This window comes from Budorcas taxicolor, chromosome 23 (assembly GCF_023091745.1).
Source record: "Budorcas taxicolor isolate Tak-1 chromosome 23, Takin1.1, whole genome shotgun sequence".
NCBI classification, from domain to species: domain Eukaryota; kingdom Metazoa; phylum Chordata; class Mammalia; order Artiodactyla; family Bovidae; genus Budorcas; species Budorcas taxicolor.
Window position 1 is genome coordinate 12,528,418 of NC_068932.1, and position 71,617 is coordinate 12,600,034.

The window sequence follows — 71,617 nt, forward strand, 5'->3', positions numbered from 1 at the left end:
AAGGGCAAGGTCTCAAGGCACAACTTTTTCCCTCCGAGGTCAAGGTCCTGGCTAAGAGGAGGTAGAGCTCAGCTGGCAGCTCCCTCAGAGCCAGCTCCCTCAGAGCCAGCTCCCTGCCTAGCTGTCACTGCTGAGGGAGCCAGATGCCCAGGACCCAACTGGCCCTCAGGTTCCTCAGGTTATCTAAATAGGAGGGAAGAGAAGGTCGCACAGACTGCAATCCAGGCAGATGGTCAGTAACTGCTATCAGGTCGCTGAGATGTGCTTGGGGGAGAGGTTCACTGCTGCCTCACAGCCTGGGCAAGGCCACTGGGTGGCCATGATAAGGGTTCTGGAGTCCTACAGGACAGAACCCCCAGTCTGTTCACTGGGCTCCCCAGCTTACTCACTGGCCCGGGACCAGGTGAGCCGGAGGAGCCTGGGGAGAAGGCAGGGAATGCACCTCTTAACCTGATTTTCCACCTGAAAACCACCACTCTGCCTGACTGGAGTTGGCTGAGTGAGCCCACTAAGGGGCACTCCTTGATAGCTGGTTGCTGTGGGTGGGGCCCACTGCCGTGCTGACCAATGGCTAAGCGGGACCCCTAATGGTCCTGTGGTAAACTTTCCCTGGTAACGGTGCAGGGATAATGCCACACAGCAATGGCGGTGTGCCAAGGGCTGCACTCGGCTGCACTCTATTACAGTAGTGTGATAGAGTATGACTGAGTGCAGCCCTTAGCACTCGGGCCGTTGCTGTATGCCATTAACCCCCTACCCTGTTACCAGGGAAAGGTTTCCAGAGGGCCATTAGGGGTCCCGCTCAGCCATTGGTCAGCACTGCAGTGGGCCCCGCCCACAAGCAGCCATCAGAGTGACCCTTAGTGAGCCCCTTCAGCCAACTCCAGTCAGGCAGAGTGGTGGCTGTCAGGCAGAGAGAAAGGTAAGAGGTGGATCCCAGCTTTTTTCCCAGGGCGCTCAAACTCACTTCCTGGCCCGAGGCCTGGTGAACTGGAGGGGCCCAGGAAACAGGCATGGGGCAGTGTCCTGGAGGGCTCCAGAGCCTGTCCCAAGGCCACCCACTGGCCAGACCCAGGCCTTAAGTGGCAGTGAACCGCTCCCCCACCCCAGCTCTGTGACCCAATAGCAGCCTTCTGCATAAGATCCAGTCTGGGGGACCTGGCCCCTGCCGTTTGGGTGGCCTGAGGAGCGAGGGTCGGGTGAGTCCTGGGCACCTGGCTCTCTCAACGATGACAGCTAGACAGCATCTGGGAACCTGGCTCTGAAGACGCTTCCAGCTGAGCTCTGCTTCCTCTTAGCCAGGACCTGAACCTCAGAGGGTGAAAGTTGTGGGTTGGGACCTTGCCCTTTCTTGTCAGGACGGAGAATAACATTCATTTTGTGGAAGTTTACAGGAACATCATTACCTCACCATGATCTGACCTCAAGAACAAAGGATCTGACCCCAAGAAGTTTGCAACAGCTAACTACGCGCCTCCCTCACCTTTCCTAGAAAAGGGCTTTGCTGAAAACTTTTGGGTTGCTGGTGGTTTTTAAGCATGAGCCACCCATCTCAGATGGCCCTTGATAAAGACTTCTCTGTTCTAAACTCCAACATTTTGGTATTGTTTAGCCTCACTGTGTATCAGGCTCAGGGACTTGAGTTTCTGTAACAACTGGCGAAGATCCTGTAAAATTAACACCAGATATTCTGATGAAAAGCAAAGGGTTTGCTTTAGATGACTTCATTCTCTTTGCAGAAGTAAATTTTTATTCTTACTTGGGATATATCAGGAGAAGGCAATGGTACCCCACTCCAGTACTCTTGCCTGGAAAATCCCATGGACGGAGGAGCCTGGTAGGCTGCAGTCCATGGGGTCGCTAAGAGTCCGACACGACTAAGCGACTTCACTTTCACTTTTCTCTTTCATGCATTGGAGAAGAAAATGGCAACCCACTCCAGTATTCTTACCTGGAGATTCCTAGGGATGGGGGAGCCTGGTGGGCTGCCGTCTATGGGGTCGCACAGAGTCGGACACGACTAAAGCGACTTAGCAGCAGCAGCAGCAGGATATATCAAGTGTTGGGAAAGCAAAAGATTTCTTCTTCACCAAACTTAGCCGAAAGGAGAATTGCTTGCTGCTACATGCAATTCTAGGGACAGGATTGAAGGCAAAAGGAGAAGAGGGCACCAAAGGACGAGATGGTTAGATAGCATCAGTCACTCAATGAACATGAATTTGAGTCTGCCTGCAGTGCAGGAAACTTGGGTTCCATCCTTGAGTCAGGAAGATCCCCTGGAGGAGGAAATGGCAACCCACTCCAGTATTCTTGCCTGGAGAATTCCATGGACAGAGGAGCCTGGTGGGCTACAGTCCATGGAGTCGCAAAGAGTCAGACAGGATTGAGCAATTTATACTTTCACTTTCAAGAGATAGTGAAGTGTGCTGCGGTCCATGGTGTGGCAAAGAATCAGACATGACTTAGGGACTGAACAACGATAACATGGGGCAGATACCTCTTAAAATTCCCTTCTGAGACCAAGGGGAAAAGTCATGAGAGGAATACAAGTCAAGATGTGGCCTCAGGCTAGAGATTGTCTGTGTACTCTCTGTGGTAAATTAGCACAGAAATTGGAACTGTTTAGAAACTTTCACACCCATTAGGCCTTATCTGGATACCCAAGTCCCTAGTTATTGGACTCTTCTTATTCAGTCGAGCACAGAGCAATTCCTTTGTTAGACCAAACTTTTGAGGCCAGATTTGTCTATTGGTCATGCAGGAGGAAACAGGAATAGGTCCTAAAACAATTGGGTGGGTGGGTGGGGAGGGCAGTAACCAGACCCTTCATCACAGATCCTTTCGAAAAAGCACTGATGTTAACTATTGTTGTTGTTGTTGAGTTGTTAAGCCATGTCCAACTCTTTGTGACCCCATGGACTACAGCACACCAGGCTTCTCTGTCCTCCAGTGTCTTCCAGCGTTTGCTCAAATTCATGCCCATTGAGTCGGTGATGCCATCCAACTACATAACGTCATCTGATGTCAACTACAGTTTCACAGTTTTATGTTCTCGGATCATTGATCAATATTTAAGAAGAGTTCACTTACACGAAGTTCAAAAATGTGGAAATATCAATTGTGTGGAATCTGATTGTACATTTCTTATTTCAGTTACACCCTCTCTTGTCTAACCAGTTTTTGGCTAAACCAGCGATGGAGCTAACCTCTCATCCTAGAGAGAACCCTGCCATCTGGTGGCTGAGGATATTGAGTATTAGGAAGTAGCGCGCTGTGAACCCCCAGTTCAGACAGAGGAAAAAGACCTTTCCCCCTGGCAATCCGCTTTTAGGTCAGTTTCCCCATTTTCCGTTAAGTCCATTTTAAACAACGGAATGGCCTTTAACGGGGGAAAAAAGAACAAGTTCCCTACTACTTTTAAAGCATTTCCAGCCCTTAGCAAAAGGATTTGGTTCAAGTAGGCGCTCCATTAATGGTGTATATGCCCATTTTAAAAGAATCCTTTTCTACATTATTTCCAAGGATGAAGGGTGGGAGGTGTGAACCCCCACCCCCCAACCCCAGGAGAAACCAGACATTCTCATTTGAAGAAGACGAAGGGCTGAAGCGAGGCTGCTAATCTCCACATGCTAACTTCTGCCGGTACTGGCAGGCGAGAACGCAGCCGGAGAAGCGCACCCTGCGGGAGGGCGGGGCTGACCGAGCGGGTGAACTGCAGTTCCCGGCATGCCCGAGGAGGCGGGCCGAGGCCGCGCCGGCGCCGGGGCTCGCGTGGCTTCAGCATGGCGGCGTTTGCCGACTTGGACCTGCGGGCGGGTTCCGACCTGAAGGCGCTGCGCGGGCTCGTGGAGAACGCTGCCCACCGTGAGTCTCCCGGGCTTCGCGGGCCGCCGTGCCTGCGCTGTCTCGCTGTCCCTAGGCTGTCGAGCCATGCGTTGGAGGGACCCGGCGGGCCTAGTTCTGGTGTCCTGGGGCCTCCGGCGTGTCCTTAGAAACTGATGCCCCTGCGGTGTTGCTCCGACCCGAGGCGCGGGAAACTGGAACGCACTGGGGAGATGGTACCCAGTCCAGCTCCTTCTGCCTTGAGAATTGAGGAAACTGAGGCCCTGACATGGCGGGGGATCTGCATGGGCCCCACAGCTGATGGATGGAAGAAAACGGGGCTCCCAAGTGTACGCCTACACCAGTGCTTTTCATATCGCCCCTTCCTGCGTCTCTTGACATTGTCCTGATGCCGTCAAATGCGGGAAACTGATGCAGAGAGGGGGAGTCCTGTGGGGGCCCTGAGAATGGGGACATGTGGTTCCGAGTGTCGGAATGTTATTTACACGGAGAGTAAGTGGGGGCGGAGGACTTACTAGGAGGGTGGGAGGAGAGCAGAATGGCTAGAATGTTACTCCTGTTTGAATCCAGGGGAAACAAAAGCCGAGAGAGGTTAAGACCTTATCTTAATTATTGAAGTGAATCACAACTGCTGTCTAAGTGGGCGTAGAAGGGTTTCAAAATAGAAGAGGTTTCTTCAGGGTCTGTTAAGTAATGGATGCTCAGTAAATATTTGAGAGAGGAAGAAAAGGACCTTGGACAAACTCATGAGGGGGGAGACCACTATTTTGACCGTAATATGCGTTATCTTTTAACATTAATATCCTGTCGTCACCGTTGCTGTTTAAATAGCTTAAAGATTGGAGTCATGATTTAAACATATTTTTGAAGTCCACATGTCCAGAGCAGTGCTGTGTTGAGGCTGATAAAGCCAGGCCTTGGCTTCAGAGAGTTCTCAGTCTCTTGGTGGGTAGCTCAAAGGAGAACGTGGACATTGGTGTGAATTAGTGGTCATCCTGTTTCACCTTAGCAAAAGGGTCTCTGAAGAAGTAGAAAGGGTAAAAAGCAAAAGAAAAAAACAACAGAAAAGTAAGAATGAAGTTGATAGTGAAAAAAGTATAAATTTGATGAGATGAAAATGAACATAGGGACACGAAAAAGAATAATGGTTGAAAGAAGATAGGCAAAGATAAAGGTCTTTGTTATCATGCCGATAATACATCACCAAAGTCAAACAAAGCCCTGTGTCTATGCTAGGCACTGTTCTAAAACATCCAGCATGTGTTATCTCATTTAATTCTCATGACAGTTGTATGAGATGAATCCTGATGTTATCACCATTTGGCAGACGAAGAACCTGAAACTTAAGCTTAAGTAACTTTTAAGTGGTAATGTTTAGGTTTGAGAACAGGCAAATCTGACTCCAGAATCCATACTCATAACCATTCTTCTGCCTTGTAGTCTTGACATGAATTGGTATGAGCTTATGTGTAAAAGAGGTTGTTGTATTTGACAAGAATGTTCAATTTTTCTTTTCAGTGGGCTATTCAGTTGTTGCCATCAATCATGTTGTTGAATTTAAGGAAAAGAAACAGGTAAAATAGGATTTCTGACAATAATAACCAGCATTTATAATTATTTTGTGTGTATCGGTAATGTGGAAGCTACAGATGAGCACTCTTTGTGCATTATTTTATATGTTAATAGTTGAGCTGATACATATCTGTACAAATGATAACTTTTTTGTGAAGTGCTGGGGTATGGTGTAAAGATTCTTAAAGTCGATCTGATGTTAAGTAACTTTTTAAAAAGTGCATTGTTGTTGTTTAAACTTTAATCACAATAGTTCATCTTTTTTATTTTACCGTCATGGACTCATTACTGATTGATTTCCCTTCCGAACATACTAGTAAATATGTGTATCTCTCCTTAGGCCAACAGTTGTTCCTTACAGATTGTTTCATTCTAAAAAACTGTTGTTCATCCTTCCTTTCCATTGATGTTCTCAGCTCCTACTTGGCTTCAACTTTCTTTATTAAAAAACACACACATAGACATACATACAGCTTATTTAATGTTTCTACATGCTAGAAATTAGCTTTCTGAAAATTATTCTTTATTTGTTGTAGGAAATTGAAAAACCGGTAGCTGTTTCTGAACTCTTTACAACTTTGCCAATTGTACAGGTAAGTGCTTTGTTTAAGAAACATAATACGTACTCATCCAGTTCAGGCATTCCCAGTCATATGTATGGTTCTCTAACCTGCACTGCCCGTTCCTTTGTCTATCAGTCCTACCTTTCCATGAAGACTTAGTTTTTCCATGAAACATTATGTACGTCTCTTTTTCTCTAGCTATTCAGGTATACCTCAAAGATACTGTGGGTCTGGTTCCAAACTACCACATTAAAGCAAGTCACGAATGTTTTGGTTTCCTGATTCATGTTAAGTTTATGCTTACCTTGTTGATTAAGTGTGCAGCAGCCTGGAGAATCCCAGGGATGGGGGAGCCTGGTGGGCTGCCGTCTGTGGGATCGCACAGAGTCGGACACAACTGAAGCGACTTAGTAGCAGCAGCAGCGGCATTATATCTAAAAAAAACACAGTGTTTATCTGAATTTTTAAATATTTTACTGCTTAAAAATGCTCACCATTATCTGAGTCTTCAGTAAGTTATAATCTTTTTGCCAGTGGAGGGTCTTACACTGATGCTGAAGGCTGGTGACTGCAGGGTGGTGGTTGCTAAAGGCTGGGGTGGCTGTGGCAATTTCTTAAAATAAGGCAACGATGAATTTGCTGCATGAATTTGCTTCCTTTCAGTACAATTTCTCTGTAGCATGCAATGCTGTTTGATAGTATTTTACCCACAGTAAATCTTCTTTCAAAATTGGAGTGAGTCCTCTCATACCCTGCAACTGCTTTATTAACTAAAAGTTTGTAATATTCTCAATCTGCTGTTGTTATTTCAAGAGCTGATTAAGTTCAATGTCTTACATGTGTGTGGTTTTTTTTACACTAAATTACAATAGTATCATCAGAGATCAGGGAATTCCCTGGCAGGCTAATGATTAGGACTTAGGCAAAATCAGTAATCACAGATCCCCATAACAAATATGATAATAATGAAAACATGTGAAATGTTGGGAGAATAACGAAAATGTGACACAGAGATGTGAGTGAGCAAATGCTGTTGGAAAATGACGCATTATAATAGACTCGCTCAATACAAGGTTGCCACCAATCTTTGTAAAAAAAAAAAAGCAATATCAGTGAAGCACAACAAAGCAAAACAATAAAACAAAGTATACCTCTATTATAAATTCCTTGAGAGTTAAGGCTAGGGCTTTACTGATCTTCACTATTCCTTATTGTTAGTACCTTTTAATGAGGACTTTCCACTGGTAAGGAGGAAAATCAGTCATCTGTATTTTGTGCTTTTTTTATTACAGGGAAAATCAAAACCAATTAAAATTTTAACTAGACTAACCATTATCGTTTCGGATCCGTCTCACTGTAATGTTTTGGTAAGTTACTTTTCTTCTCTCTTGGTCTTGTAAGTTGTATTGATTAATGTTGAACACTTGCTTTTCAACTCACCTCATTCTTAGATCTTCCCCAACCCCCAGTGTATGACACTTGACTGCTCTCCTTAGCTCAGAATTCACATGGTATAATAGAGTCTTCTATTCATGACACATGTATAAGGATTAAAGATTTAAAGAGTCTTCCAGCAACTGGTATTCATTGAGCTTACACGACCCAGACATAGAGTACTGGTGATGTTGCTATGAATAATACAGATACAGTCCTTTGGAAAATGAGAGCACATTTAAAAAGTGGGAGATAGTAAATAAGGAATGTTCTGGGAGTGTGTAACAGGAGGCCAAGCTGAGGAAGCTGATGTTCAAACTGTGGCCATACGAATCAGTGAATGTTATTGGTGCCAGATAGGGAGAGGATATTCCCACAGACAGGATAAATTATGCAAGGTCCTGAATCCCAAAAAAACATGGTGCATGGTGGGAAATGAAATGCCAGTTGAGTTGAGCCTGATGAGCTGTCTAACCTAGGATGATGATGTTAGAAAGGTAGGTCTGGGTGAGCAATTAGAAGAAGCCTATGAAGGTTTTAACTAAGGGAGTACAGTTTTGAGATTTGCATTATAGAGAATGGATCAAAGGGGATAAGGGTAGGGGAGGGGAGGATTGACAGGATTTGATGTTGATTGGATCGAAGGTGGTGACTCCCTGCTTTGGCCTGAGCAGCCAGATAGGTAGATGGTACCATTTCCTGAGATGAAACATACAAAGAGAAATAGGTGTCAGATCATCATGTTTGAGACACAGTAGGTTATTGTAAGAGTTCCAGTGAAGACAGCCACAATCATGTCCAGCTCTTTGTGACCCCATGGACTGTAGCCCACCAGGCTCCTCTGTCCATGGAATTCTCCACACAAGAATACTGGAGTGGGTTTCTATTTCCTTCTCCAGGGGATCTTTCCAACCCAGGGATCAAACCCAGGTCTCCTGCACTGCAGGCAGACAGTTTTCCAACTGAGCCACCAGGGAAGCCGCAGGAGTTCAAGTGGAGCTTGTCAAATGAGTAGTTGGGAAAAAGGACGTGGCCCTCAGAAGAGGGACCCCAGTTCAAGATACTCATTTGGAAGTGGTCACCTTGTAGAGAGTATTGTACTCAGGAGAATGGATGAGACTCCCCGGTCAAAGTATAATGTGGGAGGAGAAGGTCTGGGACAGCATCCTAAGGAACAGCTGTATTCAGTGGTGGAGGAGAGGGTGAGCCAGCATGGGAGACTGAGACGGGCCATCTCAGGAGTAGGTGGACAATGAGGAGCATGAGAAGGGTGAGCAGCATCAGTGTGCCTGAGTACTCAGTCAAGCAGGAGAAGGGCTAAAACATGTCTTGGCCAGGCAGGTTCCCTAATGACATGGTGGTCACTGGTTGCCTTACGAAAAGCCATTTCCATGGAAGTGATTGGGCTATGAGAAAATATAGCCAGTGTCTGCTGCTAACTTTGCTTAAGAAACTTGACTCCATGGAGGAACAGAAGGCTTGGGAGGCTGGTGAGAACCTGCTGTCTAGATTCTGTTTGTTAAGTGGAGACTTGCAAGTAGCCGGTGCTGATGTGAAGAGTCAGTGAGGGAGAGAGAAAGTGAGATCTCTGAGAACCTGAGCTGTTTCATCATTAGCTGGAATGGCCTCCTCTCTCATAGAAAAGGAGTGATCAAAGAGGGGCTGGCCTCCTTTCTAACAATTAGCATTGCTAAAGAAATTATGAAAAGCAAATTTGGGGGTTTTTTTATAGCTGCAGGCTGCATTCTGGTTCTCTAAGCCTGGGGAGACATAGAGTTGACTTTTTATGGTCACAGACTTTGATTTTTCTCTTGTTACCATGGACATCCTGGTGGCCCCTTTCAGTCCCTGTCCCAAGTGGGAGTGTCAGGCAGAGGAAAAGAGTACTGGATCCTGACTTTTTCTGAGACCTGGAACCTGCCCTGTCTTGGCATGCATCTGCCCAGTGGGTTCACTTAGCTGCTCAAGCACAGTACCTGCTGCATCTCTTCAGCCGTTCTATTTCCTCCTTTAATTTTTATCATGCTTTTTCTTTTTACAGAATAAGAGGTAAAAAATTTTAAAGGTGCCAAAGGGAAAGAAGAAATAGCACATATTATCTCATCATTCAATGACTGTATACTTGAATATGTATTTTTTCAGCCTTTTCACATGCATACACATACAGTATCAGTTTGAGACTTTCTTTTATAAACAATCTTTAACTGATAAATCTCTCTCCTTCTGTCAGAGGACTCTTGGTTATTTTCTTACACATCTAGCAGTTTAATTTGTATTTAACAGTATTCTCATTGTGAACCTAATCACATCATAGTTAGTCGTGTGTGTTTCTCATCTCACCAAAAAATGATAAGCTCCACTGAAAGCAGATTTTGTATCCCTCGTGCCCTACACATAGCAGGTGCTCAGTAAGTTTCTGGCAAGCTCCTCCGCTAGCTTATAAGAGCAGGAGCTGTCTAATTTGATTTTTGTGTCTCAAACAAAATGTTTGATATACAGGTAAAGCATGACAATGTGGGAAGGAAGGAGAGATGATTGGGGAGATGGATGTTGATAACTAGAGTCTTATATGCTGAGAAGGTCTTTTCTGTCAACATACAAAGCAAAACAAAAATGTCAGTGGCATAAGTATTACAAGTTGAAATAGAAGTGCAGCCAGGACGCTAGTCAGAATCCCATATGCATTTGTTGTTGTGTTGTTACTGTACGGTAACATTCTTTTCATTTTACTAGAGAGCAACTTCTTCAAGAGTCCGGCTGTATGACATCGTTGCAGTTTTTCCAAAGACAGAAAAACTTTTTCATGTAAGTAACAGTAAAAGAAAATAGTACTCATTATTTTACATAAGAAGTCTGATGTTGTACCTTTGTAGATGACCTGTTTCATCTCATCTGGAAACACAGGATTTTTCATTTATTCGTGGAGTCCTGGAACTGCCCAAGAGTGTATTTGGGTGGCATATTTTGTTTTGTTCATTCTGCTAGATATTTGATGGGCTGATATTAAGAGAATCCATCAAGTTTTCCTCTTTTTGTTCGTTTTTATACTTACGGCTGTGCTGGGTCTTCTTTGCTGTGCAGACTTTTCTCTCATTGTGAGCGGGGGGCTGCTTTTCATTGTATTGCATGGGCTGCTCTTTCAGGTGGCTTCTCTTGCTGTGGAGCTCTAGGGCAAGAAAGCTTCAGTAGTTGTGGCTCTCAGGTTTCGTTGCCCCGTGGCACGTGGGGTCTTCCCATGTCAGGGATCAAACCTGTGTCTCCTGCATTAGCAAGTGGATTCCTTACCTCTTCAGTGTCTGTTCTTGCTAATTGCTGCTGCCTGTTACAGAAGAAAGGCACAAGATTCTGCTGTGGCATAAAAGATCCTTCTCTGCTTAGCTTCTCCTTTGTGTGCTCTGAGGTGTGGTCCATATGCTAGCATGATCATGGCCTTCTAGATATCCTTCAGAATCAACTATCTGCTGGTACTATTCCTTTTTGTTTAAGAGAACCTTTATGAATGTCTTTTGTCCTTTTCAAATGGCCATTTCTGTGACTTTTTAGGAGGCAAAGTTGTTTAATGTATATGCTCATTTTGTCAGCTTGAGACGGAACACACTGGGAGTTGTTAGTGATCACAGGAAAAAAGAAATCAACTGTAATAATAGTTTTTCAGGAATATGTTTTACTGTGTAAAGTGAGATATAGCTGCTTTTAGAAATTTCGGAATGTTGACTTTGTCTCCGTTCAAGAAAATAGCCATCTACCAAAAGTGTATCCACCAAAGGGATATTATGAAGCTGGTCTTTGATGTTTTAATTTTACAGTATAATCTATTTTTAAGTAGTCTGTTCTAAAATTATAAGATTTCCCCTAAGTTTATTCCGGTAGATGGAGCTGTTGACTAAGGAGACTCGTGTGTGATAAATTTAGTTTTTGAGGTACACTCACAGTTTTCATTGTTTATATTAATGCAGGGAAACAGCACAAGTTAGCAATGAATTCCCCTTTTTTGGCGACTCCTTTCCTAAAATGCTCAGTTATAGTAATTCTCTAGAATTTCATTTCAGAAAAAAAGGAAGTAGGATCGAATGGATCTTAGATATCAGAGACCCCTGTGAAACCTTTTAAAATCAGGCAGGCTCAGATCTCCACCATGGGAGATTCTGATTAGGTAGGTTTGGGGTTGAGCTTGGTATCTGTTTTTTTTAAGTTCCACATGGGATTCTGATTCAGTGTGGAAACCCTTAAGAGAAACATGAATATGTCCAGATTTGTTAAACAGCAACCCAATTTTTTATTAAATATTAACAATTTGGTTAAAATGTAGACTAAAAGTTGGTAGTATACCTAATTTTTTATTGTACTCTTGTGTTTTGAATTGATTTTGAAGAGCATACATTTCCATAGCCATTTACGTGATTAGAGAAAACAAGAGCCCAGGGGGTAATTGGGATGGATGCTTATTATTATCCCCATTTTGTAGAAGAGAAAATTGAAACTCAGGCTAAATGATTTGCTCTAAACCTCAGGTAGCATGTTATAGAACTAGGACTATGGTGTTAGAATGCATTATAATTTGATACAGTGAATTTATCTTACTGTTTTCCTCAGATTATGCTCAAATTTTAGGTCAGAAGTACGAACACATGATAGTGGGTGGAAGAGTCAGAAATATTCTGGAAGATGGATAAAAGCTATAAATAATTGGCAGAGTATTTGTTTGGAATTGACTGTAGAAAAAAGTTTTTAAAATCAGAACATTTTTCCATATCTTACTCATTCGTTAAGATTCAGTTGAAGTTGGCACTCCTTGTTTTCTATAGAAAATCTATTTTAAAAGATTTTTCTTTTAATAGTAAAGCTTGAAATTGGGTCAAATGCAAGCAATTTGTTGCTTAACAGGTTATGTTTTATTAAGTGATTTTGTTTAGTAAGTTGATTATTTAGAATGTAGGCAAGTGTCTCTGTAGATAGGATATTCTAAAACTAAGGTCTCAAAAATGAATCATAAAAGTATTCCTAAACACATGTTAACAATTAGTAGTATGAAATCTAACCACCTTAAACAGCATTGTTTCCATGGGAATTAATATACTAGTTCCACTCAGAGTATCTGAAACATACCTCATCGATAAACCCTTTTTCTCCATAGTTACCCCAGGGGATAAGGCAAAGATGAAAGGTTGTAAGCTGAGTCCATTGGCCAGGGCTTCTTGGGAAGGGTGGCTATGGAATATGGCAGAGAGAGTTACATAGAAGTTTCAGGAGCTTCTGAGTTAGTTATTCCCATTTAGGATTTTTAAAAAAATTTTATTGAAGTATAGTTGATTGTTGTGTTATGCTGTGAAGCATAATGATTCAATTACACATATTTATTTTTCTTCATATTCTTTCCCATTGTTATTCCCATTTAGGACTGGACAGAATGAGGAGAATTCAGCCTGTTTAGTCAGTGGCCTCCAACCTACTTTGAGGGTGTACTATATCAATTTGAAAAAATACTGGTCCTACATCCCCAATATGTGGGTGTTTATTTTCTTTTAAATTATTTGCATGCTCCATTATATCAGTGTGCTTTATGAAATAATATACACACACTGAACAAAATATTTTAAGAGAAGGAATTAAAAATAAGTGAAAATTGAAGTTCTCTTTTCTTCCTGCTTCCAAAATCCATCCCTTACCCTTTGCAGAGCATTATTGTACTAACACTTCAGGCTACTGAAAGGGCAGATCTTTCCAGGCTCCTTTGAAGGTGTGGTCTGGCTGCACTGGTGTCAGATTTGCCATGAAAATTTGTTAAAATGCAGGTGATTAGACCCTGCTTACTGAATTGATTGCTGGGTGTAGGGCCTGGTAATCTCCATTTTAAGCAAATTCTTCAGGGGAGGGTTGTTTTTTTTAAACATGGGTTAGGTTGGGAGGATCCATTTATGGGCATCTCTTTTCACTGGCAAGCCTGGCTCTTCCTTGCATAAAACACCAGTCTGACATCCATGACGGATTTGGGGGAGACTGAACCTTCTCCCTCTTATTCTCCTTGTTCCATAAAATCTAAGATAAGTGTATGTGTGTATGTACCATTTGGGGAATACCTTCCTTAAATCCTCATAGGAGTCTTTGGCCAGAGGAAGGTTAAGAACAGTTGATATGAATTCATATACAACCTGCCAAAACCACTATAATCAAATTCTTAATCACAAGTATTTGGACATAATGTAATCATTTTTAATGATTTAGAAAGTATTTCATTATACTGTGAACATTAGCTCTTAGTTTATAGTTACCTAAGTGTATCAGTTGAACATTTGGATTAATAGCTAAATAACAAAAGAATTTGGTTTGAGACATTTTAAGTCTAAGGTGCCAAGTAGAGCTGTCCTTTTAACTGAAAATTTATTATAATGCAGGTATTTAAACCAACACAAGGGATTTTTTTTAAATTAACCCTGGGGAAAAAAGAGCAATACATAATCAAGTAACCTAATTTAGCTTTACGCTGGGGAAGAATGTTTTACAGGCTTTTAAGAAATGAATCAGCTTTTTTGAAAAGAAAAATAATTTGTGCTTGTAATAATAAATTCAAAGAGTGCAAAGAGGTATACACTGAAAAGTACACCATCCTCCTACTTAAAACGCCTTGTCCCTTTTCTTTAGAGGCAACCACAGCCAGAAGTTCTTGGGTGTCTTTTCAGAAGTATTTTTACCCAGTTCTTCTTCATTCCCCTCTCCCTCTTTCCTACGTTCCTTCCTGACACCTTGCTTTGTTCACCAGACAGTGTGTCTTGGCAGTGGTTCCATAATATCCATTTGAGCGGCGCCTCACTGCATAGAAGGAGTCAGCGTGTTCTGTTGTGTAAAGCGACCCTGTTTGTTTAAGTAAAATTGAGGAATGTTTACTTGTGTCTAACCTTTTGTGATTGGCACTGCAGCAGATGTTCTTTCACTAATAATCCTGAAGCATTTGTAGGGTATAAAGCTATAGAACACACTTCTGGTCTCTGGGATACCTTCCTATAGGTGAAATGTGCTGATGTGTGCATGTAAAATCTTGTTACCTATTGCTGAAATGCTTTTCAAGACTGGTTTTGAAAACCCTGTGAGTCCCTGTTTGTTCTTGAGTGACCTGTATATTACTAAACTTTATGATCTTTGCCAATCTGATAGTGTAAAAATGGCAAGCTGAATTTGTTTTAGTTTTACCTGCTATTCAGAGCTTTTCTCATCCATTCTTAGCAAATTTTCAATGACTTTTATGAGTTAGACATCTGTAGCAGTTGGGATGGGACAGGTCCTTTATGAGCTGAGTGTCTGCCAGAGCAGCATTATTTCCCAGGCTTACTAAGTTACTGTGACTGTCTTAAAGCCAGGCAGCCTCCGATCACTCCCTGCTTCCCGGAACCCTGAAGTGGGGGTAGCAATGAGTGGAGCAGGGATTCTGAAGAAAAAGTATAAGATGTGACAGGCCTGTGATTGCTGAAGGTCGAGCCTACCCTACAGGGCATTGTCACCCCCTCTCGACCCATTTCTCTTGGTCGTTGCCACCGTGGCAGCTTGAATTTGTTCATCAAGCCTGACTATACCGGCATTGATAGTGAGGCTTATTTTTTGTCATAGTAGGGAAGAGCCAATTCTTTTTGTCTCTGTAAATCAAATAATGGCAAAATGAGAGCCGAATGTGCAGCTTCTGGCCTGCACTTTTAAGCTAGTAACCACTCCTCAGCTTTATTTTCCTTCCCTGTTCTTCCTTTTATCCTCATTTACTTATCCATTTATTTTGTCTTGCATTTTTTTTTTATAAGCAGTTTCAGATCTCTTTTGGAAGTAAATGCAGAGTGTCAACAGTAATAGCAAAAATGAGAAGAAAGGAAAGAGAAATTAACAGTTGAAAAAAAATGCATTCAGAATCATTTGATTTACAACAGTTCTCCTTTGACCATTTGTGGAGATGCTTTGTTTCTATAGCATTTGAACAAAATGCTGTTGGTAGTGCCATGTAAGTGTTTCTTTGGCCACTCCGTAGCTTGATCGGACGCATAGACGTGGGACAGTTGCTGGCACAAAAATAAATAATTTCTGGAGAAAGTGGACCATGCACACATTCCTTTTAGCTTTTTTTTTTTTTTAAATCAGAACAGTTTCCTTTTTCTGGAACAGTTTGAAGTAACCTTCCAGAAGTTGAGCCTCTCTTAGCAACCTCTCCTTATATAGCTGACCACGGATCAGAGAGTCTCTGGACCATGTCTGTTGAGATGTTCTGTAGACATACCACCCTGCTTCAGCTGGATTACAGCTAAACCATTCAAACCAAATGTGAATGGCTAACCATTGGTTTTGCAAAAGGATGGATGCATTTGAACACAGAACCCTACAGTGTCCATTGAGTGAGCCGTATCTATTTACATTTCTTTATATCATGTTTGACCCTGCTGCTGCTGCTAAGTCGCTTCAGTCATGTCCGACTCTGTGTGACCCCATAGACGGCAGCCCGCTGGGCTCCTCCATCCTGGGATTCTCCAGGCAAGAACTCTGGAGAAAGGAAACTCCATTTCCTTCTCCAATGCATGAAAGTGAAAAGTGAAAGGGAAGTCGCTCAGTCATGTCCAACCCTTCGCGACCCCATGGACTGCAGCCTACCAGGCTCCTCCGTCCACGGGATTTTCCAGGCAAGAGTACTGGAGTGGGGTGCCATTGCCTTCTCCAGTGTTTGATCCTGCCACATTCTTGACGTGCCAGTTTGCTTTTGGTCTTACGTATGTTTTCTTCTTGACAGGTCGCTTGTACACATTTAGATGTGGATTTAGTCTGCATAACTGTAACAGAGAAGCTACCATTTTACTTCAAAAGACCCCCTATTAATGTGGTAAGTGTCGCACTCTGTTCTCTCTGTGAACCTCTAGATGTGCGTTAACATGCTGGGAAGGGGGCAGAGGAAACTGCTGTTTTTAGAGGGGGATAATCAAAGGCTAGTAATAAATAGACAACTTAAAGGATTTTATTGTGCAAGCTGACTAAAGGCTGAAAGAAAGCTTAATATAAAAAATAACTAGTAAATTACCAAGGTGTGTTTGAAAGGCCTTAGAAACTCAACTGTGTGAAGGAAATTTCCTAAGCAGATAGCTAATAATAATGGACACTTAACAGTCTTCATGTTGCATATTAAGGAGACAGAGAAGCCAAGAAAGGAGGAGGGAAAAAATAGGGTTCTCATGGCAGCAGCAAACTGGAGAGGGGAGTGGGAGTAGCGGGGACAGGAGAGGGCAGGGAGTGGAAGGCACAGCAGGCACGGTCTGTGCCCAGTTAAAATCTGCACTGAGCTGCACTGGCTCACACAAGAACCCAGCGTTACTTTTGTAATAACCAAAGAAGGTGACCCCGTGTTGTCCTCCTTCCTCTGCTGTAGAATCCTTCTCGTTACCTTTCTACATAATTTCTCATTTTCTTCTACTCGTTATCTTCCATCTGTCACACCTTTCTATAAGTCTTATTCTGTCATGACAGTGAGATTGCTATAAGGTTGGCACAGCTGTCGACTATTTGCATTGGCAACCGGATCCTGGGAGGAGTCAGGATGCTATTTTAGAACAGAGTCTTCTGAAGCTGTTTCCCATTCTCAAAAAGTGCTATTGAAGGAGAAAAAAAGGTTTAACAGTCTAGATTACATACCCAACCCTGTCAGAATTGGGAAATTAAAAATTTATGGATTTTTTTTCAAGATAGGTAACTCCCCTATTCATTTGTCTCTGGAGAATCTTTTGTTTCCCTCTCTGCTGCTAAGGAGTTGGCTTGATGCTGAGAATAGGCAGACACGGTAAAGGGGAGAAAATTGATCTGTATGGTATGGAAAAATTGAATCTGGTGTAGAAAAAGTTTAAGATGGCTTATGTTCTACCCCTGAATGTATGCTACTATAAAGCATTCAGGAGTAATATTTTGAAAAGTATTCGAAATTTTAAAGTTATGTATTTAAAGGGAAAACTATTAAACAGCTCTTTGCTGATTAATAATGAGAATACTACTGAACATATATAACACAACACACTCAAATCATTGTTTCCCCACGTTCTTGCCAGTACTTATAAATAAATGAGTAAACACTTTTAAAAACAAGGCCCTAAATCCTCACATTTTAGAATTGGAGATCTATGTTAACAGCTCACTTGTCAAACATGGTCAAAGGAGAAGCTGTACGGCTCTTCAGACCCAGGGTTGGGACAGACCAGATTGATTTCCATTAGATGAGACCTCTGATGTGCCCCAGCTACCATGTTGAAAGCTCAAACTAACAGAGTACCTGAGGTACTCTGGCCTCACATGTTGTTCCTCCCCTGCGGGAGCAGGCTTTGTCTCCAGAAGTTTGCCAAGGCTTTTTACCAGCTTCAGTTTGCCCTTCCAGTTTACATGTAAATGGGACCCCCCATAAGTTGCTCTTAAACTTTCAACTTCTTTACTTTTCTCTTCACCCTGATGAACAAGGAAGGCCATTTTTTAGATGACTTTGCCTGAGTAAACCCGCATACAATACTGTGTTCTTGGTTGGGAGGAGACAGTGACATGTGATGCTAAGGCCAAGTCCATGGAATGGACAGCAGTTCACAGCACTTAATTCTTCTCATCCCACAACAATGCTAAGCTACCCAGTGGCAGTTTTGGGGATGTCTTTCTGTTGGTTTCTTATGAACGTGCCCTACTGTTCAACCCAGGTTATAAGCTTCTAGGAAGCACCAACCGTGTCATGGTCTTTTCTTAATTACCCTAATACCTTCTCTTTAATGGGTCCTCCCTAAAATTTTCAGCTGAACGAGTATACATCTAATTTCATATTGTCAGGGTGCAACTTGGGGAACACAAGCAAATCCCGCAAGCCATTAACCCTTAGCTGGTTGTCAGGGCTCAGCAGGCAGCCTCCACAGTGAGAGGAGTGGGGCACTGGGGCATGAGGAGGAGACGCACCAGGACAGCCCACCTTCCAGTTCCATCTGTGAGTTCGGGAAGGTACTATTTTTTGACGGATATTTTTGGCCACATTCCCACATTTTTTAATGTAAGAATTCGGAAAAGTAAAAATTTGACAAGTGAGAGGGATATGCAGTATTTAACACAGTGTCTGCTTTTTTTAAAATCTGGTGTGAACATTTTACATATGTTGTTTAATAAAAACTAGATGATGGAGTGGAGGGAAGGCTGTGCAGCGTTATTTTTAGTCTTTGTCTAGTGTATAAGTAGGCTGCGGTGTGAATTGGTCAGGAAGCAGAAGAGTCCCTGTTAATTTCATTCACCTCTTTCATTTAAGAGAAACTGGAATTAAAAGTTAAATTAACTAAAATTAAAAGCTGGAAGCATATTGATACAATAAAAGTTAGCGAGTTTGCTGTACAGGGTAAATAAAGAGCAGTTGTATAGATGTGTGTATATTATTTATACCTGATAGTTAGACCTGTTATGGATTTGGAACTGTATCCTTAAAGTATGGAAATATATTCCCCATGAAAATACAGAAGATGCAGTGAACGTGGGGAACAGTTTAATCTTAAGTCCTGGTCCTTGCATGCTCTTTTGGCCCTTAGAATGAATTTGTCTTTGACCATGATTAGTGGTTGGCTTGGTTTATAAGGATCACAGTATTGGGTACAGATCTTAGTTTGAATGGAGTGGTGAGAAAAAAAAAAAAGGAGCAGTAAGATACTTAATTTATTAGTCTTGACCTCTTGGCCATAAGGCATGTGAGAATTATCAGCTCAGAAAGTGTGGATTTTAGGTCAAAGGGTACAGATTTTCACTTAGAAAAAGAACTAATTCCGAGGCTGTAATAACACAGAATGGGCGACCGTAGGTAATAGTCCAGTATTGTAACTTAAAAGTAGTCGAGAGAAGATCCTAAGCAGTCTCACCACAGGAAAAAAAAAAAAGTTAACTACATCAGGTGATGGTTGTGTTAATTATCTTGATCTTGGTAATCATTCTACACTGTAGAGCAATGGTCCCCAGCCTTTTTGGCACCAAGAACTGTTTTCTTGGAAGACAATTTTTCTGCGGACTCGGGGCTTGGGGGAAGGGATAGATGGTTTTCACTTTCGCCCGCCGCTCATGTCCTGCTGTGTGACCGGGTTCCTAACAGGCCATGTACTGCTGCTGGTCCATGGCCTGGGGACCCCTGATGTAGAGTATATGTATATCAAAGGATCACACTCTATACTTTAAATATATACATTATGTTTTTCAATCATCCCTCAATACAGCTTTAAAAAAGAAGTAAAAGAAGGTTGCAGTTATGAAGCAGGGCCCAGGAGCTAAGACATACCAAAGCATTCCTTATATGTAATTTTTAGCAGCTTTCATCCCTCTTGGTATCTTCACCACATGCTTAGGGCACCATAATTTCAGTTATGTTAATTCCCTCTAGAATCTCCTACAAACCTCCTCTGAAGTCTAAGTAACTTATGATAGAATCATTTTATCTTGTTATAGTTGGGTTTCAAGGAAGTTGAATTCAGCTCCTTTTCTTGGATAACCAAATGACCTCTAATAGCATTTTAAGGTTTAAACTCTGTCACACTTGCTCTCAGCCCACAGCTTTAAGGTGGGGTAGATGTGAATTCTCTCCATTATGCAGGTGATGTAATTGAGACTCAGGTAGCTTGCATCTCACAACAGGTACATATCTCTCTCAAAGGTTAACTTGGGATTTGTACTCAAGCTTTGATTCTAAATCTGCTGTCCTTTTCCTCTTGGGAAATGTGATTTAAAATTACAGCAGAGCTCTTTGTTAAGCACAGAGTAATTTCATATTTTAAAACATCTTTATGAATTCAGGTTTTGAGAAGAATTTTCTTTAAGCAAAACACCTATCTTCACCTTCATTTTGATTTTTTTTTTAAATAGTGTTTTGCCATTCAACAGCAACCAAAAGTTTTTTGAGCTGTTTTCAATGATTGTATGTTTTATGCTCTCTTTGTGAAGTTTTCCCTTCAGCATTTTCTCTAACCCTAATCCATTTGTCTTCTTGGTCCAATTAGTCCCCACTGAAAGAAATCCAGTAAGTAGTACCTGAAGCAGTGAGGTTGTTCCAGGAATCTTTCCATATATCCTTGAGTTGGGTGTGACTGCTCTATAAACTTTATTTTTCGTCACACATACTGTGAACCTAAATGTGTTAAGTACTTTATGGATCCAGTGCTTGGAGCAATGCCAGCAAACTTGGCAGTATCAAAAAATGTCTGTGTGGCAAAAAGCAACACCACCCATCAGAGACAGAGTAGGAAGACTAATGACAGACTGTGGAGATGGTTTCACTTACGACATAGACAAATGCTAGTCTCTTTAATATATAAAGAGCTCCCAGAAGTTGATAGGGCTTCCCCAGTGGCTCAGACGGTAAAGAATCCGCCTGCAATGCAGGAGACCTGGGTTGGATCCCTGGGTTGGAAAGATCCCCTGGAGAAGGGCATGGCAACCCACTCTGGTATTCTTGCCTGGAAAATCCCCATGAACAGAGGAGCCTGGCGGGCAACAGTCCATGGGGTTGCAAAGAGTCAGACATGACTGAACGACTAAGCATGCACACAGAAGTTGATAAGCTTAAAAAAGAGAGATGCTCAATCCAAAAAAATGGATTAAGAACATGAAAAGGACATTTCACAGGAAAGGAAATACAAATAGGCTGTTAACATATGAAAAGATGTTTAAATCCATCATGCTAAGAGAAATTCACATCAAAAATCACCTGTCTGTTTGGCACAAACCCAGAAGTTTGACGATACATGGTTGTAAGGCTGTGGGAAAGCAAGGGTTCTCATCCTTTGATTTTAACTGTGTAAGTGGAGCAATCCATATGAGGGAGGGGATAATTTGGCAACAGCTATCAAAATTATACATGCTTTACCCTCTGACCTAGTGTATTAGTTGCTTGGGGTTACCATAACAAAGTACCACAAATGGATTGGCTTAAACTAACAGAAATGCATCAACTCACAGTTCTGGAGACTGGAAGTCTGAAATCAGGACATTATGGGGTTATGCTCCCTCTGAGACCAGGAGGGGGATCCTGCTTTGTCTCTTCTAGCTTTTTGTGATTTGCTGGCAGTCTTTGGTGGTTGCTGGCCTGCAGCTGCACACTCTGATTTCTGCCTCTGTCTTTACAGCATGTCTCTATGTCTTCACGTGGTCGTCATCTTGAAGGACACCAGTCATACTGGACTAGGCGTCTGCCCTAGTCCAGTAAGACTGCATTTTAATTTACATCTGTAGTGACCCTGTTTCCAAATAAGGTTGCGTCCTGAATACTGAGTATTAGGACCTCAACATAACCTTCATAAGAGACACAATTCAACCTGTAATACCCAGCAATCCCGCCTTAGCATTTATTCTACAGATATATTGGAACAATGCAAAACTATCAGAGGCTTGGTTAAGCATGCCATACCTCTGCAGTGAAGTACTGCAGCTCTAAAGCAGCGCTGAAGTTAGGAACTGACATGGAAAACCCTTCAAGTCGGAACCACAGTGTAGTAGGCTATCTTTGGGGTAAAAAAGAGGAAAACAGATGTTGTTCATATTTGCTTATATTTGTATGAAGAAACTCTGGGAAAAGACATAAGAAATTAATAAGTGTGATTATGGGAGATGGGGGTGGGGCAAACAGGAGCAGAGATACAATTAAGACTTTTTGGTGCTTTCTTGTGTTACTTGATATGTGAATCATCTGAACAAGTTACCTATTTCAAAGAATGATACACCAAGAGTGTCCTCCTTTGCAATTCAGTAAAGAACTAATTTTTACGAAATAAACAGGGAATCTGTATATTGTCCCAGTAATCAACCCCCTATTTTCTTTCTCTCTTCTTTCTCTTAAGCTTTGCTTTAGTTCTTGGAATTTTACCACCACTATCTCTTTTCACACGTCACACACCTGCTCTTGGTTTGTAGCATCGTTATGACTTATTTCTCATTAGTAAAGAAATATCTGCTTATTCCAGAACCTTTGGTCAGAGATGCAAACAAAAGCTAATCAAGCAGGCACTGGCATTCTTTATGAAAAGGCTGTTATGAACAATCGGTTGATGAGCTTAAGGCAATTTACATTAAAATGGTCTTGGAAGCGAACACAGGTAATGAGTCTGTATTTCATCTATCTAAAATTTGTAAATAAAGTGTTATGAAAGAAGTGTTCACAGCCTTCAGTAGCACATTATCTTCAGTTTCTGAGTTTTCTTTCCATTTTAAAAGTGAATTTGATTAATGTACTAAGATCAGAATCAGAACTTTTTTCTTAAAAAAATAATTAAGTGGATAATTGTGTCCATTTACCCTCTCCACGCCCAAAAAAGTTTTTATTTTGCTCTGGTCCCAAGGGGGTGGGAGGCAGGGGAAGTAGCAAATACTCTGGGGCCTGGTCACCTAGTTCTGTGTGTCACCTGCATCTTTTATTTCTCCCCTTTTGCATCTTACTGACTTGTGTGTTAGTTCAGCAGCTAGAGGGATGAGGAAAAGAAGTACATGTAAGTAAGCCTCTTTGGCTAATTAGTAGTTTTGGTTAGAGAAATAGCCAGGAGGATAGTTGAGAATATGGTTGAAAGACATGATTTGGTTTATCTGTGAATTTCAGTTTGCCAAGTTAACCCTGGTTTCTTTTATGATGGATAATCCATAGTGAACAGCATTATCATATGACCTTTTTTCTGTAAGCTACTATTTATTCCCTCAGAATATTAATATATTAAATGCTTTTTATATAAAAGAACAGCTCTGTGTTACTGAGAAGTATCATGATACCAGCTTCCAAATGTCCAAGCTAGATAGGGTGAATGGGGTATATCTTTGTGCCACAAAGAATAGCATAACAGACACCATTCCCAGATATAATCAACACAAGACAAAGAATTGGGGGCAGGAAGAAGCTGTCTGAAAAAGAGAGAGGGGGAGGTTGCAGTGTGGAAAACAGTGTGTAAATGTAATTAAACTAGGATCAGATATATAGGGAAGCTAAAATAAAATCTGGGCACCTCAAGGCAGCAAGAAAAGGAAAGGGAAGATTAGGGGATGGAAGAAAAGAAGTCTGTATTCAGAAGACAGATTTTTTGCATTACTTTTTGCACTCAGGAGTAGACCTCCAGCCGTCCTCACTGGACAGGTCCCAACCCATCTGCCTGCTGGTCTTTGCCTGCTTTACTTACTTCGTTCCTTCAAAAGCCCACTGCGGCCATTGCGGCTCCAATCATCACCTCCATGAGAAAGTCCTTAGATGTTCTATCTGGCTACTAAGATTAATTCTGTCTCTGTTCTAAAGACCTGCATTGCTGGCCCTTCCCATCCTCTTCTAGCCTCCGCTTCCACCACAGGGCTCTCCTCATTCTCTCCTCCCCAGCCTTTGACCTCCACACGCCCCACCACTCCCTCCCACCCTAGAGCCTCTTCATATACCCCGCCCCCCTCCACCCTGCCTTGTGCAAGTGCTTCACTCTTCTGCTGTTTACCTGATTAAGTCCTTCCTCGCCTACACCTAGACTTCTCCTTGACATTACTTAGCGCAGTGGAAGTTTTTAATTTTTGTGTAATTATTTGATGGTCTCCCCCATTAAACTGGAAGTTTCTAGAAGAGAAGAACCATGTAAGCTTTTGCTCACCATTCCCTTGCACAGCTGGCTTGAAACCCCTCTCTTGTAAATGGATGAAGATGCAAATCACCCTTCAGGGAAGCAGAACAGTGTAGTAGTGGATTTAGTTGCCACCTCTTCCAGGCTGAACTCTCAGTTGATGAGCTTAAGGCAGTTCGCATTAAAATCGGCTTGGAAGCAGGAGCTCAGGTAATGAGTCTGTATTTCATCTATCTAAAATTTTAAATAAGGTATTACCTGTGGATTCCACCCTATTAAGAACACCTTAAACAGGGAAGTTTCTTTTTCTCATGTAGAATGCCAAGCTTGCAAGCTGGGCAATATTGTCAGGGATGCAGGCTGCTTTCATTGTTTTTGCTGGGCATTCATGAGCCCCGCTTAAGCTACTGACTCCGTTAATAAAGAAAATGGGGAGATCAGAGCGGGACAGTAGCTATCTCTGCCATAGTGCTTTCTAGGCATTGGGGGTGCTGAATAAATGCATACGACTCTCTCAGTACGGTGCCTGGCACATAGCACTTCGTGGGTGTCTGTGTCTCTTCCTTCAGAATATGCGTACTGAATCGCTTCCCCTAGATGCCTTCTACTCCTGCTCTTAGGATGTTTTTGAGTTCTTCATTTTTTGTTTCTTCATTCTTGGATCAAATTAGATGGTTTACTACATTTGCAAACAGTCTGCCCTTCATGTAGGGAACACGTCTCCGATTTCCTTTTGATAGTTCATGGAGTAGTAGCCCTTCTGCCACACCACTGGGACACTGCTCTCCTCGGCCTCTTGATGGCTCCTGTTTATAGAAAGTCAGCTTCCCCACAGCTCAGATAAACTCTGTTGATCAAGTAGAGCCAAAGATCTTTTTTTCTCTCTTGGATGTTGCCATCCGGGCACAAATATGCCTTTTTTCAAAGCTGTACCTGGACATGCAGGAGTTAGGCAAGGAGGGACGGGGTGAGGAAGGAGGTGAGAGGGAAGTTCAGTGAAAATAAAGTAAGGCAGTGTGTGTTAACCTTGACAGTTTTCTTTTCTTTGTTTCCTATGAAGGCAATTGACCGAGGAGTGGGCTTTGAACTTCTCTATAGCCCTGCTATCAAAGACTCCACGATGAGAAGGTACACGATTTCCAACGCCCTCAATTTGATGCAGGTCTGCAAAGGAAAGGTATGGTTCCATAATTTTAGGATGTTTTTCAAATCTGATTGTTTATTATTAATATACTGGGATTATCCAGCTGATCCTTAGAGCAAAAAGTTCTCAAGGCCCAAGAACAAATTCTCCCATTTCAACAGGCTCTGCAGGTTTTAAGAGAAAGAAAAATACCCTAGGGAAAAATAACACGAATTGGGGAAGATGTGTTGAAAGTCTTTATCTTTCAGTAAAGAATTGGCCATTTACCTACTGTGAAAGAGTAGTCTGGAGAGCAGTTATTTGTCATTATTGAGTTGAATTAAGGTTACATGCCCTTTTCAACTAGTTTTTTAAACTGATTCATCTTTCCTAAGATCTGTTGGGAAGGCCTGTTCTGTTTCTTATTTTAGGCTCCTTTTAGTTTGACATGAGGTCTTTCATCCATCACCTTAATTATGTACCTTATCTTAAGAAGAAGTTGGTGTTTATGTTAAAATTTGATTGCTGGTTATTTGTATTGTAAGACTCTTCAGTTTTTTCCCACATTTATCTAAGATTAATGTTGATTACTTTCTGTTTTGTAGAATGTAATTATATCTAGTGCTGCAGAAAGGGTAAGTCTGGCATTAAGTACTTTGTTTTCACTTTTAAAGTTTTAAAACTAAAAGATTTCTAGGGTAGAAATTAAAATAGTAACGTAATAAAAGGTTGTGTTTTCATTTTTAACTTCATTTGTTCATTGTAATTGGTGAAGAGCAATTTTATCCCTATTTATCCCCATTCTTTTGGGGCTTCAAATTTTGTTTATATAAATAGTCTTTCCTTTATATTGCTATAAAATGCTTTTCAAGGATCTTTTATATTTTCAAAAATGTAAGAAATCCATCAAAATTATAACGACTTAAATTTATGCAGTTGACTTCCTTATTTTTAGACACTTAAGCATCCTATTTACTGCAGATGAAGTCATTGAAATGTTATGAATAACTTCTCTCATATCTATTTTTTGTTCATTTTATTTTAGCCTTTAGAAATAAGAGGCCCATACGATGTGGCAAACTTGTATCCTTTTCTGAATAAGAAGTCATTGGAATTTTCTTTTAGGGAATTTGGTCTATTAAACTTTAACAAGAGTTTTGAAACTGTAAGTTTATCAACGAAGAGCTTCAAAAACAAATTACATCAGGCTTAAAGTGCTTTATCCTTTTGTTTTCTGGATGAAGGGTAAAGTAGAAACGAAGGGGAAGAGTAAAAGTTTAGAGTTAAATGAGTCTTTTCTCAAATGCTTTTTCCATTTGGGCTAAGAACTGTAGAATTAGTGTCTCTCTCGGGGCCAGGGCAGCTGGCATTGTTGGTTATGTTTCTGTTGGTCTGGTGTCCTCCGCTGACTCTGGGCTGAAAGCTTTAACGACTCCTAGAGGGTTGCTGTTTGGGCTGTCTGAAAGCGATGCCAAGGCCGCAGTGTCCACCAACTGCCGAGCGGTGCTTCTGCATGGAGGTGAGCACGTTTTTCCAACAGAATCACTGTGGTCATGTTAAGAGCCAGTCACTTCTGTCAAACAGTTGAGCCATATCAACTTTTATTATCCTACACCTCAGAGTTCCTTTAAAGTCATCTTTTCTGAACCCACTAGCCATGTGCATCAATGCTTTTCTTGCCCTTCACTTCAAGCTTTATGTTCTGTAGTTCGTGGAATGAATATACTTTGCCTTGAGTGTTGAATGCGTTCTTCAAGCTCTTCATATGTATCCCTGCCTACATTTTGATAGGCCTCTAGTTGCCCTTTCTTCTAGAGGGACATGCTTTCCCTGCTGAAAATCACTGATTGAGAGAAGTGAAAAGTGAAAAATACATGTAAGCCATTGATGAGGAACACAAAAGCACCAAATACATTTTTAAAGATCCAGCTAGCAAACTCAGATCACAACTTTGCACATTTATTACACCTTGTGGTTCTTTTCTCATTTTTGTTTCCATGTTCAAGTATGCGTAGACTCCACGTTTTTTTACTCACATTTCATTTATATATATATATCTACCTCCTTAACCTTAATTCCACTACTTGAAGGCACTGAATTTTTTATTCATCAGATGATAAAAATTGAACTAGAAGTGTTTGATATGCCAAGACTTTGGAGAATGAAAAAGAGGCTTTTTAAAAGAAAAAAACATTTGTACTTTTGATCTGCTGCTTTTATCTTCATTCTCTTTGTAATTTTTAGTACTAGTGGTAATGGCCAGGAAGACGTTTACTTGATACCATCCACATGAGTGTTAAGCTTCAGAATTGGTTGCTACATAAAGACTAGGTTATTTAACAAAAGAGTAGTTAAGTTATTGAGGGCTTGTATATTATGTCTGGATTTTAATGATCTGATTTCTGCTTGGGAGAACTGGTTGCTGTATTGACTTACTGTGAATTAGATGATTTTGCTTTTGTTTTCAACAGTTTTAGTTTGAGATTCTTTTATTACATACATAACCTAATCCCACCATATAAGCTCTGGGAATGACCAAATTAGAACTTTTATCAAGATTTTCTGAAATTAGGAAATAGTTCAAACTGGTGGTTCTGCCATTATTTTTGTCTAAAGTGATGTAAGGTACCATCAAGATTTTGGGTAACAATTAGTGGTCTAAAACAGACTAAGACAAGGAAGGGAAACTAATTTTAAAAATTTAATAGGGAAAAATATGAAGATCTACTCCTGACTTCAAGAACCTCAGCTATTCAACATAAGTTATATCTAAAGCTAGGCTTTCATGGAAGCTAAACTAAAAGAAGTCTCATGGACTTTACCAGCTTTCCCATTCATTCTAGTTGCGCCCCAGACAGTCCTAGTTTATGCTCATTTTCCCTGTTGAATTAATAGCACATCTACAGGATAAATTGTAATTACCATGGTTTTAGTTGACATTGTGGTCAATGAGACAGTAGCGTGGTGGGATGCTAGGATTATTAATTCAGCCTAAGGTTCAGTTCAGTTCAGTCACTCAGTTGTGTCCAACTCTTTGTGACCCCATGGACAGCAGCACACCAGGCTTCCCTGTCCATCACCAACTCCCAGAGTGTACTCAAACTCATGTCATTGAGTCAGTGATGCCATCCAACCATCTCATCCTCTGTCATTCCCTTCTCCTCCTGCCTTCAATCTTTCCCAGCAGCAGGGTCTTTTCCAGAGTCAGTTCTTTGCACCAGGTGGTCGGAGTATTAGAGCTTCAGCTTCAGCATCAGTCCTTCCAATGAGTATTGAGGACTAACTTCCTTGAGGATTGACTGGTTGGATCTCCTTGCTGTCCAAAGGACTCTCAAGAGTCCTCGCCAACACCACAGTTGAAAAGCATCAATTCCCCAGTACTCAGCACTCTTTATGGTCCAACTCTCACATCCGTACATGACTACTGGAAAACCATAGCTTTTACTAGACAGATCTTTGTCGGCAAAGTAATGTCTCTGCTTTTTAATATGCTGTCTAGGTTTGTCATAGCTTTTCTTCCAAGCATCTTTTTAATTTAATGACTACAGTCCCCATCTGCAGTGATTTTGGAGCCCAAGGAAATAAAGTCTCTGATTGTTTCCATTGTTTCCTGATGAAAGTGAAAGAAGAGAGTGAAAAAGCTGGCTTAAACTCAACATTCAAAAAACTAAGATCATGGAATCTGGTCCCATCACTTCATGGCAAATAGATGGGGAAACAGTGGGAACAGTGAGAGCCCAAGTTTACATGAAAAGAATTACTCGATTCTGAGGCAAGAGGATTCAAAGCCTCACTGTTATCCTCTGTGCTCGTAAGACCCAGCTGGCACCTGCATCATCCTGAGTCCCCATTTAAGGACACCACGGCACAGAAGCACTACCAAAAGATGGTTAATTCTTGGAGGGTGTGAAAACCCTATCATGGGAGCAATTGTTGAAAACAGTGCAGGAGCAGACACCTAGGAAACAGGAGAGCTGAGACACACAGTAGTAGCTGGCCGTCCACACTGGAAGGTGTGCTATAAGGAGTCAAAGTTAGAGGAGTCCTGTGGGGTTCTAGCAACCAGTGAATGGCAGTGTCAAGGTCAAGACAGAGAAAAGAGGTTCAGGGTCTACTTTAGTAACTATATAAAAATCTTGTTTTTCAGTGGTTTATAATCTTGTTGGCTTAGATTAAGAAGTAAATGTTCATGTGATTAAAAAACGAATATTTCTGACATGGAACTAAAATAATTATGAAACTAATCCTTTTTGTTTTGTTACAAACATTTTTGTTAATTGCTTTTCACAATTTAATTTTTATATTTTTTATTCTGCTGATTTTTAGACTTTTACTCGTAATCATAGTGATAAAATAGACATCTGTAAGTGTAACATTTTTCTTGGTGAAATGCAGATTTTGGTCAATTTTTGTTTGTTTTGAGGTTCTCTGATTATGTTGGCATGGTAATGACCTTGAGAGAAGTTTTATCCCTGTTTTTATAAATTAAAATGCTTTTAAATAACTAACAGAAATTTAGTAGACTTGGTAAATTAATCTTGATAAATTAGAAGGTAATATTTAACTTTTTAGAAATGACTTGACTTCTATTACATGAAATAAGTCTTAATTAAATTTGTATTTATCAAGTCCCTTTGATTTTATCTCTCTTGTCACCAAAGGGTCTCGCTTCCTCCCTCATCTTCCCCGTTTCCTAAGGACTAAGTTTGAATCTCTCCATGGCACTGTGACCTTTCACAAACTGCCCCTCCAGCCTTGTTCCCCACTGGCTTTTTCACACTCCTCCTTTACTCCAGTCATCTTGTCTCCTAAGTATTATTTTCTTATCTCTCTCTCCATATCATATCTTTGCAAAGGAAAACTTTCCTTTTTCTTTTCCTTCTTTTGTGATAGTGTTACTTCTTTTATGATACCTTCCTGATGCATCCAGACAGGGTTACTTCTTGTGGGATCTCCATTCCTATTATACTATTATATTTGCCTCTGATGTGCTTTCAGTATGGGTAGAAAGAACACTGTTTAGGCATCTCAGAATCCTCTGTAGATGACACAGTGCCTGGCCCTGTAGTACAGAAGTTTTAGCAGAAGTTAGCTAGACTGAAGTTGAACTCTGCTGCCAGCCTGACCTAAACATCTAATAATTTCCATTCTTCTTTGTCCATTGTCACCAACATAAAAGAGGTCAATAACCATGTGTAGTATTCTTTATTCACTCAACAAGTGTTTCTTAAACATTTGTTAAATAGCCAGGCATTGCTGTATGTTGGCCATACAATATGGTTGATTCTTCAGACAGACACTCATGATCTAGTAAGGGACACAGATAGTGAATGGTCTGGCCAGAAAATGAAGTGAGCACACACACTGCCGTGGATCAGTACGGCTGGCTGTTGTACCTGCTGTCCTCACTCATCCATCTCTACCCCGCTTTATGAGTGTGCTGCCCCAGCCTCTGAAACTTGGTTTCTGGCTACATGAGATGCCGTTAGAGATAACTTGCCCTGTAATTTTACCCTTGAGGGTAGTCCCTTTGGAATGAACTAGATGTTAATATACTGATATTTGTATAAGCTAGGGGCAGGTAAAGGTGATAGCAATAAATGGCATCAGCACTCAGCAGTTCATATAGGTTTATCATTCACTCATGCTGTAAGTCACAGTAACATGGGGATGCTTGTTACACCACCTCTTTAAATCATATCTTAACTTTAAGCACCTTGGTTTCCTTGTTTGATTTATAGAAACTAGAAAAACTGCTTTTGGAATTATTTCCACGGTGAAGAAACCTCGGACATCAGAAGCAGATGATGATTCTCTTCCAGCCTGCAAAAAAGCCAAGTGTGAGAGCTGAAAAGAACCCTCCGTCTCAGTCGACACTCTGCCCTTTCAGAGTGCATCAGCCACTCTGAACAGAAACGGAGCCCCCATGTGATTCACTGTTTTCACTTGGAGCCAGACGTCACTAGTCTATAAAAACAATCTTACATTCAAGCCACTAAAATAACAAAACCTAGTAAAACTAAAAAAAAAAAAAACCTGTCCCCGTAATAATTTAGATATATTTTAGGAGAAAAACAAAGACTAGTTTATTTATCCTTTGCATTAAGTGATAATTGGCAGGTATGCTTGAGTAAGATCTTTCAATATAAGAGACTCTTTAAAAATGTTTTTTGTTCATTTTGAAGTTCATGCTTTTCAGCTTCACTTGGTATATATGGCTTATTATTTTTTAGATTTACTGCTCAAAAAGTGATTATTTTGAGGACTATTAAAACTTTTGCTAAGGGACTGACTTTTTAGTTGATCTTTTGTTTTAAGCCTCTCTTTCATTATGTTCATGAAGTCCAAGTCCTTTCTAAGACCAATTGCTGTAAAATTTGTGGAGGAAAGGGAAGGTGCTCATAAAAGCACACGTGGCCTCTTCCTTTGCTGCTTCTTACCTCCATGATGTCCTTAAAATAGGATTCCTCTGAGTTGGAAGCTCCTGAAAACCTAATACTGATTTTTATAAAACTATAGGGAAAATCTCAAAGTACTAGACTCAACCAAATTTGTAAATAATTTTTTTAAATAGCAGGATCATTATGTTAAATAGAAGTAGCCCTTTTTTACAAGTATCTGCATCTATGCTATATACTAAGAAAACTGGAGAAAGCTTTACACCAAACTCACCTGTGAATTTATTTTTTTTTGTTTTTTGTTGTTGTTGTTTTCCTTTTAAAAATCTTTTATTTATTTGTAAACATTTTTAAATTTTTATACAGTTTTTAAAGGTTACTTTCCATTTACAGTTGTTAAAAAAATACTGGCCGTATTGCTGTGTTTGGCAATGCGTCCTTGAGTCTTACACCACCTACCAGTTTGTGCCTCCTACTCTCCCCCTCCGGTGTTGCCCCCTCCCCCTCACCCCCTCCACTGGTAACACTCAGTGTGTTTTCCTTATCTGTGAGTCTGCTTCTTCTATGTTATATTCTCTAGTTTGTTAAGAACACATATTCTTTAACTCCGGGGTACAGGGCAATCATACTTTTAATTTGTGTCATTCATGCTGAAATACCTATTCTTTTTTTTTTAATTTTTATTATAAATTTATTTATTTTAATTGGACTCTAATTACTTGACAATATTGTAGTGGTTTGCCATACATCAACATGAATCCACCACAGGTGTACACGTGTTCCCCATCCTGAACCCCCGTCCCTCCTCCCTCCCCGTACCATCCCTCTGGGTCATCCCAGTGCACCAGCCTCGAGCATCCTGTATCCTGCATCGAATCTGGACTGGCGATTCGTTTCACATATGATATATGTACATGTTTCAATCCCATTGTCCCAAACCATCCCACCCTCGCCCTCTCCCACAGAGTCCAAAAGACTGTTCTATACATCTGTGTTTCTTTCGCTGTCTTGCATACAGGGTTATCATTACCATCTTTCTAAATTCCATATATATGCATTAGTATACTGTATTGGGGTTTTTCTTTCTGGCTTACTTCACTCTGTATAATCAGCTTAAGTTTCATCCCCCTCATTAGAACTGATTCAAATGTATTCTTTTTAATGGCTGAGTAATACTCCATTGTGTATATGTACCATAGCTTTCTTATCCATTCATCTGCTGATGGACATCTAGGTTGCTTCCATGTCCTAGCGATTATAAACAGTGCTGCGATGAACATTGGGGTACACGGGTCTCTTTCAATTCTGGTTTCCTCGGTGTGTATGCCCAGCAGTGGGATTGCTGGGTCGTATGGCAGTTCTATTTCCAGTTTTTTAAGGAATCTCCACACTGTTCTCCATAGTGGCTATACTAGTTTGCGTTCCCACCAACAGCATAAGAGGTTTCCCTTTTCTCCACACCCTCTCCAGCATTTATTGCTTGTAGACTTTTGGATCGCAGCCATTCTGATTGGAGTGAAATGGTACCTCATTGTGGTTTTGATTTGCATTTCTCTGATAATGAGTAATATTGAACGTCTTTTCATGTGTTTGTTAGCCATCTGTATGTCTTCTTTGGAGAAACGTCTTTTAGTTCTTTGGCCCATTTTTTGATTGGGTCGTTTATTTTTCTGGAATTGAGCTGCAGGAGTTGCTCGTATATTTTTGAGAGTAATTCTTTGTCAGTTGCTTCATTTGCTATTATTTTCTCCCATTCTGAAGGCTGTCTTTTCACCTTGCTTATAGTTTCCCTTGTTGTGCAGAAGCTTTTAATTTTAATTAGGTTCCATTTGTTTATTTTTGCTTGTATTTCCAGTATTCTGGGAGGTGGGTCATAGAAGATCCTGCTGTGATTTATGTCGGAGAATGTTTTGCCTGTGTTCTCCTCTAGGAGTTTTATAGTTTCTGGTCTTACATTTAGATCTTTAATCCATTTTGAGTTTATTTTTGTGTATTCACCTGTGAATTTAGATGCTTACATAAAACATTGGCAAAACCATGTATCCCATAACCAGGTGAGATTTACTCTAGAAATGTAAGTATGTTTCAGTTCTTTTCAGTGTACTATACTTTATCATATTAATAGGTCAAATTAGATAAATCAGATAGGTCAAATTAGATAAATCAGAATCATCTTAATAGATGCAAGTAAGACATTTAATAAAATATGAAATCTACCCCTAATTTAAAAAATAATAAGAGCCCTTAATAAAATACAAGTATAGGAATACTTCACACATACACACGTTTGTTTCTATTTATATATTGTATTAAGCATCATGATTCTAAAATAAAGCATTTTTTACTCCCATCTGAACGTAATATGATGGATTAGCTTGCTGCCCTCCCTAAAACAGATGGCCACTGCTGCTGAACCCTAGAGCCTGCCCCTTCCTTGAGTGCCAACTTGCTTCTTCCTTCACCCTACTGCATTCACCAAGGGTTAGGTGTGTGTGTATTCACAAATCTGTTTATGCCATTGCATTTATTGAGCATTATAAAATTATGTAAGTTAATTTAAAATTATGAAAACTGATGAACTAGGAGGAGCAAAAAAAAGGATTCCCAGGAAAATTAATGCTTTTGAAAAATTTTAAAAAGATAGTCATTTAAAAGAACTGTCAAAATAGATGTGAGCAAGACAACTAGATTTGGAAGAGATCCAGTGGACATTTACCAGAGTCTTCTATTTTTTTTCTTCTTTTTTAAATTGATATAACATTGTAAAGTTTGATGTGTATAACATTGTAAATTCAATTTATGTACATTATCAGTTCAGTTCAGTCACTCAGTCAAGTCCGACTCTGTGACCCCATGGATCGCAGCACACCAGGCCTCCCTGTCCATCACCAACTCCTGGAGTTCACTCAGACTCACGTCCATCGAGTCCGTGATGCCATCCAGCCATCTCATCCTCTGTCGTCCTCTTCTCCTCCTGCCCCCAGTCCCTCCCAGCATCAGAGTCTTCCGATGGGTCAACTCTTCGCATGAGGTGGCCAAAGTACTGGAGTTTCAGCTTCAGCATCATTCCCTCCAATGTACACTATACATGCTACCAAAAGGTTCCACCCATCCCCCTACAGTTGACCCCTACCAATAAATTCCACATAAGAATGAAATGATTTAGTATTTGTCTTTCTCAGTCTGACTTAATTCCTTTAGCATCATATCCTCGAAGTCCGTCTGTGGTGTCACAAATGGAAAGATTTCTTCTTATTTTATGGCTAAGTAGTAGTCTGTTTTATATACACACACAGCACATGTGTATTCGTTCATTTGTTGATGGACATTTAAGTTGTTTCCATACCTTGGCTATGTGAATAGCGCTGTTGTGAACATAGTAGTGTATATATCTTAACAAATTTGTGCTTTCGTATTCGTTGGATAAATTCCCAGAAGTGTAATAGCTGAGTCATGGTGGTTCTCTTCTTAATTTTTTGAGGACTCTCCATAGTGTTTTCATTATTTGCATTTCCACCAATAGTGTGTGAGGGGTCCCTTTTCTCCACATCCTGTGTATAACATTTGATATTTCTTGCCTTTTTGATAAGAGCCACATTTCCAAGAGGCAGTCAGGCATGACATAGGTATTAGCATTATCTTTCTGCATGTTGTCTCCTCAGGCAAGGGAAACAAATGCAAAAGTAAAAGGCTGCAAGCAAAAGAAACCCACCAGCAAAATGAACAAAGAGCCAACAAGGACCTACTGAATAGTACAGGGAACAATAATAAATATTGTATAATGAACTGTAAAGGAGAGGAATCTGAAAAAGTATCGTGTGTGTTTGTGTGTGTGTGTGTGTAAAAGAAAGTTTGTTAAAAAAAAAAAAGGCAACCTTTTGAATGGGAAGATATTAATGTATCAGATGAGGGGTTAATAGCCAAAATATATTTTAAAAAATTCATATCACTCACTAACAAAACACTAAACAACCCGATTAAAAAATGGGCAGAGAATCTGAATATAGACATTTTTCCAGAGATGTACAGATGACTAATAATTGACTCATGGAGAGATGGTCAATATCACTTATTCAAATCAAAGCTAAATGAAATACCACTTTTCTTCTTTAAAGAGAACGGAACTCAGAAACGAAGATCTCCCATCAGTGGAACCATACTTCAAAGAATAGGCTTTGAAATGATGTGAAAGTTGCTCAGTTGTGTCCGACTCTTTGCGACACCATGGACTATACAGTCCATGGAATTCTCTAGGCTAGAATACTGGAGTGGATAGCCTTTCCCTTCTCCAGGGGATCTTCCCATCCCAGGGATTGAACCCAGGTCTCCTGCATTGCAGGCGGATTCTTTACCAGCTGAGCCACAAGGGAGGCCCATGAGTGCACAAAAGATTGCACATGAGTGTACATTTACATATTTTAACTTGGAACTTTTAAGGGGATGTGTATTCAACTTATTTTCGGTGCACCTCCATAATCTACGTTTTCAACCGACTGTATATTAGCCCCATCTGTGCCAGATATAATATTGAGGACTCTCATGTTTTATTGGAAAGGAAGTAAAGTTACGGCAGAATGTGAGTCTTGTTTGAAACATTTCAAGAAAAGCAACTGGATGAAGATGAGAAATGCAGGTGCTTCTTAGTTTGCATACATCTGTTATGTATTTGCAGTTGTACCTGCTCTTTGTTTATGAATATGCACGTATCCTGTTCAAAATAGGGCATGATGGCTGGTCACCACTGAAGAGAAGCAGGCAGGGCTTTTTAATGTTTGCTTTTGTTAGAACGTGAACTGGTTTAATTGTAACAGGATGACTAACTTTATTTCAGCAAGGTGGTCAGTTATAAATACGAAAGCCAATAATTTTAATTAATATTTTATAACAGTAACTTGTTATAAAATGCCATTTTAAAAGATGGTCCTAATCACAGACATGTTACCAAGAAATGATGGAACTCATGAAGAAAACTCTCAGAGGATGTGGGAAATTAAGACCTGGAATACGTCAAGGGAGATGTGGTCAAATTCTTCCCCAGTTTATGAATGTAACAAAATCCAAAACAATGTATATATGATTGTTTGTGTTTACTTTTTGCTTTTAGGCTTCATATTTTGAAAGAAAAAAAATGGAGACTAGCTAGGGAACTTTGTAGCGAAACACTGGGAGGGACTTGGAATGGTGATTATTACAGAGTACAACAGAAATCTAGTAACTAAAACAGTGTATAATTGGTGCAGAAATCCATGTAGATGAATGAAAGAGCTGGGAGTCCAGAACACTCCAGTTACAAGAAGTGACCAGATTATTCAGATAGCGGTGTTGGAACAACTGGTTACGTAGCAGGAGAGGCAGGACAGCATAGTACAGTAAAGTGCAAAGACTGAAGACATGCTACCCAAACTGCTAGTACTTGCTGTCCGTGACCTTGGGCAAATGACGTGACCACTCTGCATCACTTCTCTTCTCCCGGTGGTGGTACTGCAAGGGTTAAGCAGATTGAAATTTGTAGACGGCTCAGAGCAGAACCATGGGGTCGCTGAGTCGGACAGCGACTTCACTTTCACTTTTCAATTTCATGCCTTGAAGAAGGAAATGGCAACCCACTCCAGTGTTCTTGCCTGGAGAATCCCAGGGACAGGGGAGCCTGGTGGGCTGCCGTCTATGGGGTCGCACAGAGTCGGACACGACTGAAGCGACTTTGCAGCAGCAGAGCAGAACCTGTCATATAGAATATGCCTACTATGTATCAGCTGTAATTCTGTCATTTAGGGGAAAAAGTCCACTCCCTATCTCATACCCAGGACACATAAATTCAAGTGGATGGAAGAGTTATTTTTTAAAAAATAAGATTGGATTGGAAAAGACCTAAACACAGTCACCAAAGCCAGAAAATAGAAAAGCTTAATCAGTTTGTCTCTATAAAAATGTAGTGTTAGAAAAGTACAAACAACTAGGAAGGTATATTTGCAATGCATGTTCCAGCGAGGTTTAGCATTCTTGGCTTTTTTAAAAGAGATTGCTTTTAAAAAACAAATAAGCAGCATGACAAATACTGCTAGTGTCATCCAGAATCTTTTTACCTGGTGGTACCCCTCCCCCACAGCTGCTGCAGATGTTAGGTATTGACTGTTTATCCTCACCCTCCCCCAGAGAGTGCCCAGGGCTGGTTGTCCCAGAAATGCTTGGGAAGGTTTATCCCCACCCCTGGAGGTTGGCGCTTGCTGGATGCCTGATGCAGGGCATTACAGCCTGGCCTTCTGGTCTCTGTGGTGCAGTTTATGCTCCTGAGCTCCCCATGGAATGAGATTTAGGGGAGACTTCTGAAACCACCTCCGTGCCTCTTCTCCTGCCCTATCCTGTCTCCCTCAGTCCCTTATAGAGCATTCTCAAGAAATCACACAAGAATCCTCATTTGAAGTGCCACTTCCAGGGAACCTGACTTAATAGAAAATTGAGCAAAGAAGACTGACCCAGAAAAATGCTCAACAAACCTGAAGATGCTGAACGTTTTTTTAGTAATCGGGAAAATCATCAAAAATACATCTTTCCATTGCTGATTGGGTTGAAAAAATAAAAGATTATGAGTATTTTCTTGATTGTGGGGAAAGGCTAAGGGATAATTTGATACCAACCTTATAGATACTCCTATAAATGCATTTCTTCAGAAATGGTTAGGTGTAAAGGATGGGTAAGGATAGGCATTGCAACAATGTCTAAAATGGGAAAATGGAAACAACCTCAATGCCCAGTAATGATAGGATTAGTTAAACGATCCATTGTACATTGAAACAAGACTATCATTTATAAAAATGTCTGGAATAAGTTGTTCAATTGACAATAAAGTTATAAAGCTAAGTGTATGGTGCCCATATGTAATGTGCACAGAAATAATCAGTGCCATGAAACTAGGGTTATAGGGAATGTGTGTTTTCTTCATTAGTCATTTCCATAATCGGCTTATTAATGAGTATGTGTTGCTTGTTCAAGGAGAGAAGACATTTTTTCATTTAGGAGGTAAAGGTAGCATGATAGATGTTATGACACGGAGAAAAAGTACAGCAGGAACACACGAGACGAAAAAGTCCAAGTAAGGATCAAGGATGGCTTCCTGGAGGACGAACAGCGGCCCCAAAAGGGAGGAATGAGGAGAAATTACGCAGTGGGGTGGGAAGAAGAGCCTTCCAGGGGGTTGGCACAGTATATGAGAACAAAAGCTGGTGCCTAGGTTTTTTTTAGAAGCTGGAAATTCAGTTGAGTTGAAATTTACTGTTTAGCTAGGCAAGTAATGAGAAATGGATGAGAATAAAGAGTTAACAGCAGCCAGATCTCAAGAGTTTTTGAAAATGTTAAGGCATTTTTATTTCATCCTGAGGACAATGGGCAGTCACTGAAAATTTTTGTGGAGAAGAATGACAAGATTTGCATTTTAGAAAAATCACCCTGGCTGCAACTCGAAGAACACACTGGAGGAAAGTTAAGCTGAGGCATTTCGTAACCAGGGAGATGACAGGTAGCCTGAACTAGGAGTGGCCCCTGGGACGAGAGGAAGTGGACAGATAACAGAGCCCCTTAGGTGGTATTCTTGGTAAGCAGTCCTGTGGTTATTTGAAAGAGGGATGAGGCAAAGGGCAAGTTTACAACAACTTCCAAGACTCTCCACTGGCCAGCGGGCCATTCCCTTCACTGATAACACAAGTGACAGACTGCGGGCAAAGAGCTGGCTCAGGCTGGAAGACGGCTTATAAATGTTGACCACCTGTGTGACAGGAACGACGGTTGTTGCCTCAAGTGTTTCTCTTCTCAAGTAGCCAAGGTCACTGAGTTGCCCTTGTTATACTGAAACTTACTCCGTCTTGATTCTCATGCCTGCTGCTTCTGTGCTAGTGCAAATCTTTATAAGTAGGAATACACAAGTGTTCTAACCCCTTACTTCCTTCTCTCCTTTACCTTCCAGTTCTTGGGAAGGGAACTTGAGGAAGACATAGAAAATTTGGCCACATAATAACACCCAAGTTGTGCTGTGGGGGACGTCAGTGTAGCAAGGGAGATGCTGCCTGTGTAGTGGCTGCTTTGCTTAGAAAAAATGGAAGGATCCTGAACCATAACGATCTGATGGGTTAGAGCCAGCAGGATCCTCTAGGGAGGGCAGGGGGTGGCAGAAGGGTATTGAGAGGGAGGGATATAACAGAATGAAGCTCCTGAGGCCCCCAGGAGGTGGATGCTACAAATTGTTCAGAGACCAGATAGAAAAGGCACAGAAATATTTCACACCATCCTTAGAACTCCATGATCAGCTAACTGAAGGATCTTCTGGTTATGGATTGGGCCTGCACGCCCTCAAAGTGTTGGCGACATAGCTGAGAGGTCATGAGTATTATACCATCTAAAGTGGGTTTTGGTAGGGGTACCAGCGCAGATGTCTCACCCTGGCCTCAAACATTTCCGCAAGTGACAAACATCCCCCATAACCTTGCCCTTTTCTACATTCTCTCTGCTGCCTAGAACACCGTGCTTGAATAACTCCAGTTTATTCTTCAGACTCCTCCGGGAAAGTCCCCCCACTCAAAGTCTTTGTAGAAACTCCCTCCCCCGCCTCCCCATCGAATGATGGGCCTCCGCAGCTTAGACTCTCAGCACGCTGTGCTTCTTACTTCATTGTGCTTACTGCAGATTGGTACCATGTATTTATTTCTGTGATCACATCCTTAATAGTCCTAGGAAGTCCTTGGGCAGCTTTGACACTAGTAGCTGGTGTCCACAATAATTGCTAAACCTCAGATTAGTTAAACCCCGGGGAGAACGTTTTAAGGAATCATTAACTTGTAGTAATCATTTTGCCCACCAGAGGTCCCTTTCTCCCCATCACTGGGGCCAAAAGAGCTTGAACTCCTGTGTATCTTCCTATTTTCACAGCCATGCTGCTCACTGAAGACTGGTATACCACCACTTCTGCATTGCCCAGGGGCTTGTCAGTAATGCAGAATCTCAGGCCCCACCCACACTGGAGGAATCAGAATCTGCATTTTAACAAGAGTCTCAGGTGATCTGTATACACATGAAATACTGCGAAGCACAGTTCTACAGAACATTCATAATCTGAAAAGCTTGGAAGACAAAACCCCATCTAAATGGCCCTTCCACCAGAACTAAAGAAGGAAGGAGGTTTAGAATCTGCTTTTATTATGAATATAAAATATACATACAACATAATACACATTTACACATTTACAATTTGCAGTTTCACTTTTTTGAGCACATTTGGTTCTGCACGGCCCAGTGGCCCATGTTCCTTCCACTTACCCTCAAGACATTCTCTTCACCTTGGTACATACTTGGTGAGAAATACCAGGCCCAGGCGTCAAATGGCCAGCTTTACTGTCTTCCCAGAATCACTCATTCTGTTTCCCCTTCTGCTGCTACAGGCTTTCCATGGCCTCAAACTTCAGCATTAAAAATGCAGGAGAAAAGAGGGCTGCAGTAATCCCCTTTGTCTTTCAAAATCACCTTGAAACATCTCACCTGAGTGAGGTGATACATCATAGGCATTGCTGGTTAACATAGTATAAGAACTACCTACGGGGAGGCTCTGACGTGTCACATACAAACGAAGCTTGTTCACCAAATGAATGATCACAAAGGATCTGAGTATCGGTGGTATCGCAGTAAATAAATACGTTAACTGGAATAAATACAAATAAATAGAGTGAGTTTCACTAAGGAAAATGTCAATGCCTACGTCCCTGTGCTCCAAACCTCATTAGGTGCCACTTTACAACAGGCTGATAAACAGAAGCTGGATTTCTCTATGAGTCGCTCTTTGGGGCAACGCCTTCCATGTGCTGGTAAAGAGCAGCCAATGGAATCGTCTGTCATCGCTTTTCTCAGAATGTTGCTATGCGAGAGGCTTTGTAGGAGTTCTCTTTGAGGCTGTCAAATATTGCTTTGGTTCCATTCTGCCAGTGTAGCACCAGATCCATCGGAGTCTTCCCAGCCTACGCGAAACAGAGCAGGGAATTTGACTTCCAGGTTGAAGACGTCTATAAGTTCACCTCCTGTGTGTGTGTGTGTGTGTGTATTTAATGAGGTAATGGATAGGTATATGTTACTGAGGTGTTTTATGTTTCCCACTATGATTTGCAGTTTATTTTCAAACCAGTCCTTTACTGTTTCTCACAGGAATGCTTTTGGCATTTCAGATTAGCAGATCAGCGGTGTTTGTTTTTTTTGCCCCACTGTGGGACTATCCCAGGTGTTGGTAAAAATCCCTAGTCCCTTGACACTAAATAGCAGGCTTAAGCCAAATCACTGTGAAATTCAAAAGATGCCTCTGTACTTATACAAGGTACTGCAGAATGGGCATGGAGAGGTAGCAGTGTCCACCTGGTCAAAATCCAGTTCCTGTCAGTTTGGAAAATGATTCCTGACTGATAAAAACTGGTAGGATATGAGCTGCTGCAACACCTTGGCTTAATTACACAGGTACCACTCCAGGGAGTAGGTTTTTCACAGCTGCTCAAAAGTTACACTGGGCTCTCCCAGGAAATTTATTTTTCTTGGAGATGATATCAATGATTTTTGAGACCAAAATTTTTTTACGTCTCAAGATATTTACAAAAATTAAAATTATGTCACCTCTCAATTCTTGCCTTTCAATTTGAGAAGTCCTAAAATTTTCCATCTCTATCTATTCAGAAGTCTCTCTTTATCCCAGAGATTGCAAACTGGCAGCACTGAGATGCAAATCAGTCTAGAGACCTGTTTGGGCCCAAACAGAGCTTAGATTTTTTAAAAAGTGGAATTAATTGGCAACAGTTGGAAATTAGGAAATTTCCCAATTGAATCTGTGATCTCTCTGAAGAAAACTGGAAGGCTTGGCCTCACGATATCCATGGTTTCATGGAGCAGGAAGGGACTGGATTAGGGAAGGACTGCTACTTATGTGCACAGAGCCTGCAGCCACCATAAAGTCATTTATGTGCTCTGCCTGCCCCCTAGGCGGATGTGAGTTAATGTCCCTGCAACCTTAATTTTGGACCCTCTCACCCTGTAGCATGTGCCGTGGGCAACACTTAGCAGCAGACGTGAAGACAGAGTTTGGGACAAGGATACGATAATGGTACAGTAGTGTAGTGTTTACAATTCCCTTCAAGATGGTGTCCAGTAACCTAGCAGTCTTTTTTGGAAATATCCATCCATTGGGTCAATGACATTTATAGTTCTAGAACCTTTATGCTGGAGTCTTACTGAAAATGCAGAGCTCTGAGACCTATTTGTATATTTAGGGCTATTTTTCCATGAATTCCTTAAACTCCTTTGTATTGAAATTTATCTCGTGATTCCCTGGCTATTTACACAGTCTCTCCAAATCTATATGTTTTGATCTCTGCCTGAAAAAAATTATATTTTCTGCAGCTTTGGGGGTTTTGTTGAATCTACTCTTTCCGATGGTTTAAATTATTTGATAAGATCAATCCCATATCAAGGATGAGGGGACCCTACTGTTAACACTTTCCCAACCCAAGCAGTCTCTATTTATTGCATTTATTTTGTTCCTGTCACCAAGACAGGTTTTTTTTTTTTTTGGAATGATGACGTATTCCTCTCAGTCTTATAGTAACACAGTAAGAGGAGGAAATGATTCACAGTAAAAGATGACTGGGTTTTTTTTTTTTTTTCCCTTTCTTTGTAAAGTGATTCTCCAAAAGCCTCTTTCAAATTACTTCTTCAGTACTTTACACTCATTCCTCCCAGTGGTATTTTTAACGCTTGTATTAGATGATGCTTGACTAGCAATTGGGACCATGAGGAAAATCTGGTTACATTCCCTGGCTTACAGATGAAGCTAAATTAACATGTACTTGTAAAAGGGATTTATACAAGCATTTTCTGGGCCTAAATATAAGAAACTATTTTGAGGGATGTGCAACTAAACCAAAGAGGAGAATGAATAGAAATTAGCTCAAAAATAAAGGCAAACGCATGGCTCCCTCTGTAAGAAAGTGGTAGCATTCACGCTGTTGTAAGAGGGGAAGGACTGTTCACAGTCACTCGGATTCAGTGTTGAATCATTTGAGTTCCTTGACCCTTGGCTGCACTGACCACTGTGGAATTTTCAAAAGCTTCAGGAATGGTGGGTGTCTTTATTCCTGACTATTCCGGCCTAGCTCAGCCAGGGATGGCCAAGGCAGACACTGCTTGTGTCTGTGAAGGTGGGTGGTTTGACCATCTTTTATTTTCAATACCAAATTTTAAAAGAATTCCTAAATGCTGTGTTAGGCATTACCCATCTCTGACTAGGTGACCTGAGTCCTTGCCAAGGTCAGCAATATCCTTATGGGAAGGAACGGAGCATTTAAATCATCAAAAGACCCCCGAAATGCTACCGTTGTGAGGCTATTTTCAAGTACGCGAGCCATACTTCTGTTCATTAGAAAGCCGGCAAACAAGGCCCCTTGCCCGAGTACTTACACAGTTCTTGACGTTGAGGTCGGCGCCATACGTAATCAGGAGTCGGATCATCTTGTACCGATTCAGCCTCACGGCATCATGCAAGGGAGTATCTCCTTCCTAGAGAACAGAGTGGACAGGCTAAAAGGTGGGCCTGAGGCCAGGAAGTGGGTCCCGAAAGGATGCCCAGCAGGGGTAGTGATCCCAATAAACGAGTGAAGGTTTTAGGAGGCCAAACTCTGCCGGCCTACTCACCCGATCTTTGGCGTTGAGGTCTGCCTCGCAGGCGATGAGATGCTCTGCGCACTCGTAGTGGCCAGTCCTCACCGCGACGTGCAGCGCGGTGCTGAGCAACTACGAAATGGAAGCGCCCGTTGGGTCCCTGGGCGTGAGGACAAAGGGTGTCCCAGGCCCCAACGCAGGTGTGAAGGGGAGGAGGGGAACGGGGGTGGGAGAACTACCTTATCGCGCGCACTGATTTTGGCGCCTTTGTTCAGCAACAGTTTTAAGACATCCAGGCTTCCTCCGCGGCTTGCCCAGTGGATTGCTGTGGATTCAAGCTATAAGAGGGAGGTAAAAGGACATGACTCAGTGGAAGAGGAACCTGGTCAGAGGAATTAGTTCTTGGTTTCTAAGACCTAGGAATACCAGGTTTGCTAGGGCATCTGTGATGGCACTGGGCTGTCCTGGTCTAGGTGGCCAGTTCTAACTATTGTAGTGCAAATCTCTTGCCAAATGTTTTGGCAGAAATGTGCGAACGCGAGTGTATGCTCTCCTGTGTATGTATCTGTGTGCATGTTTGCGTCATTAGGAGGTTCTCGATAAACCTAATCTTTTTAAGAGAGGATAAGAACTAAAACGTACTGAGAATTTCGTGGTGCCCACATGGTGCCACCTACTTCAGACGCATGGATGCTCCCAGCAGCATAGTGAAGTGGGCGTTCCTGCGCTCATTTTGCAAATGAGAAAAAGGAGCCTCCAAACTATACCAATTTTTTGCCCGAGGAAACACAGCTAGTAAGTGGCGGAAGAGTTATGCCAACCCACAGTGTGCCTGGAACGTTTAACCACTTTTGCCACATAAACTCAAAAGTTCTAGACAAATGTACGGATTTTTAAATTCTGGCAGAAAAGAAGTAGTTCCTTCCGAAAATATTCATCTTTTGGAAGAGACATGCCTCTTCCGGTGTCCCTATTGTCTTCCTCGTCTCTTCCCGGCTCTCTGCTGCTGTTTGCGCTGGCACGCCGTCATCTACCTCCGCTGTCTTCGTCTGTGGTTACTGCACTTAATCACACTAGAAAATCTGGTATATCCCTGGCCCTCCAAATATCATGCTCATGAATTTTTGTGTCTTTCCACGCAAACTTTATATTTTGTTTCTTTACTTGTTTTCCTGTGTGTGTATCTTCTGGGTTCAGCTTTAGCCAAATCCTTTGGGCTTTTCCAGTCCCTTTTCCACTCTGCTTGAAAAGTCAAATTGAGCTGTATTTAAATAAATAAAGCATTTTTTTCCCCCAGCTCAATCTTCATTTCATAGGATATGCTATATACTGGTCTGCATAGAAATCACAGTGGTTGAATTACTGAGATCTGAATAGCAGCTAACTTCCCATAGATGCAATTCATTTTGTGGGCAGTCTAGCCCCAAATCTCACTGATGGCAATCAGCATCTATCCAATAAGGTGTGCAGCTAGAGAATTCTGAGATGTTATTGGCAGCCAAGGGTCAGGAGCAGGTGGCCACGTATGATGGAAGGATAGGGATGCTGAAAGGCAGGAGTTGACTGTATTACTTCTCAGTAAGGCTACTGACTTGATAACGACCCAGGTCTTTGATGAGAATATTGAATTCTGTCCAACAGCTCTCACTTCCTTCTTTTCCCTGAAATACTCCTCTCCTTTTCAGTGTGTATGGAAAATACTTTCCACATGACCTATTTCCATCTCCCAACTTCCCTTTGTATGGAGAAATAAGCTTCTGCCTAGTTCTCTCAGATCAATCTTCAGTACAATTGGCCCCATTTTTCATTGTAGATTTTCTCAAGCTTCACAGAGTCTACTTACTTTGGCTCATTTCCAAACAAAGAGATATATTTACCATATCACGGAATTCGATCTGGGCTCCAGCTTCTATTAACTTCTCCACAATTGCCAAATGTCCTTCCAAGCATGCTCTGTGAAGAGCTGTCCGTTTATACTGTCAGAATAGAGATTTTAAAAAGAGTGAGAGAGAGCAATGCATATAAAACTGAGTATAAATCCTTTCTAAGAAATAGGAAGCTGGGGATTCTGATGACCTAGCTGATAGAAACTTGAGTTCTTCTTTATGAGTTAGAAATGTCAAATTTACCAAAATTATCGACCGGAACAATTATTCTGCAACTGAGATTTGCATCTCCTGCAATACACGTTTCTAAGTGATTAGAGGTCTTCGTCGAGGCACGTGGACTTAAAGATTCAAAACTACCCTTTCTTGTGTTTTGTGCCCTCACAATTTCTGTAGTATCTGCCATGCAGTTCAGGCCATTTCCTTCCTTTGGGACTGCTGTTAGGTTGAATATCAAAAAGTATTCATTTTTAAGATAACGGAAGACATTTTTCTTTCAGCTTCAGAAATGATTCCCCATTCCAGTTCTTAGGGGAAAGGAGTCAAAAAAGGATTAGTGATGTCTGATAAATTGGCTTCAAATAATGGATTAGTGGGCTTCCCAGGTGGCGTCCCTGGTGGCTCAGAGGGTAAAGAATCTGCCTGCAATTCAGGAGACCCAGGCTTGATCTCTGGGCCGAGAAGATCCTCTGGAGAAGGGAATGGAAACCCACTCCAGTATTCTTGTCTGGAGAATGCCATGGACAGAGGAACTGGCGGGCTACAGTCCACGGGGTCACAAAGAGTCAGACAGAACTGAGCAACTAACACTTTCACTTTCACTTCAGGTGGCTCAGTGGTAAAGAATCTGCCTGCCAATGCTGGAAACATAGGAGGCAGCAGATACCATATCTGCATCAGGAAGGGCCCCTGGAGAAGAAAACGGCAACCCACTCCAGGATTCTCGCCTGAAAAACCCCATGAACAGAGGAGCCTCGCAGACTACAGTCTGTGCAGTCGCAGAGTCGGGGACTACTGAGCTCACTCGCAGATGGATTAATAGGCTATTTGTGCTGGAACACTATCAGGCATTATTCCATCCCAATGCCCTCTCTTTTTAGATAAGGAAACGGAGGTCCAGAAAATGCAGATTGGCTGCCAAGAATCAAATAAGTGAGTACTGATAGAACCAACACATGAACTCCGGGCCAGAGATTCCCTGTGTAGAGCTGATATATTTGGGTCCAGTCAAAGCTAATGCTAACAATATATTTCTCCAGTCATGAGTGGTTGGTCCTGCCATACTAAAAGTCTGTCCCAAAGATCTCAAAATTAAAGGCAAACTGAAAAAGCAGTGGGAAGAAAATGAGAGTGCAAAAAAATAAAGCAATCCATAGCACTGATCCAGCATCTCTTTCTCTGGCCCACTGCACTCCCCTGTTATGCTACTGGCATATGTGGCAACAGCTGGGGAGACGGTTTCAGGTGGATTGATTTCTGGCACCAGACGGGCAAGCCTGCAGTAAAGCATAAGAAATACAAAATTAACAAGCTGGATTTTGCAGTGCTTTGTATAAGCCTTACCTCATCACAGACATCTGGATTGTTCTTGTCTGACAAGAATTTTTCTATTACTGGCAGTTTATTCTCCAGGGCAGCTTTCAGAAACCTAGGCACATCCACAGGTTCTGTCTAAAGTTTAAAAAAAAAAAAAAAAATAGCGTGAGAGTTACCATGGGCTTTCCAACATTCAGTCAAACCCTCCACAGATAGTTATCTCCTTGTAGCCTAAGGCCGAGGGTTTCCCTGGTGGCTCAAACAATAAAGAATCTGCCTGCAATACGAGAGACCCAGATTCAATATCTGGGTTGGGAAGATTCCCCTGAAGAAGGAAATGGCAACCCACTCCAGTATTCTTGCCCAGAGAATTCCATGGACAGAGGAGCCTGACAGGCAGACCATGGGGTTGCAGTCAGACATGGCTGAGCGACCAACTCCCCCCCCCTCCACGACACAAGGAAGCCAAGCAGTGCTTACCACAATTTCAGGCTCAGGTTCCTTCACAACTGGAACTTTTGTTTTCCTGTATTTTTTCCTTTTCTTCAGTTGAATGATTATTTCAAGATCGTCTAAATTTTCCAGTTTTGATCTTTGTTCTAGTTTTTTCTTCTTGAGCTAAAAAAGAAATCCATGTTTCAAAATATGGCGAGTTCTACTGACAAGCATTCTGGTTGTGTCAAAACAAAATCTGCAAGGTCTGAGCTCAGTATGTGAACAGTTTGAGCAAAAAGATTTAAAAAAATATTTATAATAAATCTTTGACTTGGACTTAGTGCTTTCTTATTAAGTATTTAGGGGTCAAATTTTTCAGCTAATTGCCTTTATCTTCACTTCCCTTGCTTGTAGCGCCAGCTTCTTGTTGAAGATAGAATCTAGTCTCTAAGTGATGATTTTGTAATTATTTCCATAAACAGACCCCAGATTTCTGTAGAATTTTTTTTTATCATGCTCATGAATTTTTTTAATTGAAAAGACTTTACTAATATGTTTCAAACTCTTAGATTTCAATGCCAGTGTCTTTTAGGTGGCTCACTGAGTGGGGCTCATGAAACAGACTGTCTGGGGACTACATCTGTGGTTAGTAAGTAATGAAAATTCACCCAGCAACACATTTTGTCAACACAGAAAGTTGCCACAGTCAAACAATGATCCATGAACCACAAACCACATTACTGAGAAAAAGAAGGCTCCCTTCCTTGGGATTAATTAGACAATATAAGACATCAGAAATTCACTGGACACTTTTCTCTTTCCAAGTCTCTCAGTCAAAACACAGTCGTAGACCATTCGGTGATTGATTCGGAATCCAGAGGTCATAGTCTTGCCAAAGAATTATTTTCTACAACCTGTTCCATAGAAGCTGCTTCTTTATAAGTTAGAAATTGATAAAGAAATACGTTTGGAATGGTTGCATTTATTTGGTTTCTCTCTCATCTCCCTCCTATCTGGCACCTTTGTCTACGCCATCCCCAACCTCCCACTAGTGAATTTCACAGAAGGCCCTTACCTCTGCCTCTCGCTGTTTCTCAGTTTTCCACTGTTGCTCCCCCAGGCTGACAAAGTGGGCCGGAAGTGTTTTCAGGTCTTCTTGCTTCTCTAGAGTGACAGCAGCTTCATATTCTCCATCTCTGAAGTCCTCAGGAAGGAACTCCCCAGCATCCCCACTGCCGTTCTTCTTCCCTGTAACCTACAAGGGAAGAAGGTGGCAGGGTCAGAATAGCAGAGTCTGTCCTGGGGTCCTTCTCCACAAAGGATGCTGCGGGAGTTCCCCTGGCCCTTCCTCCCTGCTGACAGTGGCCTCAGAGCAATGCACTCTCAGAGCTCAGGCTGTGATGCGCTGCCCCAGTGTTCCAGGAATACCTTCAGATACTTGTTCTCTTCTATTGGTTAAATCAAGGTTTAGGTTAGGTTGATATCTTTAAATCTGCTTTTAACCCACTTAATCACATTTCTCCTAAGAAAATCCCAACCTCTTCCCCCCACCTCCCCACCGAAGATTTTAAAATTCTTTCATTTTCAGTACTTTTGTTGATCCCTTGCCTTCCTATGGTTTCCAGATATATATTGTTGCAATAGAACTTCTCCCCTAAGGCATTTTGATTACTGTACATGATTCCACACTTCAGTGATAAAACCAAAGGAGAAGATAATAAATAGGGACTATGTAGAGAATTCATTACTGCCAGCTCCTTTTTTTTCTAATTTTACTTATTTCATCACATAAATCAACCATTTTCCATATATGACATTTTTCAGAATACCTGTGCATTATGCCTGGAAGAAAAGAGCATTTCAATTTTCAAATAAAAGTCAAGGCTGCACCATTTTTCACTGCATAAAAATAATGTGCTTTACATACCAGCTCTTCTACCTTCAGAACCATCATGTTGCCCCGAAGTTCGTCAGTCTGTTTTCCTCCTGAGGAATGAACCCTTGAGTTGCCCTGGGGAGTCCATCTGCTCCAGTGAGCTTATATAGCTAGAGCTGGGTGAGATAATCTTCCAACCTGGGAACCCAAGTAACACCCCTGCCCCCCTCCCTCCTGGGGCCAACTCAGAGGCAGGTGAATTTTTCATTTCAGACTCAGTGTCTGGGAAGCAGGAGAGGGAGGGGATGACAAGTAACCCCACTGAATATGTGAATCAGGAAGAAATGTGAGAGGGCCATTCCTTTGGCAGTGACCGCACCGCTCAGCAATGCAAGTCATCCTATTTATCAGGGAGCCAGAGGACAGCTGTCTGTTGACATTGCGCCACACCGCTGCTCCTTTTCCTTCTTTGTCAGCTTTCATATGACTAACCCTATCAAGAAAATGTAAATGGCCTGCGTATCACACCGCCAGTAATATCTTTCTGATAACCAGACTTATCAACACGTCACTTGGGGGAAGTGTTGCTTTAGGACATCCTATTCCCATGGGTAAACAGCCCGAGAGGAAAGGACCCAGGTCCTAGTGGCCCTTGTCTATATCTGTTTGGAATCCTCTGGAGTGATGTCGAGGGCTAAAAAGGCCCCATGACATGCCACCTTACCATCATTATAAGAAATTGAAAGCATTCAGTAATACACTTGTATTTTATGGTGTCACAGCCCATAATTAGCACATGACATGCTTACTGTCTTCTAAAACAGCATACTTGCTGGAACAATTTTTATTCAAAAAAGTTTCAAAATGTCCTGAGATAGTTTATGTGAGGCCGATTGTTAGTAACAGTATGACCTTGATCAGGTCATTGAGCCGCAGTTCTGTTGCTGTGGCGAAAAGACACCTGCAGGAGCTGGTGAGAACTGCAGGTCCCTGGGCCCCACTCCAGGACATTCTGTGTCAATTTATGGCTGAGTCCTAGGAGGCCGTGTTTTTCAAAGCACTTGGGTAATTCTGATGAAGGTTTGAGACAGGTTGCCAGAGGAACAAAGGGTTTGGGTTGAAGTGAAAAAAGACCTCTGTTCCTGGTTTCTCATCTCTGAAGTGTTAAATTATGTAAAACTGTTTACATCTCTTTACGGTCCAAGGAGAAACTAGAATTACTATCCCCAAAGCCATTTTAAAACTTTTTTTTTTTTTTCAGTGAAAGAAAGGAGGGGAGAGTGAGAGAAAGGGAGTGTGAATGGAGAAGTGTGTTCATCAGATGTTATGTTGACCTTCTGTGTCTATCACTCCCTCAAACGTACCCCACTCAGCACACATGTCTGCCAATCTCTTCTTTCCCCTGATCAGCCTGGGGGTGGTTTTGCTGAAATTTTCAGAATGACACATTGACACCCCCCACCTGCATCCCCACCAAAGTGCTGATGAAGAGGGACCCTCCCAATTACCTGGGTATCTGTTCTAGTCTCCTATCCTAAAAGGGGTTTTACATTAAAATGAAATTTCCCGGTGTTTTCTTTGAGGTGGAGACAGCTATGACCATTTTCACTGGTTCCTTTAAATAAGAAGTAGCCATTAAACTTTTCCTACCATTTCTTATCTTAGTCTCTTTGTTCCAGGCCTGACCCAAACTGAGGGGAGCCTTAGGAGATCTCCTTGAGGGAAGGGTCACGGGTTGTTGAAGCGTCTTGGATACTGAATCCCAGAGCTGTTAATGCCCTCAAAGTTCAAGCAAGGCCAGTGCTTCCATTCTGCAGAGAGGGCATGGAGGCACAGAAACGTGTCAAGTCACTGGCTGCAGACACACAGCTGGTTGCTGGATGCTAGGTTGAAGAGTTTGGATTCCATCCATCAGAAGCAGAGAATCACTGAGGCCAGAGCACATTTTCCGGAGTAGTTCAGACCTAGACCCACTCAGGGCCCAACCAAGACCTATTAAAAGGTCCTTCCGTGTTTCAGTTCAGTTCAGTTCAGTTCAGTCACTCAGTCGTGTCCCACTCTGCGACCCCATGAATCGCAGCACGCCAGGCCTCCCTGCCCATCACCAACTCCCGGAGTTCACTCAGACTCACGTCCATCGAGTCCGTGATGCCATCCAGCCATCTCATCCTCTGTCGTCCCCTTCTCCTCCTGCCCCCAATCCCCCCCAGCATCAGAGTCTTTTCCAATGAGTCAACTCTTTGTATGAGGTGGCCAAAGTACTGGAGTTTCAGTTTTAGCATCATTCCTTCCAAACAAATCCCAGTGTTTTGGACACCTCAAAAAAAAAAAAAAAAAAAAAGGGAAAGTGGGTGGGGTGGTACTCCAAGCTTATTTCTTCATCTCATTCAATTCTCCCCTCAAACCTGTGTGGTTTTATGAAGGAGAGTCCAATAGGCGTAAAGAAAACTGCAGAGGGTGACGTTTGAGGAAGGCTTGACCCGGCATCATCAGCTGAGTAAATTCTGCCTGCCTCTCCACTCACCGCTTCTGCCATTGATCCCACTGATCATCGTAAAACATGAGAGGATTTTGCTTTTCAAAAGAGATTCTAGATACACTTAGCTCCCTAACAATGGATCGGATGAAATTGTATTTTCAATCATTCCTATTCATCAAAATTGAGAACCAAACTTCGCAACTGGAGGAGAGTTTTCTTTTCCTTGCTTTTAAGGAGCTTCCTTTCCATTAAAGTTCCCCTAGTGGAGTAAGTTCTGAAATTTGTACATTTGACTTGATTACAACCTCAAACAAGGCATAACCTTTCCTTATCAAGATGAATTAAGACAAATTGGTTCTAGAATGATTGAGCAACCCAGTGTCAACCACCTATGGCCAGAATGAGCAGGGAAATGGTCCCTGAGATTGGCCAGAGTCATCTCAAGAGCCTTTTCTCCTTCCTCTCAGGATTTGTGCATTTCAATGAGACCAGAATTATAATCCTATTTACAGGTAAGGAAGTGAGGGGCAGAGAAGTGGAGTCTAAAGCATTTATTATTGTCACCCAGGGTTTGAGAGATGTGCCCCAGCACCACCAGGGTTTATGTGCCATCGCTCAGCTCCAAGGACAATTTTGTCTTTCCAAATTTTAGGACATTTTACACTTATCTACTCAGACTTTTTATTTTTACTATGTTTCCTTGACTATGTAAGTAACATAAATATGTTGTAAAAATGAAAACAATGCAGAGAGAAGGTTGCTTAATTGCAATCTTGCTGAGTGCTGATTTGGTATGTTTCTCTTGATCATGTGTCTTAAAGATTATCTTCTACCAGCACGGATGAGTCTGTCTCATTATCTTCAACCACCACGTGGATTTCTGTGTGTGGACATACCCTTGCTTATTTAACCACTCTCCTATTTGTGGACATTTAGGCTGTTTTCCAAAATGGTCTCTTATTTGCTACAATCCAAGGTATTTTATAGCACCCGAAATGGTATGGTTACTAACACTCCTTGCCCTCGGAACACCCACCTTGATACAAAGAGGAAGGACTCTGAGGACTGTCGCCAGACTCTGCCTGGAAGCCACTTGCTTTGCTGCTGCACTTGTGACTGCTCGTTTTGCCATCCCCCCTAATTGCCTTCCCAGCCCCAGCTGCTCCTCACCTCTCTTGGCTCTGAGAAATGGCTGACTTGGCACAACTAGGAATCCAAGTATCCCTCCAGCCAAGCCTAGGTTCAGTTACACCCTCAAAAATACCAGAGGGAGGTCATAGAATTGAAGCAAACAAGGTTCAAGGTTTCTTCCCTTCCCTGCCAACCAGGGATGGAATCACCTGTATTTGAAAAGCCACACATGCTGGGAACATTTTGAGCAGAAGGCATCTGCCTTCCTCTCCTCTCAAAGGATAGACTCAAGACCAAGGTCCTCCTGTATCCAGGGCTCTGAATAAAAATTGCATGCACACTGCTGTACGCAACCCAGTTTCAAGCTGCCTTTTTGCAAATATCAGCAGTTTCCTTTGGTAGAGATGGGTGAAGGCTGTAGGTCTCTTCCCCATACCTTACAGCAGCAGGTGCCTTGCTGTTAATTATGTCTCTAGCCAAATTCCCGGAGAAGGCAATGGCACCCCACTCCAGTACTCTTGCCTGGCAAATCCCCTGGACGGAGGAGCCTGGTAGGCTGCAGTCCATGGGGTCGCTAACAGTCAGACACGACTGAGCGACTTCACTTTCACTTTTCACTTGCATGCATTGGAGAAGGAAATGGCAACCCACTGCAGTGTTCTTGCCTGGAGAATCCCAGGGACGGCAGAGCCTGGTGGGTTGCCATCTCTGGGGTTGCACAGAGTCGGACATGACTGAAGCAACTTAGCAGCAGCAGCAGCAGCCAAATTCTGCCCCACTTATGGATTTGTGTCAGCCAACAGGTATACACAGCCAGACTGTTCTGTAAACTTTCTGAAAGTGGCCCCTACCATTTACACTGTAAGACAGCGCCTGGCCAATGAAGTCGTTCTAACAGTAGACTTTAGCTAACTTGCTAGCCTAATCAGCTGACAGAACCTCCCATGTATGACCCCAGACAAGATCTGACCAGTTCCTAGTACTGGATATATAAGTCTGGGACTCCACAGAGCATACATAGCAAAGTGCCTGACACATAGTGAGGCTAAGTATTTAGCTAACACCTGGTAGGAGTTTTATAGTCTTTCCTAGCCAAATCACATATCTCAAATCTCCTTTCAATGACAAATAATTAGGAACATTTTAATGCTAAATAACAAATAATCTTCTAATACTAATTAGGGGTAAAGATAAAGTGCTTAGGTAATCTCTAGAGTGTGAGCATCATATTAGCATTTTTCAAATGCTGACCAACCATAACAAGTGTAATTTCCCAGTTAGGGCATATCACAAGTGCCCTTTCCTAGGGTGGTGGTTCCAGGGCTGGGTGCATCTTAGAATCATCTGAAAATCTTTTAAAAGATGCTGATGCCCTGGTCTCAACCCAGGTGAATGAAATCTGAATATAAACTTTAATATCCAGGTATTGTCTTAAAAAAGAAAAAAACCCAACAAACAAAACCTTTCCAGTTGATTCTAATTTCCACCCAGCATTGAGATTACCACTCCAGGGTACAGATTTAAATGAATACATACATAAATATATACATGTATATCCTTGAAGATAGAGGCAGTAAAGCCATCTTTATCCCAGTATCAGAATTCTGATTGTGAAAGACTTCACCTTTACTAAGACTGTGGGAAACACACATAAAATTTACCATCAATATTTATTTGGCCCCACTATGTGTCAGGAGAAGGCAATGGCACCCCACTCCAGTACTCTTGCCTAGAAAATCCCATGGACCGAGGAGCCTGGTGGGCTGCAGTCCATGGGGTCGCTAAGAGTCAGACACGACTGAGTGATTTCATTTTCACTTTCACTTTCCACTTGCATGCATTGGAGAAGGAAATGGCAACCCACTCCAGTGTTCTTGCCTGGAGAATCCCAGGGACGAGGGAGCCTGGTGGGCTGCCGTCTATGGGGTCGCACAGAGTCCGACACGACTGATGCGACTTAGCAGCAGCAGCACTATGTGCCAGGCATTTTTTAGAGCTAGAGATATACCAATGCTTTCAAGAGTCAGACTCTCCTGAGTTTTCAGTTTTACTGAGTTTTTTTAAGGAAAACCGCAGGCAACATAGTATGCTGCTTCTGCCACAAATCCAAGGAGGGCAGCCTTTGTATATATAAATGTATAAAGCTGTGAAAGATGAATGATGTGGGGTGAGGAATTAGGGAACCTGGCTTTTAATCCGGGCTCTGCCCTGGGACTAGTTGAGCAAATCCCCTCAACTCCTCGAGTTACCAAAGCAGAGCTTTGAACAAAATGATTTCTGAGCCTCTAAAGTTTTATTGAGATCTCAAAATCACTGAATTAATAGATAGAAATAAACAGCCCTCGTGACTGCAGCACCACTCGCGGACCACGGAGTGGATTCTCCAAAGCCTCTAACACAGGTGCTGTGCTGCGCTCAGTCGTGCAGTCATGTCCAACTCTTGTGACCCCATGGACTGTGGCCCACCAGGCTCCTCTGTCCATGGGATTCTCCAGGCAAGAATACTGGAGTGGGTTGCCATTTCCTTCTCCAGGGGATTTTCCCAACCTGGGAATTGAACCCAGGTCTCCTGCATTGCAGGCAGATTCTTCTTCTTCTTCTTTTTTTTTTTTAATTGAAGAATAACTGCTTTACAGAATTTTGTCGTTTTCTATCAAACCTCAACATGAATCAGCCATAGATATACATATATCACCTCCCTTTTGAACTCCCTCCCATCTCCCTCCCCAGCCCACTCATCTAGATTGATACAGAGCCCCTCTTTTAGTTTCTTGAGCCCCACAGCAAATTCCTGTTGGCTATCTATTTTACATATGGTAATGTAAGTTTCCATGTTACTCTTTCCATACATCTCACCCTCTCCTCCCCTCTCCCCAGGTCCATAAATCTATTCTCTATGTCTGTTTCTCCATTGCTGCCCTGTAAATAAATTCGTCAGTACCATTCTTCTAGATTCTGTATATATGTGTTAGAATACGATATTTATCTTTTTCTTTCTGATTCATTTCACTCTGTATAATAGGTTCTAGGTTCAGCCACCTCATCAGAACTGACTCAAATCTGTTCCTTTTTATGGCTGAGTAATTTTCCATTGTATATATGTACCACAACTTCTTTATGCATTCATCTGTCAATGGACATCTAGGCTGCTTCCATGTTCTAGCTGTTGTAAATAGTGCTGCAATGAACAATGGAATACATGTGTCTTTTTCAAGTTTGGTTTCCTCAGGGTATGTGCCTAAGAGTGAGAATGCTGGGTCATATGGTGGTTTTATTCCTAGTTTTTAAGGAATCTCCATACTGTCTTCCAGAGTGGCTATATCAATTTACATTTCCACCATCAGTGCAAGAGCATTCCCTTTTCTCCACACCTTCTCCAGCATTTACTGTGTAGATTTTTTGATGATGGTGATTCTGACAAGTGTGAGGTGATATCTCATTGTGGTTTTGATTTGTATTTCTCCAATAATGAGTGATGTTGAGTATCTTTTCATATGTTTGTTAGCCATCTGCACGTCTTCTTTGGAGAAATGTCTGTTTAGTTCTTTTTCCCACTTTTTGATTGAGTTGTTTGTTTTTTTGGCATTGAGTTGTATGAGCTGCTTGCATATTTTGGAAATTAATCCTTTGTCAGTTGTTTCATTTGCCATTATTTTCTCACATTCTGAGGGTTCTTTTCACCTTGCTTATAGTTTCCTTTGCTGTGCATAATCTTTTAAGTTTAATCGGGTCCCACTTGCTTACTTTTGTTTTTATTTCCTTTACTCTAGGAGGTGGGTCATAGAGGATTTTGCTTTGATTTATGTCATTGAGTGTTCTGCCTATGTTTTCCTCTAAGAGTTTTATAGTTTTTGGTCTTACATTTAAGTCTTTAATCCATTTTCAGTTTATCTTTGTGTATGGTGTTAGGAAGTGTTTTAATTTCATTCTTTCACATGTAGCTGTCCAGTTCTCCTAGCACCATTTATTGAAGAGACTGTCCTTACCCCACTGTATATTCTTGCCTCCTTTGTCAAAAATAAGGTACCTGTAGGTGCATGGGTTAATTTCTGGGCTTTCTGTCTTGTTCCGTTGGTCTATATTTCTGTTTTTGTGCCAGTACCATACTGTCTTGATGACTGTAGTTTTGTAGTATAATCTGAAGTCGGGAAGGTTGATGCCTCCAGCTCCATTCTTCTTTCTCAAGACTGCTTTGGCTATTCGGGGTATTTCCATAAGAATTGTGAAATTCATTTTGCTTGAATTTCATTCAGTTTCAATTGTGAAATTTTTTGTTCTAGTTCTATGAAAAATGCCATTGGTAATTTGATAGGGATCGCATTGAATCTGTAGATTGCATTTGGTAGAATAGTCATTTTCACAATATTGATTCTTCCTACCCACAATCATGGAATATCTCTCCATCTGTTTATGCCATCTTTCATTTCTTTCATCAGTGTCTTATAATTTTCTGTGTATAGTTCTTTTGTCTCCTTGGGTAAGTTTATTCCTAGATATTTAATTCTTTTTATTTCAGTGGTGAATGGGATTGATTCTTTAATTTCTCTTTCTGATTTTTCATTGTTAGTATATAGAAATACAAGTGATTTCTGTGTATTGATTTTGTATCCTGCAAGTTTGCTAAATTTGCTGACCAGCTCTAGTAATTTTCTGATACTATCTTTAGGGTTTTCTATGTATAGTATCATGTCATCTGCAAACAGTGAGAGCTTTACTTCTTCTTTTCCAATATGGATTCCTTTTATTTCTTTTTCTTCTCTGATTGCTGTAGCTAGGACTTCCAGAACTATATTGAATAATAGTGGTGAAAGTGGATACCCTTGTCTTATTCCTGATCCTAGGGAGAATGCTTTCAGTTTTTCACCATTAAGAATAATGTTTGCTGTAGGCTTATCATATATGGCCTCCACTATGTTGAGGTTGGTTCTTTCTATGCCCATTTTCTGAAGAGTTTGAATCATAAATGGGTACTGAATTTTGTCAAAGGCTTTTTCTGCACCTATTGAGATTATCATATGGTTTTTATCATTCAATTTGTTAATATGGTGTATCACATTGATTTTCATATATTGAAGAATCCTTGCATTCCTGGAATAAACTCAACCTGATCATGGTGTATGAGCTTTGTAATGTATTGCTGAATTCTGTTAGCTAAAATTTTGTTGAGGATTTTTTCATCTATGTTCATCAGTGATATTGGCCTGTAGTTTTCTTTTTCGTGTGTTGTCTTTGTCTGGTTTTGGTATCAGGGTGATGGGGGCCTCATAGAATGAATTTGGAAGTATTCTTTCCTCTGCAATTTTTTGAAAGAGTTTTAGAAGGATAGACATTAGCTCTTCTCTAAATATCTGATAGAATTCTCCTGTGAACCCATCTGGTCCTGAGCTTTTGATTTTTGGGAGATTTTTGATCACAGCTTCAATTTCAGTGCTTGTAATTGGGTTGTTCATAATTCCTCTTTCTTCCTGGTTCAGTTGCAGGCAGATTCTTTACTGACTGTACAACAAGGGAGGCCCATAAAGTGAAAGTCGCTCAGTCGTGTCTGAAGGACTATACAAATTGTGACCCGATGGACTATAGAAATTCTCCAGGCCAGAATACTGGAGTAGGTAGCCTTTCCCTTCTCCAGGGGATCTTCCTGACCCAGAGATCGAGCCTTGGTCTCCTGCATTGCAGGCAGATTCTTTACTGTCTCAGCCACTCTATCTACCTCTAGCTATGTAAGGCAGAGCCTTTAACAATCAGCATTGTGAGACGGTGATAAGGATGAGTGGACTACCTATTGCCACGCAGAGGAGAATGGGTGTGTGGGAGAATCAGCTATTGTGAACGTACAATGTTTGCCCTTTCTGCCCCTAAACTTCCTGAAAAGCTAAACTGACTTCATGAGATGAAATTGTACTGAATGGACGGTGGGATGATGAAGAGTTTGCACTGAAATGGTTTTTGAAAAAGAAGTCTGATTGTCATAGTAACACTCTGAAAAGATTTTGATGCAACTTTAGAATTACTTCACATCCAATTACATAGGACATTCACTTGGGGTGAGAGATAAGTGCTTCTGTCACTGCAAACATAGAAAGAAAATCCATTTAACCTTTTTAGCCATTTTATTAAAGCAGAGGAGAATTATTTTTAAAATGCGATTTCTGACTTCAAGTAAGGAGTGTTGGAAGAAAATTTTTCTTGGTGTAGTTTGGAGTTTCCTATTAAAGGAGAAAATGCTGCAAGACATGTTAAGTTTGGGTTCTTTAGGAAGAAGAGAACTTGAGGACCAAGAAAAACGCCAGGCAGTCATTGAGTTCATTCTCTGACCATCAGGAAGGTCCAGGTTCAAGCAGGTAGGATGCTTCTACTTTAAAGACTGAGGCCTCCCTTTGTAAACATCCCAGTGCTTAAACTCTCATTTTACCATAGTTTTTTTTAATAATTTACCTAAATCTTGGCAGTTCAGTCTGTTTTTTCACTCTAGCTTCAGAAAAGATCATCACCACCAAAAACGTTGATTGAGCACTTTTTACAATGAGTTTTGTTAGATGAAGAGGAGAAAAAGACAAAAGGTAAGGTTTTTGCCCCTAAAATCTTACAAGAGCAATCCCCCTCTTTCACTCAAAACCCTTCTCATAAATAGGTATTGTTAATCTCTTCAGAACATCGAATTTTGGAGCATACAAAGGGTTTCAGTACCTCTAGCCCAGTTCCCTAATTAAATACAATGGAGCAAGTGACACTAGAAGAGATTAAATGGTTCAACCCAAGTCACGCAGAACTGGGATTCCAATCCAGATCTCCCTGCTTCCACACCAGTACTCCATCTCTAGCTTAAAAGTATCTTGGTTATTTTTCTTCACAAAGATACCCTGGCTGACATTTAGTGCTGTATTCCTTTCAGAGTAAATGCCCACACATGTATCATTTCATATGTTGTGTCCTCCTGTACAGTGCTTATGGAACAACAGACTGGTTCCAAATAGGAACAGGAGTACATCAAGGTTATATATTGTCACCTTGGTTATTTAACTTCTATGCAGAGTATATCATGAGAAACGCTGGACTGGAAGAAACACAAGCTGGAATCAAGATTGCTGGGAGAAATATCAATAACCTCAGATATACAGATGACACCACCCTTATGGCAGAAAGTGAAGAAGAACTAAAAAGCCTTTTGATGAAAGTGAAAGAGGAGAGTGAAAAAGTTGGCCTGAAGCTCAACATTCAGAAAATGAAGATCATGGCATCTGGTCCCATCACTTCATGGGAAATAGATGGGGAGACAGTGGAAACAGTGTCAGACTTTATTTTTGGGGGCTCCAAAATCACTGCAGATGGTGATTGCAGCCATGAAATTAAAAGACTCTTACTCCTTGGAAGGAAAGTTACGACCAACCTAGACAGCATATTCAAAAGCAGAGACATTACTTTGCTGACTAAGGTCTGTCTAGTCAAGGCTATGGTTTTTCCAGTAGTCATGTACGGATGTGAGAGTTGGACTGTGAAGCAAGCTGAGCACTGAAGAATTGATGCTTTTGAACTGTGGTGTTGGAGAAGACTCTTGAGAGTCCCTTGGACTGCAAGGAGATCTAACCAGTCCATTCTGAAGGAGATCAACCTTGGGATTTCTTTGGAAGGACTAATGCTAAAGCTGAAATTCCAGTACTTTGGCCACCTCATGCGAAGAGTTGACTCATTGGAAAAGACTCTGATCCTGGGAGGGATTGGGGGCAGGAGGAGAAGGGGACGACAGAGGATGAGATGGCTGGATGGCATCACCAACTCGATAGACATGAGTTTGGGTGAACTCTGGGAGTTGGTGATGGACAGGGAGGCCTGGGGTGCTGTGATTCATGAGGTCTCAAAGAGTCGGACATGACTGAGTGACTGAACTGAACTGAAAAGAAATCTAAATTTGGGCTGTGTTTTAGACATGATATTTGATTTAATGTCAAATTAATCAAATTTCTTGTGTGTAATACTGACTTTGAAATAATGTGGGAGAATGTCTTTATTCTTAGGAGATACATTCTGAATTATTTAGGGGTGAGGTGTCATTATGCCTGCTCTCAAATGGTTCAGCTAAAAAAACAGTGTGTGTTTTTGTGTGTTGAGAGAGAAAAGTGGGAAGAAAAAGAAAGAGCATAGCTTTAAAAGGTCAGCAGTTGAATCTATGTGAAGAGTATACAGGTACTCATTGTAGTATTTCCATGTTTCTGTCCCTTTAAAATTTTTAAAACAAATAATTAAATCCTCTTAGTAAAATAGGAACTTTAGGACATAAACTCCATGAAGCAAGGGATGTGTCTGTCTGTTTCTCTCACTGGGGTACCAAAAGCCCTTAGAGCAGCCCCTGGCACATAGTAGGCATTCAGTAAACAATGTTTAATGAAAAACAAACAGGAAAGATGGCCCCAGCTTGGGCTCAGAGGGCTGGATGGAGGCCAGGGGGCAGGCATGGCTGCCCAGCGGTGCCCTGCCTGTCAGCACAGTTTTGAGCTCCCTGGGGAGGCTCCAGCACCAGCCTGGTGCTGCCAGCTGGGCAGAAGGTTGGGGGAAAGAAAAGTCACTCAGCCAGAATGGCTTTCCCATGACCTGCTTTCCCAACATTTGTGCCGATCCAACTGGAAACAGCAAGGAAGGGGGCATTTCTGATGAGAGCATTAGGATGTCGGCCCCCGTTGACACACGGGAGTTCAGAGTCTCCCCATGGACTCAAGAGAAAACCTGGACCGCAAACTCCAACAGACCCATACAATGCAAAAAATCAAAAGTCTTACAGCAAGGCCACAGCTGGCTGCTTCCCTTCTTTTTATCTCCCGTAATGCCAGCAAAACAATGCATCGCTTTCCAAAGATGAGTTTCCTAAGATTCTATCAGTTAGTGACTTACTACTTCATTTCCAAACTCTAGGATCAAGGAAACATATATATTAAGAAATGATACAATATGAATTTTATTTTATTTTTTTTTCTGTGTCTTTTTCTTTTTTTTTTAATTTTTATTTTTACTTTATTTTACTTTACAATACTGTATTGGTTTTGCCATACATTGACATGAATCTGCCACGGGTGTACATGAGTTCCCAATCCTGAACCCCCCTCCTACCTCCCTGGAAGCAATTGGAGGAGTTGGTGGTGAGGCTCTCGGGTGTGTGACACAATTGCTCAGTGAAAGGCCTGCCAGTAAAAGTGTCTCTATCCTCCTCTTTCTTTTTCTCTTTTTCCTTCTTTCTTCTATCCTCTTTCTTTTGCTGTCTTTCTTTCTTTCTTCCCTTCCTTCCTATCTTTTTCTCTTTCAAAAACAGAAAAAATCACCTGAAGCTCAAGGCTGACCCAGCCACCACGCCCGCCCACCCCCCCCCACCCCCCCCCCCACCCCCCGCCTCCCATGAGCAGAGCCATTTCCCTCTCAATAGTGACCATTGGAGAAAGAGTTTCAGACCTTTTACCTCAGAAAATCCCCCACCTTCTCCCCAGGCCTGTCATCTCTTTCCTGTGTAGACCTGCAAGGGAGGCGACCTTACCTATCCTGCTTAGAAGGAGCCTGGCAGTGCTTTCTGAACTGAATTCACGTAAGAAAGGGAAGCGCCTGTTTGGAAGAACATACCCTCCTGCTGCCAACACAAGCAGATCTTTAGAGAGAAGGGAAACTGCAACCCCTCCAAGATCTTTGCTCTCCTTCAGAGCCCAGGCGCTCAGGTTTCACAAAGGAATTTATAGAGCAGACTGACGCCTCTGGGGTTGGAATGGGCTCAGAACCAAGTGGAGAGCAAGAAGAGGGACAGGCACCCCTGTCTGCTTTGTGTGGGCTGGAATTGTTTACCAGGGGATGAAAACGTCCTCTCACTGAAAAGGAATGTTTGGCAAGGAAATGACCTCTGGAGGCTCAACCCAGTGGCTCCCTGGGGAGGCAGTCTGGGTGAGTAAGAGATCAGAACCCCCAACCTGGACAAAGCTCATCAGGCTGGGCAAGGAGGGGGCTGGGATCACAGGAGCTTTGTGATGTTTAAAGCAACTCCTGCCTTCAAAGGACAGCTGTCCTCTTGATGAATTATGTTTTGCAAAAGAAGGAAGAGAAAAAAAAAAAAAAAAAACTTGAGTGGTGTGAAAACATATTGAAAAATAAAAGAAATGTTTCCTAATGTACCATTAAACTCAGAGCTATCCTCGGACCTTTCAAAACCATGTTTGGGGGTCCCGAGATGGCGCGGGGTGAGTTGCTCTGGTTGCTGACATTCCTACTCGGGTGAAATGGAGAGAGAGATGACATTCTTCCTTATTTGGCGGCTCTGGAAGTCAGATTCCCTCGTCATCTCTCTTCCTATAAGACCCTGGCCCTGGTCAGTAGAAGCCCAAACCATTCAGCAGGCCCCACCCTTGGCGCTTGCTTATCTCAGAGTCTTTGCCGTGGAATTCCCAGGCCCACCCCAGTGCTCCGGATGCGCTTCAATGCATGGCCTGCCACTTGGCTCCTCTTGTGATGACAAGCAGATAACATAGCTCACATGCCTTCTCCTTTTCTTGCATACCAACCAGACCCCAGCTCTGAAAAGGAAACACACCACAAACCAAGAGAGATGGAGTTTTTATTTTTATATAGACATTGTTAAGACTCTGCAGTAAGCCTAGAATTGTGGAAAACGCTCTCTCCTGTTGCTTCACTTAATCTTCTCCACATCCCAGGATTTTTACAGATGAAGAAATTAGTGGATACAGAGGTTAATTAAATATCCACAGTCACATAACAGACATGTATGTGTGTGTGTTGGGGGTGAGGGGCAAATTCAAACCCGAGGCTGGCTCTAAGTCCAAACCACTTTTATTGTAGTTAAATCCCATCACAATTAAGCATGACCCCAATGGCAGTCACTTTCAAGAAGATTTACCAAGTTCAGACATCATTAACTTTAAGACAACTTTTCTTTCTTCAAGGCATGGTAGCAAAAGCAGCACTTTCATTATTCATCAACATCACCATGGTTCCAGCCACAACTTAAGTGCAATTTACAAAGGCTCCATATCTGAGAAACAACAAGAAGCAGAGAAAATATTTGCTAAGCACATTAGTAAATAAATAGGTGTAAACATGAAATGAAGTGGCAGAAATATGCCCAAATCAATAAATATGAAGGAGGTAAATGCCTCTTTTAAAAGAGAGTTGCTCTTATATGGGGTAGAACAGTATGAACCAGGCTGTTTTGTGAGGGTGTCCCTGACGGCTCAGTGGTAAAGCATCTGCCTGCAGTGCAGGAGACTCAGGAGATATGGGTTTGATCCCTGGGTCGGGAAGATCCTCTGGAGGAGGAAATGGCCACCCACTCCAGTATTCTTGCCAGGAAGTTCCCATGGACAGAGGAGCGTGGCGGGATACAGTCCACAGGATCGCACAGAGTTGGACGCGACTGAGCATGGATGTACATGTCTGCTGTTTTCTAAGAGACACATTTATACCAGGATGACACTGAGAGGGTGAAAATAAAGAGGTGGACAAGGGGATACCGTGTAAATGCAACCAAAATATGCAGAAGGGGCAATGTTAGTATCAGACAAAATAAAGTCAAAGCAAAAAGCACCAAATGAGACTGAAAAGGATGAAAAACACCATCCAGCGAGAATTTATACCAATAATTAATCTTTATACAGTCAACAGTATAGCAGCAAAATGTCTAAAGACCAAATCTGTGTACTTAGGCCTGCTAAGAATGGGTACACTCAGTAAAAAGTATTGTCTGGGTCCGATAGGAACTTGCTGTCTCTCCCAGTGTGTAATTTGTATGCAGTGTGTTTAAAGCAAGGAGCTTAAGCTCAGATTTCTAGCTTGGAAAGACTCGAAGTATTTCAGGGAGAGTTTATTTACCCTGTATGAGTATTTTACGTCAGGGAAGCATTATAACAAATAGACCGTGAAAATCGCACCACATCCTAAGGAAAAACAAAAAGCCACAGAAGGTTCTTGGAGTGTCTCTTCAGGAAATCCTCAAGCACTCAAAGCCCTTGCCAGTTAGGGTAATGTGCTCATAAATTTCCCCTAACAAACTCATTCCAGCATCAGAAAATGACAAATCAATCAAACTTTAAAGGATTGATGGCTACACTCTTCCAGGACCATAGGCATGAATCCAGGCAAGGAATTTATGCCAGAAAATTGAACCCCTTCCTGCCAGAAATGGAAATAAAGACAGAAACCCAGTTACTTCTACTCACATCTACCGCGCTTTAGTGAAGAGAGTGAGGGTGCAGCTGAGAGCTTCTCAAAGGTGAGAAGAAAGTAAGGAAAAGCAAGGAACTAAAGTGTTCAGTTCTTGAACAAACCTCAACTTGTCAGCAGGGCTTGGGTCACCGGAGGAAAGGGGCCCACTGACCCCTAGCAAGGGGGAAGATTGTCTGTGGAGTAAGCACCTAGGTTCTAAATGATGTCTTCTGAGGGGCGCACAATTGAGCTGATCATAAAGGAAGCTGAGAGCTAGTAAGTGCAAATCTAGAATATTTAGTCTGGTAAGCCTAAATTAGACAATGAATAAATTGGAAGCACTTGAAGGAAAATGAATGTAGGTGAGATCACGAGCCTTTTGTGTTCTATGCCAAACCCCATAAATACTTCCAAACTCTGTGGGGATGTAGAATGGAGACCCTACTAGGTCATTGACCAACACGACTTTTTGGTCTCAAAGGGTTACACACACACACACACACACACGTGTAGTTAATTGCGTGTGTGCATGTCTATATGCGTGTGCAACTGTAGGTGGGTAGACGTTAATTTCTATCTCTCCCTCTCCATTCCTTGCATGGTCTTTTCTCTCTCCCCTCCTCTGTCTGATCGAACTCTCCGCCTCTGTTTGCATTCCCTGTGTGTCGGTCAGTATGTATTTTGCTCTGCGTGTATCTCCATGGAGCTCAGTGTATTGCTCTCAGTCACAGGCTGCTTGCCCTTCTCTCTTGCTCTCCCTGTCTCCCTCCTCTTTCTTACTTTTGCCTTTTGCCCTGCTGCTGTGATGCATTTTCTACAAATGGGGTGAGCATTCAGGATGAACAAATATGGTAACGGGTTTCAATCAGAGTTGAGGTCATGGTAGCCGGGCAATGCTTAAACCCTGCACAGAGCTCAGGAAACTCAGGATGCTCACAAACACCTCACACCTCATATCCAGGCTCCTGAGATCAGGAGGAGAGAGAGATATAGCCAGTCCCTGGTTTATAAAAGGCATCAGAGGCTCTTTGTTGGCAGCCACCACTTGTCATAATTCAGTCAATTTTCCATCCCAAAGCAATTTACATTCATGTCTCTGTGAGGATTACTTTGCTCTGCTCTTACTGGAGGGGAAGCTGTCTTCCTTAGAATCATTTAGATAATTAGAGTAAATCCACTGGATAAAGGAAAGCTCAGGAACAACAATGAAACTATTGAAAGATCTTTTTTTTTTTTTTTTTAATTCACCCTTCTTTTAAAAGAATGTTCAAAGAAATTGCCACATCAGAGTTCTGAAATGTCAAAAATTCCTCTCATTTCTTGTGGTAGCTAATGCCAGGAACATTCTAGAACACTGCAATTGCTTGTTCTTTAGAGTGAAGGATTAAGGATAATTTTGTTTGCCTGTGCTTTAACCTACCTGAGAAGTATTTTTTCCAGGTCCTCCTTGAGCAAAAGACTGAAAAAATGTTTAACCAACCTATGGGGAAATAACTTTTTTTTACTAAAGGGCTTTGCTTAATCAAGCATTCGTCTATGACATTTTAGGGGTTTCATTTTTACTGGATCCTTCCAGAACCTGCAAAAAAAAACTTCAAAATGGGCAGCCCCAACTTCAGCTACAGAAAACAGTTGCAGTGAGAGTTAAAGGAGACAGGCCACAGTTCAGTGTGCCAAGGGTACAGCTTCATTTTTCTGTATTTCTCGTTTGTGATTTTTTTTTTTTTAAGAGTAATCCAAATCAGAAAGGCAGGGGAGCCTATTGCTTAAATTCATGACTCATGAAATTTGTTAGAAAGTTTTGTTTTTTTTTTTTTAAAGTCTTATGGAAAGGCTATGTAGGGTGTGAAACTTTCCCTCTAGGGCTTCCCAGGTGGCGCGAGCTGTAAACAACCCACCTGCCAATGCAGGTGGCATAAGAGACTTGGGTTCGATCCCTGGGTCAGGAAGATCCCCTGGAGGACAAAATGGCAACCCACTCTGGTATTCTTGCCTGCAGAATCCCATGGACAGAGGGGCCTGGAGGGCTAGAGTCCATAGGGTCACAAAGAGCTGGACATAACTGAAGCAACTTGGCACACACACAGGACGAATTCTAAACTGTAATGGGACCTTCCCCTCAATCCAGCCTATTTATTACCATTTATTGAAACTCCAGTACTTTGGCCACCTCATGCAAAGAGTTGACTCATTGGAAAAGACTCTGATGCTGGGAGGGATTGAGGGCAGGAGGAGAAGGGGACGACAGAGGATGAGATGGCTGGATGGCATCACCGACTCGATGGACGTGAGTCTGAGTGAACTCTGGCAGTTGGTGATGGACAGGGAGGCCTGGCGTGCTGCGATTCATGGGGTCGCAAAGAGTCGGACACAACTGAGCGACTGTACTGAATGATTGAATACTCACTATATGCCACAGTCTGTGATAAATGTTTAATTAGCTTTGTATCAATACAGATAAGACTGTGCTTGTGCTGTGCTTAGTCCCTCAGTTGTGTCCGACTCTGTGTGACCCCGTGGACTGTAGCCCATGAGGCTCCTCTGTCCACGGGGATTCTCCAGGCAAGAACACTGGAGTGGATTGCCGTGGCTCCTCTGGGGGATCTTCCCCACAGCTATCACATACAGATATCCTGCAATGTAGGATTCTTTACCTTCCCAGATTCTTTACCACCTCGGATTTTTTACCATCTGAGCCACCAGGGAAGCACACAGATAAGATTACCATTCTCTGTTTTACAAGGAAGAAACTGAGCCTCATGGGTTAAAGCAATTTGTTCATACAGCTAAGAAGGAAGAAATATGGGATTCAGACGCAGGTCTGCTGACCTTACAGTCTGTGTTTTTAAATACCTGTCCCATGGCTAGATTTGAAACCTGAGAGTTCAGCTACAGGGAGAAAATTGGCTCCAAGCCTCAGTGGGAATGAAGATCATGGAGACCTTCGTAGTAAGAACTATTAAACTATTGTAGTAAGATATAAAACAGGAAGAGAGCTAGAATTTGTGAGAAGGAAAATACAGAGCAGCTCTCTATCCAACATTCCCAATAGTGAGAAATCAGCAATAAACTAATAATATTAAGTATTATTAATTAATTTATACCTGTAACAAGATGTTACATGGTAAAGGAGACTGCCGAGAGAATTGAGTATAGAGATTAAAGAAGCATGTAAAGGAGATGGCACCTCCTTCCCCTGGTTGGATATTCACAGCAGACCAGCTCTTCCATCTCTGCATAGAAGAGGATTGGAGAGATGTGAAGGTACAGAGAGATGCTCTGCCACTCAGAGCTGCATGCCCGCCACGGGGCCTGGCCATGAGCTTGAACTTCCCATGAGACAGCTGGAATCACTACATTGCAGGGAGCAGGGCTTGAGCCATCTTGCTGTCATCCCACCTAAGAGGGTTGTCCATCCGGTGTGGATGCCCACCAGGAGGATGTGGCATACGCCACCTTTGATGGGAGCTGAGATGGAAGGAGAGCCCGGGAGCAGAGGGCGTGGAGCTGGAGCTACGTGCTTTTGTTAGGGAGCAGGAGGGATTCCTCAGGAGTGTCCGAAGAACTGCTGCATGGACATCTGTCACGTGGGTGGCGTGGACACTGACCACTGTGACCTGGAGAGTTGGCAACACAACAAGGGAGGACCTTCATTAGTTGAGTGAAAACAAGTTCCCTTTCTTCTTCCCTCTTCCCCACTTGCAATGGTTAATCTTATGTGTCACCTTGATGGGCCCCAGGGTGCCCAGACATTTAGTTAAACATTATTCTGTGTGTGTCTGAGGGTGCTTCTAGATGAGATTAACATTTGAATCCAAGGACTGAGTAAAGCACATGGCCCTCCCAATGTAGATGAACCTCATTTAACCTGCTGAAGGTCGGAACAGAGTAAAAGACTGAGTAAGGGAGAATTGGATCTTTGTCTGTTTTTGAGCTGGGATATCAGTTCATCTTCACCTGCCCTCAGACTCAGACTTGGATTAGAATTACACCAACATTCCCCTGTGTCTCTAGCTTGCCAGCTGTGGATCTTGGGACTTGTCAGCCTCCAAAATCATCTGAGCCAATTCTGACAATCAATCTCTTTCTGCATGCATTTACTTCTTTTTCTTTTTTTAATTTATTGAAGTAAAGTTGATTTACAATGCTATGTTAGCTTCAGGTATACAGAAAAGTGATTCAGTTATACATACATATACATCTATTTTTTCAGATTATTTTCCCTTATCAGTTCAGTTCAGTCACTAGTCGTGTCCGACTCCTTGTGACCCCATCGACTGCAGCACACCAGGCCTCCCTGTCCATCACCAACTCCCAGAGTTTACTCAAACTCATGTCCATTGAGTTGGTGATGCCATCCAACCACCTCATCCTCTGTCGTCCCCTTCTCCTTCTGCCTTCAATCTTTGCCAGCATCAGGGTCTTTTCAAATGAGTCAACTCTTTGCATCAGGTGGCCAAAATATTGGAGTTTTAGCTTCAACATCAGTCCTTCCAATGAATATTCAGGACTGATTTCCTTTAGGATGGACTGGTTGGGTCTCCTTGCAGTCTAAGGGACTGTCAAGAGTCTTCTCCAACACCACAGTTCAAAAGCATCAATTCTTCAGCGCTCAGCTTTCTTCCCAGTCCAACTCTCACATCCATACATGACCACTGGAAAAACCATAGCCTTGACTAGATGGACCTTTGTTGGCAAAGTAATGTCTCTGCTGTTTAATATGCTGTCTAGGTTGGTCATAACTTTTCTTCCAAGGAGTAAACATCTTTTAATTTCATGGCTTTTCCCTTATAGGTTATTGCAAAATATGGAGTATAGCTCCCTCTGTATATATTTAGGGCCCTGACAACTGGAGAGGAAAGGTATAGAGCTTTGAACCACATAAAACATTGAAGTTTTATACTGTGTCAGGCAAAATTTTAACAGCTGAAAGTGAAGGGAAAGTTATGGAATATATCTAAATTCTGTTAAAGCCTAAAGAATGATTTGATGGAGTATAATAGGGACTTGGGAATAGCCATTGAAAGAAATAAAAATATATCATGTTTATACTCCAAGAAGTTTAAACTCTTCAGTAACCTAGTTACATTCCTGACCTTGTCCCACAAAAGGCTTAAGTCATTTATTAAAAGCCATCTAATACAATGGAAAATAAAATCTATGATAGGAAAAAATGTAAACAGAATGATAATCAACGAAAAAGGAAAGTCACAGCAAATGTCCACAGGCCTTTCAGTACTGCACTGATAGTAGGGTTAAGCCACTGACTTGGTTCTGATATTCTTGGCAGCCAAAGCAGAAAGGGGAATTGGATTTATTAATTGATAATAGGAATAAAGTATGCTAACAATTTTTGGAATAAAAATGTTCTGGTTAGTAAACTGTGTGATCAAGTGTTCAACACCAGTGATGTCACGATACAATGCCCTGTCCTCCATTGCTTCATTGTTTTAACACTTAACTACACCCTCCAATTAATAATATGCTTGTGTGTGTGTGTGTGTGTGTGTGTGTGTGTGTGTGTGTGTTAGTCACTCAGTCATGTCTGACTCTTTGTGACCCCATGGACTATAGCTTGCCAGGCTGCTCTACCCATGAATTCTCCAGGCAAGGATACTGGAGTGGGTTGCCATTTCCTTCTCCAGAGGATCTTACTAACCCAGGGATCAAACCAGGTCTCCCGCATTGCAAGCAGATTTTTTACCATCTGAGCCACCAGGGAAGCCCAATAACATGCTTTAGATGAATAATATTAATGACTAAAATGGGGAACTACATGCTGAGTACAGTGTGAAAACTCCTAGGTGTCCTCATTTTTATAGATGGGGACTCTGACGCCAATAGAGATTAGGTAACTAGACTACATTGACCCAGCTAGCAAGCTGCAGAACCAGAGTCTGAAATCAGATCTC

At 41.8% G+C, this 71,617-nt stretch overlaps 2 protein-coding genes across 2 annotated transcripts; one reads left to right on the forward strand and one right to left on the reverse strand.

Annotated features, from left to right (window-relative positions):
• The first annotated feature begins 3,751 nt into the window (after positions 1-3,751).
• RPP30 (ribonuclease P/MRP subunit p30) lies at positions 3,752-31,787 on the forward strand. The gene is made up of 11 exons (XM_052660845.1): positions 3,752-3,864; positions 5,362-5,417; positions 5,952-6,008; positions 7,271-7,345; positions 10,146-10,217; positions 16,168-16,257; positions 25,047-25,163; positions 25,715-25,744; positions 26,155-26,192; positions 26,549-26,628; positions 30,851-31,787. Exons 1-11 carry the CDS (start codon positions 3,783-3,785, stop codon positions 30,958-30,960), a joined length of 807 nt encoding a protein of 268 aa, XP_052516805.1. The 5' UTR covers positions 3,752-3,782; the 3' UTR covers positions 30,961-31,787.
• An 8,882-nt stretch (positions 31,788-40,669) lies between these two features.
• ANKRD1 (ankyrin repeat domain 1) lies at positions 40,670-50,103 on the reverse strand. Its single transcript, XM_052660764.1, has 9 exons — positions 49,964-50,103; positions 49,112-49,291; positions 48,082-48,219; positions 47,629-47,736; positions 46,057-46,155; positions 44,419-44,517; positions 44,213-44,311; positions 43,979-44,077; positions 40,670-41,502 (listed from the first exon to the last, which is right to left on the reverse strand). The coding sequence occupies exons 1-9, from the start codon at positions 49,988-49,990 to the stop codon at positions 41,392-41,394; spliced, it is 960 nt and encodes a 319-aa protein (XP_052516724.1). The 5' UTR covers positions 49,991-50,103; the 3' UTR covers positions 40,670-41,391.
• Between the last annotated feature and the right edge of the window lie 21,514 nt (positions 50,104-71,617).

What these genes read in the sequence shown, in the direction of transcription:
- RPP30 (XM_052660845.1), top strand. Translation starts at nt 3,783, where the DNA reads ATGGCGGCGTTTGCCGACTTGGACCTGCGGGCGGGTTCCGACCTGAAG. An exon ending in AAAGACCCCCTATTAATGTG is followed by an intron (nt 16,258 to 25,046) that starts GTAAGTGTCGCA and finishes TTTCCTATGAAG; the next exon opens with GCAATTGACCGAGGAGTGGG. An exon ending in TGCAGGTCTGCAAAGGAAAG is followed by an intron (nt 25,164 to 25,714) that starts GTATGGTTCCAT and finishes TCTGTTTTGTAG; the next exon opens with AATGTAATTATATCTAGTGC.
- ANKRD1 (XM_052660764.1), bottom strand. Translation starts at nt 49,990, where the DNA reads ATGATGGTTCTGAAGGTAGAAGAGCTG. An exon ending in ATCCAGATGTCTGTGATGAG is followed by an intron (nt 46,156 to 47,628) that starts GTAAGGCTTATA and finishes CTATTCTGACAG; the next exon opens with TATAAACGGACAGCTCTTCA. An exon ending in AGATCGAATTCCGTGATATG is followed by an intron (nt 44,518 to 46,056) that starts GTAAATATATCT and finishes TCCCTCTTATAG; the next exon opens with CTTGAATCCACAGCAATCCA.